General features: G+C 38.6%; 2 protein-coding genes across 14 annotated transcripts; one reads left to right on the top strand and one right to left on the bottom strand.

The window, feature by feature from the left end:
• Positions 1 to 602: 602 nt before the first annotated feature.
• LOC121512023 (serine/arginine-rich splicing factor 11-like) lies at positions 603 to 8214 on the bottom strand. Of its 11 annotated transcripts, none has more exons than XM_041790982.1 (13): positions 6355 to 8010; positions 4811 to 4921; positions 4169 to 4288; positions 3807 to 3916; positions 3542 to 3631; positions 3414 to 3460; positions 3190 to 3323; positions 2580 to 2661; positions 2324 to 2437; positions 2006 to 2095; positions 1810 to 1881; positions 1549 to 1726; positions 603 to 1387 (listed from the first exon to the last, which is right to left on the bottom strand). In XM_041790982.1, the coding sequence occupies exons 4-13, from the start codon at positions 3888 to 3890 to the stop codon at positions 1181 to 1183; spliced, it is 1098 nt and encodes a 365-aa protein (XP_041646916.1). In that variant the 5' UTR covers positions 3891 to 3916; positions 4169 to 4288; positions 4811 to 4921; positions 6355 to 8010; the 3' UTR covers positions 603 to 1180. The 11 variants fall into 11 exon arrangements, with proteins under 11 accessions (XP_041646916.1, XP_041646918.1, XP_041646910.1 ...); XM_041790984.1 differs by lacking the exon at positions 4811 to 4921 and having other exon boundaries at positions 6355 to 6480; positions 6729 to 8010; XM_041790976.1 differs by lacking the exons at positions 4169 to 4288; positions 4811 to 4921 and having other exon boundaries at positions 6729 to 6862; positions 7165 to 7197; positions 7871 to 8007.
• Positions 8215 to 9622: 1408 nt separating this feature from the next.
• On the top strand, positions 9623 to 49113 carry xxylt1 (xyloside xylosyltransferase 1). 3 transcript variants are annotated; one of them, XM_041791754.1, is made up of 6 exons: positions 9623 to 9841; positions 9937 to 10068; positions 12439 to 13078; positions 18923 to 19070; positions 31978 to 32110; positions 45513 to 49113. In XM_041791754.1, exons 3-6 carry the CDS (start codon positions 12542 to 12544, stop codon positions 45907 to 45909), a joined length of 1215 nt encoding a protein of 404 aa, XP_041647688.1. In that variant the 5' UTR covers positions 9623 to 9841; positions 9937 to 10068; positions 12439 to 12541; the 3' UTR covers positions 45910 to 49113. The 3 variants fall into 3 exon arrangements, with proteins under 3 accessions (XP_041647688.1, XP_041647687.1, XP_041647686.1); XM_041791753.1 differs by having other exon boundaries at positions 9623 to 9849; XM_041791752.1 differs by having other exon boundaries at positions 9623 to 10068.
• Positions 49114 to 60948: the final 11835 nt, after the last annotated feature.

The raw sequence follows: 60948 nt of genomic DNA, 5'->3' as shown, positions 1-60948 counted from the left end.
AGCAGTTGTTAGTCCTGTGCAATGACAACCAAACTCATTTTACCAAATATTAATTTTACACCATCTTCAACACTGTATGTGTTGCTGGTTGAACTTATATTTTCTTTTTGTATGGAAGCTATGGTCAACTCATTGGTCAAAAAATTTACTCAAGGCTGCTGGAAAGGAGGCTCCAGTCATTTGTTGAACCTCAGACTCAGAACGAACAATGTGGATTCTGTCCTGGATGTGGGACAGTGGACCAACTCTTTACGTTTGCAGGGCTGCTTGAGGAAGCATGGGCCCTCCCTCACATCAAAAGGAACCAGTTGAGGTGATTCAGTTATCAGATCAGGATGCCTCCTGGTCGCCTCCCTGTGGCAGTCTTCCAGGCATGTCCAACTGGGAAGAGACCTCAGGGAAGACCCAGAACTGGCTGGAAGGATTACATATCCCATCTGGCCTGGGGGTGCCTTGAAATCCTTGAGGAGGAAGTAGAAAACATTGCTGGGGAAAAGGAATTTCTGGGTTGACTTACTTCGCCTACGGCCATCATCCCACCCCTGAATAAGTAGAATATGGAAGAATAGATGAATACTGTCAAATTAATTTAAATGACAATGTTAACATGTTGACCAATGTTTATTAGTTTCCTTTGGAAAACCTAATGCAGACAAAGTATTTCATTGCAACAACACATACTGATCTACATCATACACTTACACAAGGGTGTAAATAGGATCTGCTTAACACGAGTGGGTGCGTCACACTTGAAGCAAAAATTCAGCCAAACCAAAACCTTGACACTGAGCCGGGGCTGGATGGTGAGCAACTAACAGTCTTAGGAAAGGATGACTCAAGCCTAACTTGTAAAATATTTACAGACATTTCACTTAAAAAAAGTATGTGTATTCTACTGTCAGGTGGACGCAGTTTGAACATAAAGGCAACAAAAAGAAGAAAACAAGATCATACAAAAGTACAGTACTGACATTTTAAAACCATTATTCAAATTTGAGTCTGCATTCTTTATTTTACAAAATTTGATGTGTTTCCTTCTATTTCCCTTCCAGTGCTTACACAGTTAAGACAACAAATCTTTTTTTTTTACTTTGTGTGATCAGGCACAGACATGTTGTGGCCTATATTAAAAATATAAAAAGGGACAGTGGGAGACTAATGTGTCTGGTTTAGGATGTTCTTAATCGCTCATTTCCATGTCTTCCTGATGGTGATCATCTCCATTGAGCTTGGACTTTTTAGGGATTTGGCCTTCAGATCTCTCCATTTCTTCCTGGCCTTTTGGGGAGGAGGCAGAATCAGAGTCGCTCTTCCTCTCGTCATCATCCTCCTCAACTTCTTTTTCGCTGTCATAACCTTGTTCCTCTTCGTCATAATCACGAGTCACCTGTCAGAACAAACAGCAAAGGGAAATCTGTCTGAATTCTAGGATTGGCATATTGTTATCACAAAATCTTTGTCTCTAATTTTAAGATGAAATGTGGCGACCTTCTGATGTTGGCTTTGATTAAAATGCTATAGATAGGAAATTCTTAGTTTCAAACAAACCTTAACATCTCCTTTCTCACTATCTGACTTGCGGTCCCGATCTCGCTCCTTGTCTTTGCTCTTCTTCTTCTTACTGGTGGAGCGTTCTCTTTCATCTCTACTCCGGTCTCGCTCCTCCCTCCTGTCTCTATCACGGTCCTTTTCACGATCCTTGTCCTTCTTCTTTTCCTTCTTGTGTCTGTCAAAATAAATCAGAAACATTTAAGTTTAAAATTTCAAATGCAACAAAATTAATTGAAAATAAGATGTACGACAACTCACCGTCTGGGCGATGGAGTCCTGGACAGCCTCCTCCTGGGGGACCGGGATGCACTCCGGCTTCGCCTGTGTCTCCTGGGACCCAAACACAGAAAAGAAATCAATCACATTAACACTAACCTCTGTACTACAATCATTTTCAGCTAATTGTGGACTTCTGCAGTTTGCCTGAATGAATAAAGGAGAGCATTACACTCACCGACTAATGCTTCGAGACCTCCTGGCACTGCTGTAGCTCTTGGGGGGGGTTTTGGACCTCTTTCTAGACTTCTCCTCCTTCCTCCTATCCCTTAAAAAGTAAAGATCAACATTAGCAAGCAATGGCACAGAGCAGGAAACAGAAGAAACATTGCTTCACCACACAGGAAATTACACAAAATGAAATCCAAAAAGATGGAAGACATGAAAATAACCAGAGCTCAAATTACAGAGTGCTGGTCAACATATGTACAAAGAAACAACAATGAATGAAAAAGGTGTCTTTGTAAGTTCTCAGAAAAATGATGCAGATATTTACCTTGATCTACTTCGACGGCCTCTATCCCGGGAATGGGACCTCCTCCTTCGTGGACTCTTAGACCTCCTCCTGCTTCTTGAGTGGGACCTTCGCCGAGACCTGCTCTTTGAACGCCTGCCAAAATCAAGACACACAACTGCATTAGAAATTACTGCTAAAAAATGAGATATGTGTTGTACTCAGACACCATGGCCCATCATTCTCTGCTCACATCTTTAAGTACACTTAAAGGGAAGCGTCTGGCCCATGTCTTTACCTGTGTCTTGAGCGAGATCTAGACCGCCTGCGCCTGGACCTTGACCTGGAGCGGGAATGCCTTCGCTTGTCATCCTTCTTATCTGTAAAAGCAATAGCATTGTTACATTTTAATCAAGCATAGCACAATGTAAAAATAGAAATGACTGTTTACAGTCACTACAATGTGCTCTAACACCAAATGTGTCTGATCTACATAGAGAACATTATCCTTAAAGGGGACAGATTTTGCCCTTTTAACACAAGTTTATATTGTTCTCAGAGGTCCCCAAAACATGCCTGTGAAGTTTGTTGCTGACAAAACACTACAGTTTAGGATTTTTGCAAGCGGGGAGGGCCAACCAAACCTGGGGGCGGGTACTTGCTCGCCATGTGACATCATGAGGGTAAATTTTGAGAACGGCTTGTGTTAGCACACATTTTCTGAAAGCTGGAGAAAGAGAGGGTGGAAGGGAATAGATTTTTCTGGGATTTGGGGGGATTGTGGACAGGCCAGGAGCACATATTTTTGTTAGAAAACCCTGAAAAAGTGATCTTTGCAGAATATGTCCCCTTTAAGCTTCAGTGTTGCACTGCATACCGTATACTGAGAGGGTGGACACAGTACTCACTTCCTGGTTCAATGGCTGCAGAAATGAGAGACTGGGCCTCTCTGACTCTCTTCATGGCCTCTTCAATCTCCTTATTGGAAGCATCAGTCTTCAGCCCTGGATTCAAGTTCAGTCCAGCTGCTAATGGGTTCAGCCTGAAAATGCAATGAAATGTTTAGTTTTTCTGAAATATGCAGGTTAACATGCACGGCATACCATGAATGCAAGATTGTTAAGCTTCTTACTTGGGGTCCATGGACTGCATGAGCTTCAGGAAGTCTGCAGAAAGAGCCTTTAAATACAAGGGGAAGATAATCCAATTATTCATTGATTTATTTTAATACTCTGTTACATTAGTGGATGAAGTCCTCACCTGGGGGTTCATATTAGGTCCTGGCATTCCCATGGCAGCCATCTGCTCCATGTTGGGAGCTCCAAGACCTCCAAAAGGTGTCCCTCCCATCTAAAAGAACAGGCGCAGACTATCAGGTCACCCTTTAGAATTCATTCAGTGAAACTAAGGACCCGCTATTCTTTTTTCAAATCCAGCTAGCTCAACCCTGCATCTTTACAATCAATTATTCAATGAGAATAACAAAATGAACACATTTGAACCTCATAAAAGGAAAATAACTCACTGTCGCCAGGGGATTTGGTGTTGGAAGAAGGCCTCCCCCAGGCATCATTCCTGCCACAGCATTGGCTGGAGCCAGCAGCGACATAGCTTTAGATTCATCAGGAATGACTCCTGGAGAGAGACAACATCATTTCAGTACAGATCCTGAGAAAACATCGACAAACACTCAAACAAGACTTGCAGACAAGCCACCTCAGTCTAACTACTCTGAAGTGAAAAAATAATCAAAAATCCACTGTTTGTCTTGTCTGTAAATCTTGATCCCTCACTTTTTTGTGAAAGTATGATTGATTGTAGGATTAGCATCTATGAATTTAATAGTCACAATACACACTGTGGTCAACACTGCCAAGATTTTATCACCTGTACTTGTTTTTTAAGTCATGAACCAAACGTAAGCAAGCACAGCCAGTTGTCCCGTGGGGTGTGCTCTCAACTTTCAATAGATGTTTTATGAACAAGCGACTCGCGCCGGCTGCTTCGCTATAAAGCACACAAAAACATTGAGATACAGAAAACAAGTTCATGATTTGGGTGTAGACAAATGGGTACATTTCAACATCACTTACCATTACTATCTTAAAAAACAGAAAAGGTATGGTCATATTACCTTTTCTGGGCTTTTGTTGGTGGTTACTCTGTACAATCCCACCATAAAAATCTTACTATGCAACCAGACAAAGGACTGCTTAAAAAGTACTAGACTGCTAGATTTTAGCCAAAAGTTTATCACTGAACACTAAACAACGTCAAAGAAACTGAACTACACAATTAAATAGTATTGCAAGCAAAATCTGTGATAACATCATGAAAAATGTGCCCAAAGCTGAAGAAAATCCAAACAGTACAATCAAAGGGAAAATCATATGGAGATGATCATCCATGGTCGTGCATCTGGAAACAGTCTAATTTTATAATCTGACATTTTACATTTTAAAAAAAGGGAGAGAGAGAGAGAGAGAGGGAGAGAGAGACACACACACATTCGCACACACACACACTCACACACAACAGAAAGGACACTTGAGAAACAGGATAAGGCTGCAGAAGACAAAACTGTTGGTGGCATTTTCAGCAGGGCCTGGTATATAGGGCTGGCTGAACCAGGAAAAAGAACTGTAAAACACAACAACAAAAGAAACACCACTGTTAAACGTGAGAGTCACTCAACTCTTTCAGAGTCATGTGTGGAGAGGGTCAATAAAAAGCATTTTCACTGCAACATCAAGCAGAGGCTTAAAACTACGTTATCTCTTGTGTGTTAGTGACAATTTGGAAATATAGATGCACAGAGTAAAATAATACTTTGGCACATGAAATAGGTCAATGCCAAAGGCAGTTTGGGTGCTTACAATACTAAATTACTTACTAGTTAACTTTCACCACATCTGCTCAGTACAACTGTAGATGATGGCATACACCTTTATGTCTATTCTAGCATGCACAGCTGATTAATTCATCTATCCTGCATGCTTTGTGCTTAGTGTAGGGATGTCCCGAACAGCTTTCTGGATCTGAGCCCTGATCCTGTATTTATATTTTATTTGGTGATGCAGTTGTGCAACGCATACTTATTGCACATAATATAATCAATGTAAGGTATCAATTGAAGTTGTGTTTAGAGAACAGCTCTGCTTAAAGTAAACAAAGCTAGCACCTAAACAGCCACATTACACCCATGCAAGTGTTTTCAGTTATCTGGCAGATTATGCCTCTCCTCGTGCCATAAAAGATTGTGCCAAAATAATGAATCTCGTATTCTACCATCAAAAGCAACTGATAGGGAGGGGCAACTTACATTTGGGGTTTGGTGGTACTAGCAAAGTCTCACAGCAGCTCTGCTATATTAGGACCTGAGATCACGCTTAATCAGCCACTAACTGAAAACACCAGTGTGTATGTGCAGAGTCTTTAATGGTGTCCGACACCAATGCTCTAAAATGAAAAGTCCAGATGGAGTCAGTGTGGATCTGCCGTGGCACAAAAGCCAAACCACACGAGCACTGCTTAACAAAAACAGAACAAAACATTTTTAATAAAACACATCAAACTAAACAAAGAGGTGTAAGACTCCTACATTATGTCACCACCATTGAGGACATATGAGATTTTCTCTCTGTTATGCACACCGTTAGAGTAGATGTAATGAATGTCAACACTTTAGGCACAAAAGGCCTTTTTTAATAACTGCTGTACCAAAAGTCTAAAGATATAAACAGAGGATCAGAAGTTGCTCAGTTGAGGGTGGATACCTCTTTAATTGAAGAACTTTACATTTCTTGATCCATTTTGAGCAGACCTGCTCGAGGCATCCCTAGTTTCGTGAATGGCTACTGATCAAAATACATTTTGTGAAAAATTCTTAAAATCCTTTAAACATGTAAGGACTTGCGATTGCCCTGCACCCTCTCCCCAACCCCCCTTATTTGGCTTAAGAGTTGTGTGGCTATAGTTTTTTTCTTTTTTTGGTAATGAAATTATGCCTTGAACAGAGAGAGAGAGAGAGAGAGAGAGAGAGAGAGAAAAAAAATAAAGAGTTAATGTTTTACTGCAGAACAAGAGAAGGGGGGGGCTTGCGAGCCTGGTGCCATATTTTTTTCTAATCTCCTGATGGCAGCAGAGGACCACTTTCATTCAGCCAGCAAGGAAGGGGCTCTCTGCAAATGACTTGTCCACTATGAAAACCACAACACAAATAACAGAGAGAGAGGTTTACAGCTAGATTGTAAGACATGGACAAAATGTACATTTTCCCTTTTACATACCTAGAACTGCCAAGCACTGAGAAAGCTTAGCTACTTTTGCTTGGTCATAATCACAATGGTTCACATTGTGTTTGCAATTCTACTTTAATATACTTGACAATGAGATGTATGTGCAGAGATAGTCATGTGAGCGCAACAAAAATAAAGCAGACACCCACCTTCTGCAAAAGGGACCACAATCAAGGCTCTGTCCACGAAGACGGTGTTCGTCAGGTGTTGGGAAACTCCCACTGACTCGGACTCAAGGAACTTTACAAAACAGACACGTGAAGTCACAGGCAAGGGAGAGTCACTGGAAAAAAATACAGATATGTTGTGCAAAGAATACAAACAAAAACATCCAATATGCCTTCATCAAAGTGCCTTGAAGAGGTTTATGTCCCATGGACAACAGAGTTAAAAGAAGATTATGACATGCACAATCTAGCCTCGTCTGATTCCAAAACCTCTATTTCTTCTACGATTATCTTAGAAATCTATTTTAATGGTCCTGTTTCCAAATCTCTCTAAACAATCAAATATTTCTTTCAGTCACTCATGTTTTACAGCTGAATGTTTACCACCTGCTGCCTGTGAGTAAAATGTTGATCCTACTTTGAAAATGCTGTGGTCCTTGACATGTCCTACCTGCCCAGAAGCCAGGTGTAATTCAGTAGATGAAAATACAAAGCAGAGAACAATTATTTATCACTATGTTTAATAGAGATACTTGAGGCATAACAGCATCCCAAATGTACAGAAACCCCAAGGGTTGGCCAACAAAGATTTTCATAAACATGTTAATTTACTATACACAGCACTTAATCCATCAAGAAGATGCTTTAGACGTCAATCCAAAGGCAGCAGACTGTAATTAATATCATCAATTATTTTACATGTAATTTCCATTTAACAAAATCACAGGTTAAGTTTTCAAGTGGCAAAAAAATCTGTGACAAAACGATTTTTAACAAAGTTTGCACTGATGCAAAAGCCATTTAATCAGATCCTATCAATTTTCCAACCATTTCCGACAAAATAACTATGATGAGCATAAATTATTGTGCAAAATATATCAATTTCATATCGTTATTTCAACTGACAAACGGAAACGATCGCAATATATCCAAAATAAATAAAAAATAAAGCATCTCCCTCCTGCGCAGCGTAGAGGGGAGTGACTGCTGCTGTGCTCCCTTGGCGCGGCCAGCGTTAGCATTAGCCTGCCCTGAGCTGAGGCCTACTAAACACCGCAGGCCTCAAGAGGAGCCCCGGTTGCGATAACAAATCGGGCAACCAATACAAAATGCACAATACTCACTCGGGTGGAAAGAGCTTGAGCTCTTCTATGTTTCCCAGGAATCCAAACAGAGTCCTCATTTGCTCGGACGTTGTGCTCGGGGAGACGTTAGTCACCTGAATGACGTGCGTGTTAGAATTCATTTTCGCAAATGCTAAGCAGGTTAGCTAGCTTAACGCCAGCAGCGCGCTCAAACTTACAACAAAGGGCGGTTTAGATAACTATTAAGATGACAAGTATCAGGCAAAAACTAAAGGGAGCATCTTCCCTTTGGGTTCAATCTAGTGAATATTTGCTTCGGTCGAAACGTCGACGTCCGCGAGACGAAAGCAACAATACCGATGCTGAAATGTCGCGAGGCAAGGATGCTGCTTTCAAGTACAGTACGTAAGATTGAACTGGCTTCTTCTTTGGAGTTTTATGGCGGTTGGCAGACCAGCTGAAAAGAAAAGTTATTGTTGTCAAGAAGTGGAAGAAAATAAAAGACCAAATCAAAAGTAAAAGTGACAGAGTTTCCATTTTTAAATAACTTTACTCATTACTTTTGAGTACCATAGGTTTAAAATGCACATAAGAATCTAATATTATCAGTATTATGAGTTAAAAACACAGGGTTACAGACCTATGATGATTGATCATAAACTTTCTAAATATATTAAATATACAAATATAATATGAATACTTTTTCTCAAGAGATGCACGATATCACTGGTCTGGTGTTGGTATCGGGAGATATTAGCTTATAAATGCAAATGTGGGTATCAAGATATCAAAATTTTTGCCAATATTCACATCAGATATTTTGCCTTTGTATTTCAGTGTAAATTTCGAATGTAAATTTTGCCCATATATACCAATAAATTAGTGGAACTTTAAGGTTGAACCAACAGACCTATGTCAGTTGAGGTCGTTTTCCTTATTGATCCTCATTCTTTAAACATTAATTTTTTTTGCGACTAAAGTTAGTCTCCTTGGTCATCCTAAAACCTTAAAGTGTGTCCAAAAGGACTGAAATGTCTTGTCTGAAGAGGATATTTAAATATCGACATGTCAGATATTGTCAAAAATCAAATATTGTTCATCCCTATTTTTTTTTAACACATTCTGAAATCAATATTTTCCAGTTGAGAAACCAATTTATTATTGCAGCCCACTGGAATAACACTACTTTATATTAGAAAAATCTTAACTTTGAAAATTATTTGTGCAATTATTTTTATTGGAAATGCAATAAAGACTTTACTGGCCAAGACAGAAATAGTTTAAGTCAAATGCCTCCAAACACTTGGCTTAACTAAGGCTAACCACACAGGGCCAGGGATGGGAAGTCACTACATATAATCAGATAACTATAACTGAGTCATTTTTTTTCCTTGTACTTGTACTTTTTTACATTTTGAAATCAGTATTTCTCTATCAGTATGTAATTTTTAACCATAGTGACAGTTACTAACTGTACTTTTACTTGAGTGCTTTATTTTTTTTTTACTTGAATACAAAAATTGTACTTTATCCACTTCTGTTGACTACACATTGTAACAAGAGAATGATTCCACACCACATCCCATAACAGCTGTAGTACACAGCAAAAAAGTGTTGAAATCTCAGGGTAGCGTATGCTATCATCATGAAAAAAAAATGAAAGATGTCTATCACAGTGACGTTGAACGACATTTTGAAAAAAAAAAATCCCAACTGTCCTTGAAGGGAGCGTGGCTCGGAATACGGCAGAATCAAAGTGGGTGTGGCTAAATTGGTTGTGTCATCGTATGTTGTTGCTAGGGTGCTAGCGGGTTTTTACTTTTCTTGTTGAAATAAGCAGGCCGCGTCCACACCATTATGACCTTAAAGTGACAAATGCCTCAAAGATGCATCTTTTATTTTAAACAGAGGTCTTTCTTTCTTCGTGGGCTAAACAAACAGCATCGGAGGACAACTCTACGACCCACATCAAGGCGAAAAGTCGTTACATGCTAGCGTAGCATCCTCGCTGTGAGTTGGTATGCCAACAGGTCTCTGCAGTTTCTGTCACCAGATGTTTTGATTAACCGTGATTATGTGAAGACGACGGTTTCTTTGCATTTCAGAGTAAAATCAAGAGAGAGGGCAGTTTTTTTAAATGCTTCCTTGATTTGACGATCCACTACCTCAGCTGAGTTCAGCATAATCCTCGAACAAGCTGTCAAGATGGAGCAGCAGAGAGCAAAGACATGACACAGGCAAGTTTATAGTGTTTAACATGTTAATATGCATGCTTACAAGAATGTTTGCAAGCGTCGGCATGTACGATGCAACCTTTACTTGGAATGTCCTGCAGAGTTAATAAAAAAAGGCATGTCTCCTTAAAAGTTTCAAACAATACAAACATTACAGAAGTGGTGCAAGGTAAGAAACTGCAACCAGGCACTCAGATGCAGTTCTTATGTGCTTGCCTTGTACTGTAGTTGCGTTAACTTAAAGGAGTTTCATTCTTAAGTCTTCTTTTCATTTGTAAACTCCCATTACAAGCTACTGTTCAGATTGAGAAGTATTACAAAGATGTATGCAGGTGCATCTAAACAAATCAGAATATCACGAAAAAGTAGGTTTCCTCCATAATTTAATGTAAAAGTAATACTCCCCTATATTCAATATGAATCTTATACAAAGTGAAATTCAAAACTTTTCAAAATCTTCGTGATTATGGCTTACAGCTCACAAAAATCAGACATCCACCTTATCAAAAAAATAGAATATTATTAAAAAACAGTCCAAAAAATACAGAAATGTCTGCCATCAGGAGAAATAGTTCATTTATGCACTCAGTACTCGGTCTGGGTTGTGTTTACACAAATCACTGCATCAGTGTGGCATAGTATGGAGGCAATTAGCCTGTTTCACTGCTGGGGTGTTATGAAACCTAGGTTGCTTTGATAGCAGCCTTCAGCTCTTCTGTATTCTTAAGTCTCGTTTATCATCTTCCTCTTGACAACATGGCTGTAATGAGAGTCTGTTATTCAGGGTGTTTATCACCTCATCACATTCATTTATGTAAGAGGGGAGCTGACAAGAGGAGAGGCAGGGTAGTGGAAACATGAAGGAAAGACAGAAAGATGTAGACTGGGGACAGAGGGCAGAGAAATGAGGTGAAAGGAAAGTCTGGTGTATCATATTCCTCTTGACAACATCCGAGAGATTCTCTATGGGGTTCAGGTCAGACCACTTGGCTGGCCAATCAAACACAGTATACAGCAAACCAGCTTCTGGTAGTTTTGGCCTCACTGTGGGCAGGTGCCAAGTCCTGCTGAGAAAGGAAATCAGTATTTCCATAAAGCTTTTCAGCAGGTGGAAGCGTGAACTGTTTTAAAATATCCTGGTAGATGGCTGACAGTGTTGACTTTGGACTTGATAAAGCACAGTTGACCAACAGCAGCTGATGACATTGCATCTTAAACCATCACTGACTGTGGAAATTGAAAAATCTGGACTTCAAGCACATTGGATTCTGTGCCTCTCTGATCCTCGTCAAGACTCTTGGAGCTTGATTTCCAAATGAAATGCTTTATTTTCGTCTTAAAACAGGACTAAGACCACTGAGCAATGGCCCAGTTCATTTTCTCCTTGGTTCACATGAGACGCTGATGACGTCTGTGGTTTATGGGTGGCTCGACGCTAGGAACGTGACACTTGAAGCCTATTTCCTGGACCCATCTGTGCGTGTTTTGGCTCTGGCTTCAGTCCACTTTTTGTGAAGCTCACCTAAGTTCTTGAATCTGCTTTGTTTGACAATCCTCTGAAGGCTGAGCTCATCCCTGTTGATTTTGCACCTTTTATTATCACACTTTTCTCTTCGAGTCAACTTTCCATAAATAAGCTTTAATGCACTCTGAGAACAGCCTGCCCTTTCAGAAATTACCTTCTGTGGCTTACCCTCCTTGTGAAGGATGTCAATTATTGTCTTCTGGACAACTGTCAAGTCATCAGTCTTTCCCCTGATTGTAGTTGTGTGCACTCATCTACAGTGAGGTACTGAAGGCTCAGGAAACCTTTGCAAATTGACTTTTCAACAATATTCTGATATTTTGAGATAGTGGATTTGTGTGAACTGTGAGCTGTAATCATCAAGATTAAAACAAAATTCTTGAACATTTTCACTCTGTGAGATGAATCCAGAATGTAATGAAATTTAACTTTTTGAATTAAATCATAACAAAAACATAACGTTTCATGGTATTCTAATTTTTTTAGATGCACCTATAAATGTTTTGATGTGTTAGTCAAGGCTTCTGTTTAAATCTTTATTTTATATTTCAATCATCTTTGAATATAAAACATAGTTGTCCATTATGGCTAATATTAAAATGTTGTTATGGGACATTTTGCAAAATGAGTACTTAGATATCTGTTTTTATCTTGTTTTTAGCCCTGTAGCACTTTGAGATTTTCTTTAAATATAAAGCGCGTTAAAAATAAAATTTATTATCATTTATTATTATTATTATCTGGCACATAACGAAAGGGACATCATAACAGTTTTTTTTACTAGTTTTGATTTAAAGACTGCAATCTTTATTTTTATCCATACTAAAATAATTATCTTTCTTTTACAGGAAAGCGTTTTATGCTTCTAGAAATAACCATCTACTGGAAGGACATAGAATGATAAATGTTTTCACGCACATGCCCACTTTCTCATGACACCAGCAGGGAGATATGGGCATCTTAAGACTGGTAGCCAGAATCATGGGTAGGATCAGTACTTTCAGGTCCTATCAGTTTTTGCTGCTCCTGGCTGCTGCCTTGGCTGTCGTTGCTTTTTACTACTTTGGCTCAGAGAGGCAGAACTTCTCCAGCACCACAAAGAGGATCAAGCAGAGCCAGGTCAGCCACAACATCAACAGGAATGATGCAGACCTGACTGTGGACATGCGGCTCACACACCCAGCTGGATCTGAAGAGCTGGCAGGGGAAGAGAGTGACGCGGGAGGGGAGAGCGAGGGGTTTTTGACTAGGAGGAGGGATAGTGGAGCTGTTGACGAACACTACCACGCACTCATGATGTTCACCAAGGTTGACAAAAGCCGCAGCCTGCAGGACAAGTTCAGGGTGGCTATGTTGTCAATGGTTAAGCACGCACACTTCCTGGAAGGAGAGGTGTTGGTCCTTCATTTTGTAAGTGATCCAGCTAGCAGAGAGCTGGGAGAGAAGATGCTGCAAGAGCTTCTCCTTGATGCCGCGTTTAAGTATGAGGTAGGAAATCATAACTTCTGTCTTTTTGTGTTACTTTATTTCTAATATAACTGCCTCTTATAGCACTTAAGTTATTGAGAAGTTTGATTAGAATTTTAAAGCATGTAAAGACTTGGAAATAGTTTTGCTGACTTAAGCATTATTTAATTTCTTTCAAAGAAAAAAAATCCAATTTCCTTCATGATGGTGAAACGAGCTAGAAATTACTTTAGAATATTACTGAACAATTCTGCATGCTATTTTAAAGCCAGTTTTTGATTAACTAGGAGCAAAGTCTACGTTTCTTACAGCCCACACATTTTCTTTCAAAATGTCACATTACAGATTCACTAAAGCACCAAAGTATCAACATATAACAACAGTTTTACACCAAAACACATCATTGTAAGACAGCATTTTGCCAGTATTCACTAGTTTGATTTGGGTGGTCTTGTATGTGTATGTGGTTATTGGGGGATGGAGACTTACTTAAAGCAATTTATTAAACTCTTTTTAATGTACTGCAAACAAACTTAATACCTTGGTCTGAAACTATTATCCGGGAATCCATTAGTGTGTTTAGATGTCGCCTAATCATGAAAGGAAAAGCTCTAAATTTGATGCATATAGACCTCTTAATCTATGCACATTTTAAGTGAAAGATATTGGCCCAGGGTTTGGTCTGATGTTCAACACATGGTGGCAGTGTTGCTCTACAAATCCATTTTCTCAGTAACAGGGATATCCCTCACCAGCAGTGTTCTCTTTGCCAACACACGATTTTGTCTCCTCTCTGTTGCATGCAGTGTCCTGCCCTCATTTCTGTTCTTTTTGTAATATCACAGAGCATAACCCAACAAACAAATCCTCCCTGGCCTTTTGTCTCAGGAGTGTTTCATCATCTAAAAGGGGAGGGGGGACCACTAGAAGCCTTCAAATTATACTGTGATTTCAAATGGTTTATTTACCCATTATTTTGAATGTGAATTTTGAATAAAACATAGTCATTTGGGTATACAGGCTGAATGAAAGTAATGTGTACAAAATCCTGATAATGTAGGTTTGTGCACATCAGCAATAATAGAATGATCTGTCACTCTTTTAAAGCACACAAACAAACAGACATAACATCTATGGAGATTCACAATATATATAATGATATTAATATTACTGATATATAATAATATTAATACAGGCTTAAACTACTGTGTCTTTTTCTGTGCTTTTGCCAGTAGGGGTCCCCAGTCTCTTGCACTATTACTTTGGGAATCATAAGCTGAAAAGATTGGGAACTCCTGATCTAAAACAACTTGTGTGGATGTGATGATATACCTCAGGCTGATTCCCTGCACTGTAAAATCAAATAGTAAACCGTACTTTAAAAAAAATCATGCAAGCAGATTACCTTAAACAAACATACGAGTTTTTTTTAGTGTTGTGTACTTGCACTTGAGTGTACTCACCATGTGAGTCTGGATGGCTGAGGGGGTTCACAGACTGGCTACTTTGGCTTTGCCCAGTTTTGAGCTTTTGCTGCCTGTTCATTTCACTCAGTACTTAGACCAAGCTAAACAACACATAGAAAGTTTAGTGTTCACTGATAGCAAAGTGAAACTGGCTAAAATAATACAAAAGATCTATTCTGGTAGTTTGGTGTAAGAATGGACCAGTTAGGGCCTCTCCTGGCCTCTCTCTCAGAAATATATAAATACAAACTGGCCTGCAGAGATTATCCCGACTCTAATGTATGACTCAGCCAATGCCCTGTGTATAACTATAAAGTATTTGTATCTGAGGCCACATTAGTAATAGGCTGAGCTTTCATCACTTTAAACTAATGATGATTGCAACAGTCCTCAGTACACAGCTTGATTGAAATTCAGAGAAATAATTACAAAAATCGTCCTCAAAATCAGATTACATTACCTAAATTACAACCAGACATAGTTTTAGACTAATTTCTATCTTACGCTACATTTTGGGGGTTTTATGCCTTTATTGCGGACAGGAGAGTGGACGGATCCAGAAATTAGCCACAGGCCAGAACTGAACTTCCATGTACAGAGGACATCAGCCTCCAAAGTAAAGGAAATACATCTGTAAATGTGTAAAAAAAAGAAGGGTATATTACACAACTTTATGTTCTTTTGAATCAGATTCACATGCTGCAGCTGTGTCCGCAGGCTCTGCACTCAGTGGTTTTATCATTTTCACTGTGTTATTCCTGAGCATACTGATAGGAATCATGAAGTAATGTCACGCATCCACTGACACAACTTCAGCCAATGCCCCCCCCCCCCCCCCCCACACACACACACACACACACACATATACACACCACAGAAGCTTTGTTAAAGTCACAGATGGGATGGGGACCCCCCAGGGGCTGACAGAGGCATGTTTATGAGCATGTAGACATTTTTCTTTAGCTCATCTCAAGTGTGATTCCTTTTTAATTATGCATCCTAAAAAGCATGAGAGTAGCACAGCAGTTATGCAAGAGCTTCAGCCCGCATGACTTTTCCCCAACAGTAGTAGATTCAACAAACTGCCAGATTCACACTGCCTGGAGGCTGTTCTCATTACTGCTGACCAGCATTCACACAGTCCCTATGACACAACATGTGGGAGTCCGTCTGCACTCAGCACATTATTTAATGAAAAGTTGCACTTTCACATACTTCCTGTTGATGCAAAATACTTTGCTGTTATCTAGAGCGAATGAGCTGACACAAATCAAGCATGGGTTTATATTAGATGTCAAGTTTTCTAATCCTCAGGTTTTACTGGGGAATTTTTTAGTAGTTTGTTAGATTGACACATAAAGTGCTGTGAAAAATTATTTGCCCCCTTCATGATTTCTTAATCTGTTACATATTTGTCACACTTAAATGTTTCAGATCATCAAACAAAGTTTGATATTAGACAAGGATAACCCAAGTCAATATAAAAAGCAGTTTTTAAATGATGATTTCATTTAGTGAGGAAAAAAGCCATCCAGACCTACTTGGCCCTGAGTGAGAAAGTTGTGCCCTAAACCTATTAAATGGTGTGCCTCCTTTGGTAGCGATAACTACAAGCAAGCATTTACAATAATTGGCAACGAGTCTTCACAATGTTGTGGAGGAATCTTGGCCCACTCTTCTTGGCAGAATTGTTTTAATTCAGCCATAGTCGAGTTTTAGAACATGAATGGCCTGTTTAAGGTCATGCCACGGCATCTCAGTCCAATTTTAGTCCAGACTTTGACTAGCTCACTCCAAAACCCCCATTTTGTTCTTTAAGCCATTCAGAGGTGGACTTGCTGCTGTGTTTTAGATCATTGATCTGCTGTACAACCCAAGTGTGCTTGAGCTTGAGATCACAAATTGATGGCTAGACATTCTCCTTCATGATTTTTTGATGAAAAGCAGAATTCATGGTTCCATCAATTATGACAAGTCATCCAGGCCCTGCCTGAGGTACCAAAGCAGCTCCTGACTGATCACACTCCCACCACCATGTTTGACTGGTGGAATGATGTTATCTTTAGGAAATGCTGTACTAGTTTTAAACCAGATGTAACAGGATGCACCTTCCAAATAGTTCAACTTATCAATGACTGTGTTTCTAATCTCATCTTGAATTCTTCAGTATTGAGGCCAATATGAAAACTTGTTTGATGATATGAAACATTCAAATTTATCTTGTACAAAGACAGACCACTTACTGTGATTCTTTTGCGTTTTTTGTCATATTTCACAATGCATATTTAGAAGAGATTCTAGTATTATCCTAGTATCCTAGTATTAGCACTGTGATGAAATTGGCTGTGAGTTATTCAATAGTAAAAAAATAAGGAGACACGATAAATCTGAAAAACTCATATTTGCCATTTGCAGATATTTAGCAGCACTCAAGCTATATAAATAATTTCATCCTGAGTGGAGATTTATGTGCCATTACATCGCATTACTAACAGTCCAAAATAGCACTGATTTCCTCAAACGCCAGAGGGCTTACCTTAATCTGCCAGGATCATTAAATGATGTTTGCCCTGTGAAGCACGTGGGCCTGATTTATAATGATACAGCCATATTGCAGAGGTCTGGTTTGAAGTTTGTAAATGCACACTAGTTAATACTTAGCCTTAACAGAAAAGGCTGAACCGGAAAATACTGTTTGTTTAGAGATATATTTATTTTTTCCTCCTGCAGGGAAGCTTTAATGATAATCACTTGCTTACCATAACAATAAATATCCTCTTTGGATAATCTGTCAATGCCTACTGTACATGAGCAGAGCAGAAACTGCTGCCTCTCAGCTGTCAAGGGGTGTGAAGCTCAGAGGAGTACAAGAAGATAATGTGTAATGGAATTTGGGTTGTAGATCTGCATCAGAGCGTGTGACCATCACATGAAGCTCTTTCTAAAGTCAGAGCTTTTAAAATGACACAAGACAGTGTGTAGCAAACATCTGATATTCAACCTTACATCTAATGATTTTCTAAAGACAAAACAGATCACTGTAATCCAAGTGATTTAAGGCAGTGAGTTCCGCTGAGAACTTAGCAGTAAGGCACAGACACATCTAATGGTGTTTCACTGTTCTGATGTGGTCAGAGGTGAGTAAGGTGGACACATCTGCCCTACTCATGCGAAAAAGCAATTACTTAAAAAATGTCTGCTATTATTTATCATCTTTTTATTTTTAAATTTAAAAATGCCAAAATGTAAAATAAATGCTGACAGTAAGAAATTACTGTCATAAGTCCAGTAGATTTACTGGAATGATGTCAATAAACACACGTTTGAAGCTGCTTTTCAAAACTCATGATTACACAGAGTAAAAGAAGTCTCAATAGACAACCTTTAAGGTGTAGTAAGAGGACTTAACCATCTTTTCATTCTTTAGATCATAGAGCTACAGATTTAATCTCAAACCGTTTTTTTTTCTTCATGAATAAAGAAGACCCACAGTCTAATGATGCTTTTTAACTGATATTATGATACTCTACAGAGCTCATTCACTGCTTCACTCTCAGGCTCATCTGTAACACCTCTGCTCCCCTGTCACGCACCAGCCTGTCCTGCTCTGTCTCCTCCTCTTCCTCCTCCACATGATGCAGCTGTATATTCACCAGCATCTGACCGTCTCCTATAGGGACTGCAGAGTCTCTGACAATTTTTCAGCATCTTGATTGGCTGTTTTTTTTTTTTTAATTTTACATTTATTTACAGTCCCAGTCGATCATTTCTGCGTGTAAGATTCGTTTTCTCTTAATACTTTCACTTTCAAGGAGGAACTGAGTGTGGATGGAAGGGGGGAAAAACGGACCTTTAGAATGGACAGTGCAGCTATAGGGCTGGTACATAATGGAAATAAATAAATGAATGAATCATAATGGCCCAAAAGTGCATTGACCTACCAGGAAATGCCCGGTACGCCAGATAGTGAGACCATCCCTGCTTTCAGTGTTGTCTGAGCATCTCCATTGTAATCAATCCAGCATGGCTAGGGGATGGCTCTCTGCTTTGGCAGAGTGCTTGGCCAGCGAGTGGTACAGCTATTTAAGACTCTACGAACTCCTGGTAACTCAGTTCATGTCGACAGTAGGAGAAAATAACTTCAGTCTTATCTGGCATGATCTGACAGCTGAACCTGCCATTCAGAAGTCTCTGTCCTTTATTCATTTCTGCTCGCTTGCACTGCATCACGACAGCGCTGCTTCCTGATCTGGCAAACTACGGGATGGGTCAAGGGCCACACCAAACACACATGCGTTAATCGTGCAACAAAAAAATTTGTTGCATTTAAACTAATTTCAGTTTGCGCGATAGTTTTAACACTTTCTTCTTCTCCTGTTTCCTCTCTGCTGATCTGCAGGTTTTGTTCCATGATGTGGACTCACTCACACATAAGCTCTTTCCTATCGTGGAGGCCATGCAGAAACACTTCAGCTCTGGCTCTGGAGCTTACTACAGCGACGCCATCTTCTTCCTGTCTGTAGCCATGCATCACATCATGCCGGAAAGTAAGGGAACTTCATTTCTAAGAATAATGTCTGTTTTTTTCCCCACACAAAACCCATTTAAAGATTTTAATCCTTTGCATCTGACTGTGTATGATCTTCTGACAAAACTCAGCAGCAGTGCATTTTATATATTTACAGAAATAGCATAGCTAATGTGATCAACTTGTGAAGCAGCTTTTTTAATGACGTACTATACCTTGTCAATTATTGAAACAATCCAAGCACCATGATCCATCACTTCAGGATGCCAGACACGTGTGTAAGACACTACTGCAGCACGAGTATAGAGAAAAAAAGAGATTGTTCACTAGTTTATCAATCTGGGAGGGCAATCTCTGGTGGTTGAAGAAAATAAAATACTTAAAAGGTTATAAAGTTTGAGTCTGTGAGGGAAGCACCATGTCATCAGAGAGTCCCCTAAGTTCTTCATTGTACACCTGCTCATATGCACAAGTGTATTTACATGTGTGTTAAGGAGCTGTTGAGCTGACAGGTTACCGCTGCCATAGATTATTAATGGTGGAGCTTGTCAGTGAATATAATTAATGCCAAGGTCGGTTAGGAGACATGCAAAAACATCTTCTCTGCCAAGACAAGATTTCGGTGGGCCTCTATGTTCTTATTTAAAAAAGAAATATGGTCTAGTTCCGATTAAACTCTCGCATTCCTACAGCTACATCTGAGCTAATGACTAGTGTGGCAGCAGCCACTGGATACAGCAGCAAACTCAACTTGTAAAAACAGCAAACCTGCGCCAAAGCAGACTGGGAGTAGAGCTAAAACATCTTTTGTGTCACAAAAAGCTTTCAGAGTTGCTCTCTCCCCTTGTTTTAACTATACGTTACTATCACACTGTCATGCCAAAACAGGTCGGCATAAAAGTGAAAACATCTTCCACATCATGAAAAGATTTTAGTTTGGTTTTTATTATTTGTTTCATACAGAAACTTAGTCCTGTTCTAGTAATACTGACAATATTCTAAAGCTACAAGGTAATCACTGCAGTGGAGGCAGCCATCAGAAACGGCTTTGAGTACAACTAAACCCTGCCCATAGCGCAACTCTGTATGTATGGCTTTGGAAGTAGCATTACTCAGTCAGTCAGTCAGTCAGTTAGGCTCGTGTATGGCTGATCTCAGCGATCAGCCAAAAATCTGCTTTAGTAATAACCAAAGTCTGGCAGTTACGCCAAGCAACTTTTCTTAAATATAACAGAAAAAGGGCAGTGGTTTAATCTGGGATTAAATTATGTATAGACCCATTGTAGAAGTAGTTACTCGAACTGTTTGCTTTAGCTTAGGCTAACATAGCGATCCTAATTACATAGTTAACATTACCATTTAAGTCTATGTAGCGAAGTTAGCTTTAGCAATGTAAGTTTTAGCAAACACAGCTACAGCTAATTTAGTTATGTAAGTAACATAGATGCATTGCATATGTAGTTGCTTTGTGAGTTTAGCTTTAACTACGTCAGCTACGTAGCTACCTTGTTGGCATAGCTTACGTAGCTAACATTACAGACTATGCAACATTTCATAAATAAAACAGAGAAAAAGATCAGAGATCTAATCCAGGATTAAATTATGAAATGACCCATTGTAGAGGTAGTTATTTAAACAGGTAGCTTTAGCTTAAGCAGGGTCTGATGTTAAGGTTTTTGCTTACTTGCCCTTAAGGGCAAGTGCTTCCCAAATCTACTTGCCCCATCTGAATTCCTACTTGCCCTGTCAAGTACATACATTTTGCTCACAACATACTTAGAACTAAAATCCATTGCCTGTCGACTGTGGAAAGCAATACACAACACTTCTTTCTTAAGAAAAGTGTATTTATTAGCTATGTGTTAGCCCACTGAAGATTATATTTAACTTTGCACAGATCAGTGCAATGTGAAAGCTGCACCAGTTTGTTTTCTGAAGAAATTCAAACTCAAGAATTTCATATTTACAATACTAATAAGGTAATAATACAAACTCAGAAATATTTTTTTCGTAAAAGATGAAACCAACTATTCTCAGAGAAAAATGAGGTCAGCAAAACACTGACCCTAGAAAGGTGGCGGGGTCTGCTACGTATGCACCAAGTATAAAATGGTGCTTTTCTTCTGTTTTTATTTGGTTTATTCATCATGAAACTGAAGAAATTTTGCCAACACGTGAAAATCAACCAAATAAGATTTTCTTGTTTGATTAAAAATGTTAGTGTACGTCCAAGCTTGACTTGCGTCTGACGTCTGCATGTCAGCAGACACGTTCAGCCAGTGGAACCAGCGACGCACTGCATCTGGCTACTCGGGGGCTCCATAGCGTGAGGTTGCGCTGGATTTTATTGTTGTCCGTCATTTTGACAGAAAGTGTCATAATAATTCAATCACGCCATTTTACAATCCGTCATGCTAATTTCCTCTCTAGTATCTGTAATATGATAGAATTCAATATGATTTTATTAGTAGTGTTTAATTAATGAAGCACCCTTTCTAAACTTATATTCAAAAAACAGTCTGTGAGATTCTGCATTTTAATGATGACCATTTTTTCTGGTCACTAACTTGCAAATTTGTCTTAGAAATTTAATGAAAAAAATCGTGATAAAATCGAGATCGTCATCTGGCCATAAAAACATTGTGATATGATTTTTTTTTCCACATCGCCCACCCCTAGTGTGCAGACATGATTAGAACAATATGCAGCGGGCTCATTGTGCAAAGGCCTTAACACTCTGCATGCCGACCTGTGTACTGAGACACCTGCAGCAGCCTCTCAGTGCGTTGTCAGCACAGGGACTGACACGCTTTCATTAATCTACGATGTCGAGGTCAGTGAGAGAGCCCACTGGGTACAAGATTTTTAATAGATTAAATAACCTGCTTAATAGTCCATGTGTACAAAATGGAAAGGTTCTATGCATCTGTGTGTGTGCACTGAAATACAGGCTCATCCTCATCATTCCAGCCCATCAAAATGACGGACAGCCTTCAGAATTCTCCATCATCCTTCAAAAAAATCTGTCAATGACAGAGAATATTCAGTTAACACGCCCTCTGCTCCATAGTAACAGAAATGCGAGAAAATAATAAGATTAATGAATAGAAAAGCTCAGAGTCATGCTTGCCTGATCAGGCATGTCCTTACAAGTTTTGCTTGCCCGTCGGCTTTTTTGAAGTTGCCCCGGGCATTCGAGCAACCGTTAATGTCGGACCCTGTTAAGCTAACATTGCTATCCTGGCTACATAATTAACATTATGTAGCTAAATTAGCTTTAGCAATGTAAGCTTTGGCAAACGCAGCTAAAGCTTACTTAGCTTACACAGCTGCTTTGTGAGCATAGCTTTAGCTATGTTAGCTTAAATCTTGGTTAGAATTAAATCTTCAGTTTATTTTATGATAATGTTGAGGTCCTGTCATTACACAAAAAAGTAGCATCAGGTTACTATAGGATATAGCAAAATGTATATCATGAAAAGTCTTTCAATTTTGTATCAAGAATTTAGCTTTAATTTATCTTATTATTCAACTTATTTTAGTTCCAATATTAAATACAGATTATTAGCATTTCACAAAATATCCATACAGCAGTTCCACATTTCATTGAAAATAGATGAAATACAGACCTTTAAACAGATTTCCCTGACAACCAGAGTCAAATCACCACTTCATAACTCGTCATGGCGAGCTTATGACATGAAAGAGAGTAATATGCCATTGTTAACAGGCCAGTGGAGATGTTGACAGTCGTATGAAAGAGACAGGGCAAAATGTTGGACAGAGTGGAAGAAAAAGGTTTTGTATGAAGCATCATAAGAGGTGAAACTGACACCAGACTTCATTGAATAAACACATTAATGTTGGACCTAACATTTTCAGGGACAGTTTGTGTCATGAAGTACATTAGATAAGATTGTCTTAAAAACATCAGCTATCACAGAAATGCAGCATCAATAATGTATGGTATGGTATGGTACATATGTTGTGAGTTTCTCTTTGTTTCCAACCCCTACAAATAATCCATAGTAGACAACAGAATTTATTTTTGGCATAAAGGAAAATCTACAGTGTTTCCCTTATCAGAGTGCTTTATTTATTGTACCCAGAGGCTGAAAAAGCCATCATTGACCTCTACTAAACAGAGTTTTTTTTTTTGCATGCTTATCATTTCTCTTAATAGTGTTATAGTTGGTGCTCCTCTTTGTTTCTATGACAGACAATGTTTTGAATTCACTCAGATGCTTACCTCTTTATGCTGGAGCACAGCTGGAGCAAACAGGCTGGGCAGGTATCTAACAGACACGTGGCCAGCTGCAGAGGTCCCGCAGAGTGAGGAAGGAAGGATTTGTTCCATCACTGCTGCCCACGTTAAAGCCCCCTGTGTTGGTGCTGACCGATGGTAGCAGTCTCCTCTGCTGCGCACTGTTGTGGCTCACTTCAGTGGATGTGCTACATGGGGTGTCTCTCCGCAAATGACCCTAAACTTACAGGCTTTCAAAGTCCCAGTAGTTACCAGAAGCACATGTTAGAAACCTGAAGTCTCTGTGTTGTAGACGACAAGGCTCTGACACATTTGATCTATTTAAACCGTAACTCTGACAGGGGGCAGACTGGGCACAGTTCAGGCACTTTATAGCATCAGGCTTTGTACTTTGAAGTTATTTTGGTTGTGGTTAAGGTAGAGTATTAAAAGCATTTGATAGGGGCTTGCATTTAGAGATAGAAGTAGTTCAAATCTTTTCAAACATATTGTTTTTTGGAATTAATTTGAAAAAGCTGAAAGATGCACCTCTTTCACCTGAAAGAAATGCAGCCTATCCACATTTGTAGGCTTGACAACACCTGTGGTCATATTCAGGGTTCCTTTATGGTTTTCTGAAGCACATAAAGTAACATATTTACCTTACCCAAGATTTCACAGTCATTTAAGATGCTGAGGATGAGCACTGTAAAGAAAGGGATGAATCTTAAAGAAGAACAGACGATAAATGAAATATTATAGTGGCTTTTGTCACTCAGCTCTCATCTCTTCAAAGGAATTCCTTTTGGAACTTTTCCTTTTTATGAAGAGGTGTTTTTCCAAGGCTGTCTCGCACCGTGTTATACTCAGTGATCATTCACATGTGGCTGCCGTCCAAATGGTCGCACACTTCTATTTTGAGACTGCTTTTATCTAAAGGGCATTATGTGGTTGCTTAACAGAGACAGCAGGTCATCGTGGTGCTCAAACCTCCACCAGTGCTATTTCTTTACATCATTCCTCTTTGACTAAACTCTTTATTAAACATTTTTGTTCAGCGAGACTCGCTGTAGACACACAACATCTATAATGAATGGCATGGAGGAAGAAAAGCGGTATTCACAAGTAGAAGTAGCAGCTGTAGGTGGGAGGGCTGGAAATGTAACATCCTCTAGCCTGTGAAGTGAGAGATGCTGCGACTTCAGCAAGATTAATTTGGTAGTCAAAAGATGAGGAAAATAAGAAGGATAGAGATGTTATACATGGGAAAATAAAACTCCTGGTTTTGAGGCCTTTTATAGGAGTGTGTTGAATTTAATGAGACTATAGTGGATTTGAACTGGATTGAGAGGAAGCGCAGGTGGCCTAGTGTTCTGAGGTGCGCCCCATGTATGCGGTTGACCCTGGTTCGAATCCAGCCTGAGGCGCATAGCAGCATATCTCTCCCCAGCGCTCTCATCCCTGTTTCCGATTCTATCCACTGTCCTCTGTTATCAATAAAGGCATAAAAGCCTACAAATACATCTTTAAAAAAAAGAACTGGATTGACAGGTATCATCAAGAGATTCAAAGAGTGCCACACAGTGCAGAACAAACCTGACAGAGGTAGGAAGAGAAAAGTTTTAAAGACTCAGGAAAGAAAACTAGTGAGAGATGTGTCTAAAGACCCCAGAACAAGACACTAGTGAATAACTTTGCCATGTCAGGAATTAAAAACTGCTCAGAAATGGACTGTGAAAACTGCAGAGGAGACCCCTTCAAGCCAGACCGAGGTACGCTAATGACAACCTGGGGAAAGATCATGCATACTGGAAGTATGCTGGAACTGGTAGTCTTGTAAAAGTGGAAGGAATCATGGAGAAAGAAGGACGTGAAGATTTTGGAAGAAAACCTCAAGCAAAACTGGGTCTGGGTTGTCGTCCTGTCTTCCAACACAAAGTTGATTCAAAATATATGTGACTCCTGGTGGAGAACTACCTTCAGAAGACCAAAGTGAATGTTTTTGACTGACCTGCACAAAGCCCTGACTTGAATCTCATTGAAAATCTGTGGGGTGAACTGAAGACCAAGGTGCATAACAGAAGACCATCAAATCTGGAGGAGCTTGAGACATTTGCAGAAACTACAACCAACAACTTCACAACTGACTATTAGAATCAGGTGGGCTAATAAGAATTACTTTTATGTGCAAAGTATAACAGCAGACACTGAAATGTTAACCACGTGTCAAATCCTATGGAAAAAAAGCTGTGTGGTACAGTAATTGTTAAATCATGATTATCTGTAACCAAGATCCTTATTGAGTGGGACATTTTACTGTTTCAAATAGGGATGTATGATATTATAAGTATCTGCAGATATTTAAATTTCTGCCATAACTGATATATCAGCTGTAAATTTCAGCTAATGTGCCATTAAGTTTGCAGAGTTTCATCCGAAGTTTTTTTGTCTGTTCATCATCATTCCTTGAACTTGAGAGTGTGTTTTAATAGCTGAAGTTTAGGTCTGAACTACATTTATGCACCCTATAAGCTGAAATGAATTTGGAAATATAAACATATCAGATATCAAATATTGTGTATTCTTACTGTAAAACAATGGGTCTAGGTCTTGATTTGTTTTGGTCATAGACCCTTATGTGACCGAAAGCTCACTCTTTGATAAATTCATGCTAAATATCAAACATGTGGCACTAAAAAGTTACAGTAAATACATTTAGTCATCCTTTTGTAGAGACTGAAAACACTGATAAACTCAAAACATATACTTCCTGTCTTATCTTGATGAAAATCCACAACCAAGTTTTAGTTTTGCAAAACTAAAGTAAACTTAAATATTAATTAAAAAATGCAAAGAAAAATACTGCCCCTCACCTCTACAAGAGAAAGAATTTCAAGAAAAAAAATCTCATCACACTAAATTTGGTTCTCCTCTTCTTTTTGCTAAAGAGATTTTATCTCTAGTCCTGAAATACCTACCAGTGAGTCAACTTGCATGTGATGATTCTGCTTTTCTGTCAGTTGCCAACAAGTAGTTCATGCCATCCAGCCAGCTGTCTACAGATATCAGGCTGACGTCCTGTCGACACAAATAGTGCTGATGAATTTGATCACAGTAAACCTGTGGCCTCTTGCACTGACAGTCTAACTGAAGTTCATGTAAATGCCTGCCTTGGTTCAGTGTAGTCTGTTGTAGTTTTAACATTTAGATTTATTCATAATATGTTGCACATACAACTGTGGTCAAAGAAAACACCAGTTTAAGCTTGCAGACAAAAATGGCAGCAGTTGGTAAAAATAAATCTGTCTAGGGAAGCAGAGAAATTGAATTATAAAATGGAAAGTTATTAATTAAGAAACTCTGTCTTTGTTGTTGAACTGTTCCTTGTTTTGTTTGTCCTCATGAGATTTCAACATGCTGGGACTTGAGTCTATCCCTAAGCCACAAGCTCAGTTTTCCAACTTAAGTAGAAGTGGCACTGCTAATGGGTGAATTGCTTTGACAGAGTTAGATACACAATACCTGTAGATAGTTCGACCAACGTTTTAATGTTATTTTAATAGAATTACAGTCGATATAGTTACAATAGACTCTGTCTGTATGAACCATCAGTGTTAAGTACAGTACCCACCACCAACTACTTAAGGAGAAATTGGGCCTCAAACTTTCCAAACATATTACATAAAAGTGTATCTTCACGGAAGTCCTTCAAAAACATTTTTTTAGATCTCATGTAAGTGACAAATTATCAATGGAAAAGCAGCTTTGTTGTCCCAAGATAACAACACAACTCTCTTTCCCAGACACACATTCACAGCCCACTGGAAACAGCTCTACGGTCCACTTTAGGGTCCAGTTACAACAAATTGTATTAGAAGTTTAGTTAGTATTATCCAACTTACAACTCAGTCCATCATTTTGAAAAAGGCTGAGCAAAAAAGATACAAAACATCAAAAAAGACATCAAAACAAATGTGAAAATACTGTTGCACTGTTAATAAATGATTATTCTATTTTATTTAAGCACAAGCTCCTATGTTTTTACTGTATCTTTTCTTTTTTTTTAATTCTTGATATATTTTTCTAACCTCTTAGAGCATCAAACAGTGTTTACAACAAACAGGCAGACAGTTCTTTTTTTCCCCTCACAGCTTGAAAAGGTTCAGTGTTTGGATGCAAATTAATACAATGAGAGTGAAAATTAATGTCAAGTGATCTCTCATGAAAAGCTGGGTGTTTTCCTGCCTGTGTTGGTAAAAGTGGAAAGCAATGACCCTTCATATAGGCTGTAAGTGCTCACATCAAGACGGACATTAGGCGTTAATGATGTTGACCCACTTTTCTCCTGAAAATAATGTGATAACAGAGTCTGTGTATGTGTGTGTGGCTGAGTTGTGGTTTGGTCAAACAGCCTCTCTGATCTGTCTGGTGCCTTAGGCCAGCTGTAAGCAACACTAACAACATTTCTCTTGCATTAAAATGTTATCAGCTGTGCACCTGATTAACATTAACAACAACATTAACCTGCTCAGTTTCTACTTTAAAGAAAGAGTTGAATTTAATTAATTAAAGCAAGGCCATACTTCTATAAAGGGAAATATTTAGAATTTCTCTTCAACTCCAGATGCTCATTAAACTGAGGGAGGTCTGGCTAAAGATCACAGACATCAGATGCCCCTTCTTGCAGACCACTACTGTTGGATGCTGCCTCTTTCAGGACCGAAGTCACATAATTTGCCAGATCGACGTAGTGCCTAAAGAAGTTTTTCTTTTAGATTGAACTTTATTCATAAACAAAGTCTGGCAATTGCATTCATAAAATAACCACCGTGCAAACATAACAGACTTAGCGACATTTCATAAATAAAACAGAATAAAGTCCTGATGTCTATTCTGGGAATAATTCATTTATAGACCCATTTTAGTAGTAGTTCTGGTTTGCTTTAGTTTTGTTAGCTTTAGCTGAAGCTAACATAGCTGCACGAGCTATGTAGTAAACATTACTATGTAAGCAGTGAAGCCACTTTAGCTTTAGCAACGTTAACAAATGCAGCTAATCCTGGCATAGCTAAGTTAGCTTTGTAAATAACGTAGCAAATGTAGTTAAGTTAGCTTTAGCAAATGTAGTATTAGTCAACATAGATTGTGTAGCTTCATTAGCTTTAGCTACATAGCTATTTTACATGAATAAAATATCAGTTTCTGAGGTTTACAAAACTGTAAAAGATATATAGTCTTCAGCTATGTTGCTTTCGTAGTTTGCAAAGTTAACTTAGTTTTGTTTGCTTTAGCCTTAGCTACATTAGCTACATTAGAGTGTTTTCATGGAGGGCAAGCCTTTTTTCCTGTAGGCAGACTTTTTTTCTTGGCTTTGTTGAGCATTTTGCAATTAGTTTTTGTAGACCAGGTTTTTGGCTTTTAACTTTTGTTCCAATCCAAACCCCACCTTACTCCCTTACCAGAGTAGTTTCAAGTTTTAAATGAAATTTTATTTTGAAAGTTCTAGCATGACAAACCTCTTTCTCCATGAGAAACACAGGGCTATATCCTTGCAAAGCAGATGGATACGCCCTGTTTCCTTGTTTTTCACTTGCGAATCCATCTTGCAAAGCTCCCATCTGAACCGTTTGGACCTGTTAGAAAGTGACAGGACCAATCAGCGACGAGGGGCAGTGCTTTCAGGCACAGCAGAGTCGTGACATAAACAAGCAGCAGCAAGAGCTGGTGCAGTTATGGAGGAAGAGATTTGCATGGATGCTGCTAAAGGGCCAGTTTTATCAGAACTTGACAACATTTCTTTGTTAAAAGAAGAACGAAGAACAGCAGTGAGTTGTTTTCTCTTCAAAAAGACAAAAGTCGAGTACCTACATGTCTATAGTTGCCATGTTTCGCGTTATTCCTAAGTAGCTACACACGTGCATCTTGATAGCGGCTACGTCAAGTGTTTTGTTGCTCTGATTGGCCGGTAGAGATGTAACAGACAGAACATTCACCCAATCATACTCTGAGTTTTTTTCAAAGCCTCTGCCTTTTCTCAAGCATTTCCTATTGAAGCTTTCCCAGATGGATGTGTGAAACAAATCCATCTGGCATGTCAGGTTAACAGGACTAAGGACCGGCTAAAAATTGCTTTTGAAGACGATAAGTCACATGAAAAGTAAGTTTAGTTTTCATCGAAAAGACTAAAATAAGGCAGATGACAAACTTTTTTCATCTTTACAGTGGAAACTAATTTAAAATTTGTATACACAGCATACATGCTTTTTCACTCCGTTTAAATTTTTGCCTTTAAAAATGTAAAACTTACACAAGTCAATGACAGTCAATACCTGATTGCTGATAGCCGTTTTGTCAGACATTTAAATTACAGTTTTATCAAAATCATTACAATAACATTTCGTGATAACATGGGCAGTACATCAAAGCCCTTCATTCACATTCACACAACTTTTGTTGAGTCACGACTCTAACATCAAACCCTCTACATCACAATGTTGTAACAACTCCAGGCCCCCTTCCTGTCATTCACCCACTGGTTAAGCCCTGTTAGTACAAACAAACCACGCCAGCTATTGGTGACTGATATGTCAAGCCCCTCAGTGTTTCCACAGCACATGGACACGTTGTGACGGCAGCTTCCTTGTTTGGAGAGCACAGAAAACAGGTCACTGCCGTGTTGCTGAGTCTACTCTTTCTGACACTTGTTGGAACAGCAAACTGCCACTCAAATATCTTTAAAGCACATGGTTATGCTCTCCTATATTAACATGTTTGAACTGTATTTAGCTTTACATTTCCTTTTTTTATTGAGACAGAGGTTATGACTTTTCCTCCAATTCTTTTTCTTCTACTTGGTCACCTTTATTGAAACCTGTAAGCATTATGATTTAACAACATAGTAGTCTTTATATTTTTGTAGACCCTATTTTTTTTTTATTTAAATGTTATTCAAAATCCATTTCAAGGCATGATTTTCAGGTTCCTGTGACATTTTGCCTTCAGTATTAGTGTCACAGAGGTGTAAAGGATAGATGAAAGGATTTGCCGGTTTTGGCCGAGTCATTCATCTCCCAAATGGAAGGCTAGGGGTTCGATCCCCACCTCCTGCAGCCACTTGTCAATATCTCCTCAGGCGTGTGTGTCATTTAACCCCAATTCGCAGCACTTTTGCATCAGTGGTGTGTCAATAATGGGATTAGCTACTGATGCACACTTAACATAGCAGCCTCCATCATCAGTCTCTGATATTGCACGGATGGATATAAAAGGATAAACTTCCTGCTGTGATCAATATGTATCATGCCGTAAGCAACGCAAGAAGACCAAAGTTTTTCCTTAAATTTTGAAGAGCACGTGTGAAAACAGTTTATGTTTACCCTTAAACCTATGGTTGACATAATTAATTGTATGTGGTTAAGTATCTTTTTTCCATGACGGTATGACACTACAGAGAATTTCATGCACACTGCATAATAGTAGCATGTTTATAATGGCAGGCTGAGCAACTAATAGCCGCTGGATCTCAAAAAGGCTTTGACATTCTGAAATAGATCTGGATTAGTGTTGAATAGGGCTCCATGATACACGTAATCTATGAATCTCATTATATAAAAGTACCCTAATCTTTTACAGGATCATCTGTACTAATGCAGCCCACCCACAGTTGTTTAATCAACACACTGGTAAGACATTATTCTGTGTCCCAAAAAGAGGCTAGTATCTTTTACAGTATGTTTCAGCCTAAAATGTGTTTTTATTGGTCCAATTATCACATTGTTCCCCTGGCACACCATTCAGGAGTATTTCCCATCCTTTCATCACCATGGAAACCAGCAAAACATAGGAAGCTGGAACAATGAACAGATGTGGATCTGAATATCCTGGATACCTCTGTTACTAACTTATCCAGTAACAAGATAGAGAGCTGATCTTTTACTTTGTTCCAAACATTCACTGTTTTACAACCACACTCAACTTTTTCCACATTCTCTCCTTTATCTGTGTTGCTTTTTAGGGCAGTGGTTCACACTGAGCAACCACTTAATTGTATTAAGCTTTTAAAAACACATTACAGTGTGTCTTTATGTCCTCAAGCCATCTTTAGAGACGTCACTTCTCCACCAGCACATGACCCCTCAGTCCAGCTGTGCCAAAACATTTAAGAGATATGTCTATCTGGAGTATGGGTAGACGGCACAAACAGGACTATAACAGGCAAAAAGATCTACTTAAACAGGACATTTGGACTTGACAGACATACCCTTGTTGATCACATCACCGATATTTTTACAGAAATCAGGTTTCCTGACATTTCTGCTGAATTTCAAGTACACCAAACAGAGCCTGAAGGCTCACATAAGCCTGGTTTGATAAATGATGGAGGGAAAACTGAAAGGACAACAAAGTTGTGTGTTACTAAGAAGCTTTAGATCACTTTTATCTCCTTATTTCGGTGGTCTGTTTCTTTTTTCTTCAGTTTTGTAGACTGTTAAAAGATTGCTCTGTTTGTTATATCTGTTAGGACAGTTTCAGGGTAAATTCAAAATGAGATCAACATACTCAGGCTTTTTTTGAGGATAAGCTTCACACTCTAATGGTAAACCTATTTCTACTAATGTTGAGATGTAGGTTTACATGGTTTTAACAATCTAACATCTTTGGTTTTTTTCCACTTTTCTTGCAGGTCTGACACGCATTCTCCAACTTGACCTAGATCTGAAATACAGGACCAACATCAGAGACCTTTTCCATGAGTTTGATCGTTTCCCTCCAGGAGCAGTCATTGGCATTACCAGAGAGATGCAGCCAGTCTACAGGTAGGTAGTATGATCTAAAATCTGCAAAACTATGTTTCTCAGTACCTGTGCAGTGCTTTAAAAGCTATTACTTGTCAGAGGATGAAATAGACAAGTTATCAGACTTAGATATCTGTCAAGAGAAACAACCCTGATTTTTAGCTTCAGTCTCACGGCTGATAAACATCTTTTCTTAGTGATAAAATAGCATATGACACACAGTTCAGCCGAAGATTTTCACGTCTTTTCACATCTTCTGGTTCCTTTTATTCTTCATAATTTTGAATTGCTTTGTCATTGTCATTGTGTTTGGTGGTAGAAGTTACCACATGAGTGATGTCTCTTCACTCACTGTGTCAATGAAGCTTTAATTACAATCATAACCACCTAATCTCACTCAATACTGTTAAACCCAGATGGATTTGAGTTTTATGGGCCTCATTTACACGTTCACAGTTACTTCCTCTCTTAGTGTGTAAGTGAGAAAGAACATAAGCAGTCCCTCATGCATTCACAAGAACTGCAGCTGCGTTACCAGCCTGTAGTTACATAAATACCAGCAAGAATTAAAAGATGTTGTCTAACATTTAACAGAAGTAGTCTCTCTCTAACAATGCAATTTTTTTCATTGGAGGATTTTCATGAAAAATGCAAGGTTGCACGGTGGACCATGTCCCCCTCAAAGAAAAAAACAGGAAACCATATAATTTTTTAGTGTAAGGTACATTAAATCATCTTTTGGCCAACAAAAAATAATATAATCTGTTTCTATGATGTTTCAGCCTATTTGTGCATGAATCGTCCTTTTATGCTTAGCTTTAGTAAGATTTCTGGGATGAATCTGCTGACCATGAGACAATAAATGAATGTGAGCTTCATAAACAGTGACAGAGTATGTATCATCAAAAAGAATGAACATTGTGTGTTTGATTCCTCTTAGCACAAGATAAGATAGCCTGTTTTTATTTTTTAAATCAGCCAAATTCGACACTAGCTAGATCTGTCTGCTTAAATGCAAGATAGTGATACCTGGTGGCACCTGAAGCCACAGTTGCAAGATGTTTCCAATATTAAGCTACTTAAAGTCATTGCTGACAGATAAATATATTAAGGTTTGACACAATCTCAGCAACTCAGAGATGTAGCTTGTCAGAAAATGTTTTACTCTGATCCCGTTTTCAGAAACACGCTCCTGTGTCTTTGTCAGACTTGTCTGGAGTAAATAAACCGACTGCTCATCATCAGAACTGGCAGACAAGCTGACAGGCTCCATAAAACCTTGTTAAACTAGTGTTATTTTACTGGGAACTTAATTCTAAGCAAGTTAACACAATGACCCCACTTTGGGCTACACCACTTGCAAAGACTGAAACTCAATACCGCTCCCTCTTCTTGGTGTTGAAAGTTAAAGTCAAAAAGCTTGTGTGAAGACAGCGTTAAACACTGAAACATTCAGTCATTCAGTGAACAGTGTGATTAATGTGTTTAACACCAATAAAGCAGCTGAAATAAACTTTTGCTTCTGTAGGCAAAGTTTTTTTTGTATATCAGTCTGTGAAGTTATGAAGAAGTTTTGTGACGAAGTACACATAAACCTTGCATTTGTCTGTCTGTATTCCCTCTGCCATCACTCAGATTTGATATCTTGTGTTTACCTCTGTTCTAAAGTGTCTTATTAAGATAATCAACACATACACTGAAACCACTCAATAATAACACCAGCTGTTTTTCATCTGAATCCAAATTTGTTTTTCATTACTGTCAATAAACTGAGTTTAGATGTGTGTGTTAGTGTGTGTACACACACAAAAAACAGGGTGCTCAGTCTTTCAAGCTCTTTGTTCCCCAGCTGATTTTTTTTCCATCTCTTTCCAAGATAGTAAGACAAACATGCCCGGTACGTTTAGTCTACTTCGCTGTTTTCCACTGAGGGACGGCATCAAAACAGGACATCAGTATGTGTGTGTTCATGTGTGTGTGAAGGATAACAGACTAGACTACAGGATGCAAGGTCAGGTAGGAGGTTTTATGCAACAGCAGCTGCTTACTGAGATAGAAATGCAGCCAGGTTGTTTACAATTGCTATTTAAATAAGGGCTAATTAATATATGTGGATTAATTTTCTCATTTTCTTTCCAGAATAAGCAGAGTTATATTTAGTATTTTATGTATTATTGAATATGTCTAAATCCTCTCATTTTCAAACAACTGCAATTAAATGAAGTTGGAAGGCATTAGCTTTGGGCAGTATCCATTCTTTAATACTGATAAACCTTTCTTTAATTTTCCCAGCTGTATGTTTTTATTACCACCAGAGGTTTGAAAAACACATTGCACAAGAAGCAGGTCGGACCTAGGACTTGCCCACGTGTACAGCGAGCAGAGCACACACTTCTTCAGGCGAATACATTCAATCCTTTTACAATTGGTCAGGAACCACCCAGAATGTTCTGGGCACTTTCTGGTTGATTGGAAGTGCCTGTTTCAGTGCATTTCTCCATCATTTTGAGAAATTTATGAATGAAAACAGAACACCAGGTTTCTGTGTAGTAATGGCCCTGTGTGATTTGCCATTATATAGAATAAAGTCCTTAATTTAAAACAAGACGCAAACAGCAGAGCTGGGCAGCGCCTGTCTGACTGGTCATTCTGTTATTGTTGCCCCCTGGTGGCTGAATTTTACATACCGTGTGTTTAGGAACAACTACAGTAGCAACTAGTTTAAACACAGTTTAAACATGAATAAAAACTTGTTCTGGTTTAAAAATATTCAAAGAAACAAGAATTGTGATTATTCCTGCAAATGGTTTCACTTGGTTAGAACACTGAGGCAATGAGAGATGTGGTTTGAGGAAGTTTAGTTTTGGTATCAGAGACTGTCGTGGCATCGACTGGCTCAAGATATTTGGTATTTTTTTAAAGTGATTGGTGTGTGTGTCTCAAAATTGGAATTAAAACTTTTTAACATAAAATATAAATAACCTAAAGAGTTTAAAATCCAACTTGCTGTGTTCTTACTCTCAATAACAGCTGAGTTAAGAGTGCTGCATTTCACAGCATATGAAATTGAATTATATGGAGAATTTAAACATATTTATTTCTAGACACCACTGCAGTAATTACCAGATAAATGGGAAACCTTAGCTACGAGGTAAGAGTGGCAGTAGACAATTTGCACTGTATCAGTTCCAGCTGGGACAGACTGTTGCTTTCACAAAGTTAAATGACAAACATCCTGTGTCTATTTGTGTCGGATAAATATTTTTCTACCAGAGAATTACACCCAGAAGCCGAGGTAGCAGATATATAAAAGGTTTAAAGTAGTATATTTGCCCTGATTTGTTGGATTCCATTTTTTCATTGTATAAAAAAGTAGAGAAAGAGGACAGTATGTCATCAGTGAACAGGTTGTATTTGTTTATACATGTAAAACAATAAGTCCTATTCTTATAACTGTACATGATGGTGGTGTCAGGTTTTGGAAAAGGAGCTGTAGTTTTCCTGCCCGGGCTCCAGTTGGCACCGACATCTCCAAACAGATTTGTATCTCTTCCCCACCACTCGACTGGCTCAATGGGTTACTAACTCCGGGAATCCCCTGCTACTGTAGTCCCGGATACACTCGTTTAAACACAGCAGTAGGTCTGGCTTCTTCCATTCCCTTTATTCACTCTGTTTATGAGTTCTGAAGAGAAGACACCGTCAGGTATTTAGAATTCTGAGCACATTCTGAGGACCAGAAGCTGAGCTTCGGCACTTTTTTAAAATCCAGATTCTCTAAATGCAAACAATTTTTTTTAACTGATAGCTGTACATCATCAAGATTGATAAAAGTAACTCATCTTTTGTGGATGTACTTCTTCCTTCAATTGGTGGAACTGATCTTGCCTCTGGTACAGAGGGTATGAATGGAAATTGCAATAGGCCGAAGCCACTGCAGTTCCACTGTGTGGCAGAAAGAACACAGGATTTTTGAAGCAGCATTAGTGTTCAGCGTAAATGCTGTGATAGTGCAAAAGGCTATATGAAATGCAGCAAAACCCAAGAGATGCGAGCAAGATTAAAGGGAGAATCTGGCTCGTTGAGCCTAAAGAGGGCAGTTTCAGTGCCCCAAAGCTGGTCCTGACCAAGACATGTTAATAGTTTCAGTTTTAAATTGGCTGACAATCATGGCCTTTCATTAGGTATTACCTGATGATATTCTGTGCATACAGTTTGGATGCTAATTATAAATTGCAAAAAAAAAAAAAAAAACATCTGTAATTGTAACGTGACTTTTATAAAACTACTGAGTGAATCCACACAGTTACTGTAGAACATATTGTATGCATTCAGTTTGAGATGCATATAAGCTTAACTGGTTGACACATTAAATGTACTTTATTGTAAATATTCACCCCCTTTACTGACCTAATTCAACTGAGGTCCAGCCAACTGGTGCTGATAGTCTCACAATTAGTGGGATGGGGATCACCTGAGTGAAGTGAATGTCACTCAAGTGATTGTAGTATAAAGACAACTGTGTCTGGAAGGTCCAGTCAGTGGTAAATCACTATTCCTGTCTACCATTACACAATTAAGATAAAAGAACACTCCAAGCAACTTGGAGAAAAGGTTACTGAAAGTATAAGTCAGGGGATGGATACAAAAAATATCCAAGGCACTAAACATTTCCCTGAGTTCATCATCAAGAAACTGAATAAATACAGCACATGTGAAAATCTGCCAGGATCAGACCATACTTACAAATTGAGTGACTTTGGAAGAAGGAGACTAGTGAGAGAGACAACCAAGACACCTCTTACTACTCTGAAGGAGTTAGAAGTTTCAGCTGCTGAGACAGGCATACTACAACTGTTGCCTGGGTTCTTCGGCAGTCAAAGCTTTATGGGAGAATGGGAAAGAAGAAAGTTACTGTCAAAGAAAACTCATATTGATCAACCAGAGTTCACCAAAAAGAATATGGGAGACTTCATGGTCAAGAAGAAAGTTCTTTGGTCTGATGAGACCAAAATGGTGCATTTTGACCATCAGTCAAGACATTATGTTTGGCAGACACAAAACATTGCACATTACCACAAACACCATCCCCACTGAGAAGCACGGTGGTGACAGCAGGAAGGCTCGTCAAGGTAAAATATAGGAAAAATCCTGGAGGGCAATGTTATTCAGTCTGCAGGAGAACTATGGCTTGGGAGAGGATTTATTTTCCATCAAGACAATGACCTGAAGTATACAGCAAAAGCTACACAGAAATGATTTGACAACAATGAGTTGACTGTTCAGAAGTTTGAATTATTTTTTGTCCATGCTACTTTATTATAACCACAAACACATCAGCCTGCCCAGTATACTTAGTGTTTTCTTAAAGGTAGTCCTTATAGAACACGTATCTACAAGACTGCTAGCCCAGTAAGCTAGCTAGTCCATTGCATAGCATTGCAATATTCAAATGCTGTACACTGGTCTGAGAGATGCATTGTGTGCAGCCTCTACACTGGAGTGTTTTCCTGCATCAAGTGGAGTGGGCCCTCAGCTCTCAGTGCCGTGTTTGTGCTAATGGACAGAGCATTATGCAGGAGAATACATGCTCCCACCTACCACATTCAGAGAACATCCTGCTACTGAATGTTAATTATTGGAAAAATGCCCTGTGACTTTTCCCCTGCAGCTGCATTTGTAATGCCTTAGGGCCTGAGAGATGAGACCCACATATGCAAGTGTCACAGTCAAAGCCCCTTACTCTCACAAGGGACATGAGGAGAAGGAGAAGCCAGTTGCTCTCTTTCTGCTTTGTGTTTTGAGTTCCCTTTCTGATACATCCCATTTATTCCTGGGTCTTTAACTCAGCTGTTGAATGTTAAATATTTGATTTTGACACACTACTAATCTATTTCACAGTCAGTCAACTTTACAATACTCACTGTGGCAGTTGATCTAGATAGGATTGTAACACTTGTCTAATTCTTAAGAAATGTGACATCATCATCCTTCACCTTGGTAGACAAGAGGTATGAAAAGAGAGAGTTGCATTAGTTTTAATGGATTTATTTAGTTTATTTAAGGTTTGATTTAAGAACCTGCTGCTGCACTGTAGGTGTTACTGACTGAATGCCTATCTTCTCTATCAGTATTCCTTAAAACCTCCTTCACATGGCCAAACTACATCATGACAAAAAGCAGCAGATATATTTCCCTTGTGTTCAGCAGAACCAGACTCCTGTTAGGCAGTGAGTGTCGTGCACAGCTTTCAGAGAGCATTCTGTTTCTTATTCTGAACAATAAAGTGGAGGACACATTGGGATGGTGTTGCACAGAATGTCCTCGCCGTCACCTGCTAATGCTTTTCATTCTTGAACCAGTGAGACAAAAGAAAACTCTTGGCAGTCTTGGCAGAGCAAGAGAACAGGCACAGTGGTCTGAGCTAAGAGTCTGATGGAGTCTGGCTTTGAATGAACTCAGAGGAACAAATCTGCAGTCATTGTGACAGAGGCGAAAAACACATTCTGTACTTGTCCTTTGAAATGTACACCGTGAAGGCAAAAGTCACCTTCGGATGAGCTACTGCCAAAAAACAAGACTAATGTGAAGTTTAATTCCTTTATTTCGAAGGAGGTTTTAACCTAATCTGTAAATATGTTACACATTTTTTTGGGCAATTTAAAATGTTGATAATTTTCAGTACTATGTGTTTTAAGAGGTCTAACCTCTGTTATTCTAATCATCAATGATGTTGAAGAGTACCAACATATATTTTTTTTTTTTTCAGAATTACAAACTCCCTTCAGTTTTAGCCCAAACCTGAGTCAAAGAGTGAGTAGGGCTAGTCCAGAATAATCCACTTACCTGAGGTGCAATTTTCCATAATGGGACAGTACCATATTTTTAGAGACAACTGAGGACAGTTGCAAGGATATATGGGGAAATTGGCTTGTGTTACCAAAAACAAAATATTGCCAATGTGTTTTTGCAAATTAGACACTATTAGACAAATTTTGGTCATGAATACAAGAAATTAGACAAAGTTAGATGCCAAAGACATCTGTTTTTGTTACAGTGGTTTGGGGAAGGGTATTGATATCATTCAGTTTTTACTAGTGCTGTATCAAAGCAATAAAACACTCTAGTATCCTCACAACCTTAGTCACACTGCAAGTTTTTGTTTGATGAGAATGGGCGTTTTGTATAAAACTGAAGTATTTCAAGATTTTTAGGCTTCCAAAAGAAAAAATAAACACTGTAAGACAAAGTCCAACACATCATCTGTTCTCCACTGCTAGTTCTTGCTTTTATTCCTGTCAAAACCTATCTGACGTTTTTTCTTGCATGTTTAATTCTGCCTGGTGCATTCGTATTAGTTGTCCCCCCATATGTACAAAGGCAAACATGCAGTTTCATTGTTTCTATACAATGACAATACAAGCTTCTATTCTGTAATCTATATACTCTACCAAAGAGTAGTTGTTTGAAGTTTTAAAATAGTCAATTTTTAACTAATGGTATTTCAAAAAGAGCCACTTTATGAAAGTTGTTTCAGAAATGCATTAACTTGGTACACAGGTATTAGAGGAGGAAATGGGAAACACCTGGGCTGGCTCTTCATTTGGCACCATTCTGGCAGTTTTATGTCTATGAACCAACAACCAAATGGATCAAAGGAAGCCAGCTTGTTCCTGTTGTTCATATAAAAGAGCTGGCCCTTAGACCCAGCTTATTTGAGTACCAAACATCACCACAGCTCAGCTGTCTTGAATCAAGTTGACTTTTCAATCTGACCAATACCTTATAATGTGTATTTACTAAACATTATATCACATTTTCTTTAACCTCCAGACCTGAGCTTTTGTTTGGAATTCATTTTTAGTTTCTCCCTCTTCTTTGGGATAAGTGACCTGATCAGTTTAAAAGCTCAGGCTTGTCTTTGAACAGGAAGTAGATTTTATCAACAGTAAAGTCTGCAAATGTCCACAGATTGACGATCAGGACTTGTTAAGCCCATGCATAAACCAGATTTCCTCTAAAAGTTATGGATTTCTTGTAAATTTTCCTTTCCAAAATCCAAATAAATTCCCTGTAATTTCAAGAAATTACCTAAAATCTCTGTAAAAAATCTTGATCATATTTTTAAATAACCTCCAAATTTCTTCAAATATTCCTCACATGATTCAGTGCAACTTATTCATAAATCTTTGAAATTCAAATAAAAATTCCTTGCAAAATTACATGCAAACTCTTGGAAATTTCGAAGCAAATTTCCCCTAAAATCTCTTATTTTATTCCTAAAATTTTACAAATACATTCCTTGAAAACATTGGGAAATTCCCTTATATTCCCATCCCTGCTGAAATTTTCATGAATATTCTTCACGTTTTCAAAGAAACCCTCCCCCCACAGTCAAATTCTCTAAAATGTACAAGGGAATATCCAAGATATTCATATGTACCTTCAAATTTAAAAGCAAATTCCCCCAAGAAATTCAGATCAAATTCCAAGATATTACTAAAACATTTTTGTAATTTCCACAGAAATGTCTGAAAATGTTTGAATAAAGCCGACTAAACAACTACAAAAATTCCCAAATTCCCATGAAAATGGAAAAAAAAATCCAATGAAAATCTCCAAAATATACAAACACCTCCCGAAAATGTCCATGAAAATATTTGGAAATTTCCAGGCAAATTCAGAGGTTAAAAGAACATTTATGACTGAATTAGCTCAGTACAAAGCATGGTGTATTTAATGTTTTTCTATTATATACTATGTGACGGTGACCAATCAGCAGATTGGGTCAGATTTGTTTGATTAGTATCCCAACAGAAAGGTATCAAAAATGTTGGACAGTATGGATTTATCATTTTGATAACTTTACCGTCTTTTGACAGTGGAATTAAAAGTAATTGCTAATCATACTGGACCGAACCAACCTGTATCAGAACACTTGAAATGCAACCTTTGGTTGGAGAACAGCTAGAAAAACATCGCCTTAATATAACCATTTATTACTCTTTACTAAACAAACAAAAGACATGAGCATTAATTAAATAATGTAAATAAAACCAATGTGTCTCAATTCCAGCTGAGAAAATCTGTTGCAAAGGCCTACATTAATGTTTCTATCATATTTATAAACCAGAATGATGTCAGCCGTATATCATGGCCATAATGATCAAAGGAAATATGTTCCTCTTGGTACATTCCTTTGTCTAAACACAAGGGAAAAGTCTGCATACATGTTCCCTCACTGCCTGTGCTCACCCTGAATGTGTCTTGGGGCACGTAGACCTTATGTATGTCTTACTAATGATAAACACTCCACAGGGTCCACAAGTCCCCAGCTTCCAAAGCACCAGACTTTGTCAGATCATGTGGACAAGCTCCAGCTTCTTTATATAGGTCAGTCATAATATCAAAGGGTGATTCAGAGAATCTGCTGCTCCCACTAGTCTTGAGCACAGTGCAAGGACAGCGAGGGAGGTATCCATTACAATATGAATCATAACTATTTCCACATGCTCATGTGAAACCAAGAGAGTATCTGGAGCCCAATTAATTGTATACTTCACCAATTGACTTACATATATAAAACCAACTTCAGTGCAACAACTTTGTTTGGCTTTTATTCCTTTGATTTTAAATCCATCCTTTAAAATTTAATCCACTGTAGGTTTCCTCAGGTTGGGCCAAAACAGGGAATAATCTCAGCACTGTGGAGAATGTGTGCATGTAAGCATGCATGGAAGAGTGCAGTGCCATTCGTCCACATATCTGACAGGCATAAATCACTGTAGCAGCTGTTAATATATAAAAAAGGACATATTGTACTTTTCCAAAAGACAAGTTCACTCTAACCATAAATGAAAAAAATAACACCTACAACAGTGACGCTGGGGGTCTCCACAGACTTGTTAGAAAATTAAGAATCACAGCAACATGACAGTACAGTGAGAAAATAACGGGTAAAAACAGGACATTTCTTGGGAAATTTTGTTTGTCGCATATGGGTTTTGTCTTTTTCTCCTGAGAGACAAGATGAATAACGTATACATGCTCATACATCAGGGTTCACAGCATATAAACAAACACTCTGTGCTCTTAAGGGATTTTTTTTCTGAATGACTGGCCCTCACACAAATCTGGCTTCCTTCTTTTGCTTTCTCACAATTCTACTTCTTTAGTGCAGCTAACCTCCTGTACACTAAACATCTGGACCCTGTTTAGAAAAATGGTGTTTTCACACAGACAACTGCATACATTCCTTTCATGCCTTTGCATCATCTCTTTGCATTTCATTATTTAGATATGGAAAGAAAAGGTACAAGTACACTAGAGTAAAGAACTTTATTACTCTCATTTGAGTTATTATGTGCCAGGGATTTAAGGAAGTTAAAGCTGTGTCACATTTTTCATGCAAACTACCGCACTGTTCCTGGCACGGATATTAGTGAAGTGAGCCAAAAATACTGACCCTTTATTACACCATGCATTACATAACAAAAGCCAAGTGCTATCTGTTTTAGTAGACTTTAACTCCATGCCAAGGTGAAATCTGGATGAAAGGCAATATTAGGAAATCCGACAAAGGTTTTAATTCATGTGAACATGTCTTTGCATACAAATACTCTTAGAATAAAGCTCTGTTGAAGCTCTAGCATTGATATGTTGGCAGATCAGGATGCTGAGTTGGCACAAGTCTCTGGCACTCCAACATGCTCCAACACTCCTGGAGCAGCTCTCTTCCTGTTTTTTTGGCCTCAGAGCTGTCGGTTCAGCAAATGTGGACTGAAACGGGGTTGACCTTCAGTTGTAGGAAAGCCCAAAGATGCATCTAAGAGAGACATTAACTATTTGTGCTCAAGTTTAGAAATATGTGTAGTAGGGATGCTCAAAAAGTCAACTATCCTTATCGGCCGGCAATAAAATTTACGCCGATCTGTACAGCCAATAATGTGACGCTTTTGATAACATTTTTACAGATATGGTAATACAGAAAAAGAACGTGCATGTCGTGCTATGTGACATTGTACGACACATGACAAAAGCAATGACAGACTTTTGTGTGCCAAGTCTCCCGTGCATAGCGCCCTTGCTGTACACGAAGGTGCTCTGTCTCCAGCAATGGAGATTTGGGTGTCAGTGTGTTGTTATAGAGCTGTTTACAGTGAAATGCCTATTAAACTTGGTTGCTTAGGTAGTTTGTGCTTTTAAAGCAGATCAGGAGAACTACTTCAGTTGAAGTTTTATTTCTTTTGTTCATCTTGAGTCTCAAAAATTAAAACCATATTTCAGCTCTAAATAACAACAACAACAACAAAAAGATTCTTAAATGCAAAAAATCTAGCTATAGTTCAAAGTACTTTGTCAGCAGTATCTCAGGGAGCTATCCTGCAAACTGGCTGAGTAATAAGGAGAATCAGTCTAGATTTATAAGCTATTTCTTTTTAGCACTGTGGAGTTCAGTGTCAGCAGGTTATGTTGCTGCTGTTTATTGCCCTCAAAGATGCAGATGACTTTGGCTGCACTGTTAAAAATGCATCTAGCATGTAATGCACATGTAACCCAAAGACATTACTGTAAGTTTTTCATTAGTGTATGGCTGTATTTAAAAAAAAAAAAAAAACAGTACATCCTTCATTTCTTATAAAAATCAAATGTTTGGTCTGTTTCAAAAAATAGACTACCAATATTTTGAAAAAAATATTTGTAGTACAGGATGGAATTTGTGTTTTTTACAGTGTAAAAAATATAATTAAATATCAGTATCGGCCAAAATGAGTTTTAATATATTGGCATATTGGATATCTGCAAAAATCCAATGTTGTGCATCCCTAACGTGTAGAGATTCTGAAGAATGTCATTTAATTTACTGGCATGAAAAGTAACTGGGTTACTGGTATTTTTACATTTTTGACTCCCCTATTCCTTTCCCTGTGTCCTTGTCAGTTTTGCTTTTGATTCAGGATCTATTTTCACAATTTTTTTAGTATCACTCTGGTTGTCTTCTTTCAGGGCTGACATATTTTAAGAAAATCAATGATCATCTACAGTCAATGGAAGACTATTTTTTCAACGCTCACTTTCATTTTTGGTTTGTTTTTGAAAAAAAAATCTGTGAGGCTGCCTGAATGGTTCTGATGTTATTTTAGCCCACAGTTGTAAAAGCAGTAGCATTCATGTGTAGAATTTGAAAAACACAGAATTCCTGGAGTTTAACCCTGTTATTGCACAGTAACAAAGAGCTCAAAACAAACCACAATTATTCCAGACCAAAAACTGATGGCAGACAACATTCTGTTGTAAAAATAGCTGGTTTATCATAACCTCAACATTGATTGTAGAACAGTATATTGTTTTTAACCATCTTAAATGTGACATGCACATGTGAAATAGTTACATCTCAGGACTTGCCAACTGGAAACATTATTTCCTGCTACTTTACAACAACAGGATTGAATGGATGGATTATAAAATAACAAGATTTCCACCTTCAGAGACTTTTCTTGCAAATATTCTATCTCATGATGATTATCACCTTAGTAATTTTCTTCTCCGGGGCCAAGAGTCATGTTTCATCTGCCTGCACAATATGTTTGTTTTTTTTTGTTGTTGTTGTTGTTTTTGAGACTTTATGCCCCCCTTCCCCTGGCGAATATTTAAGATATATGTAACTTCTTTGTCTGAACTTTGTATTTTGTCTAGGTGTCCTTACTTTACACACATGCTAATTTTGGGTATGACACACTCCTTATAGGATCTCTTTTTATGTAATTTTGGTGTTTTGAATTTGAAATTGTCATGTCGGGATACCTCCTTAGATACTGATGGACTGATGGACAACTGTGTTAGGTCACATGGTATGTTCACATATTTAAAATGGTGACTCACAGATGCATATACAAGTCTGAAGAAGAGCATGTTGCCTCAGAACATCACTTGGTTGCAAATAAATGCTTGAAATGGGAGCTCTTTGGTGTGCGGACCTTTTCCAGGAGATGTGACTAACAGAGCTGTACAGAAACTGCATGTTGGAGACTTTGAACACAGTGGACATTGAGATGCAGGGAAACAGTTTAAATCTTTTTTCCTGTGTTAGAGACCTAAAAGAGAGTGCACCTTATAAACCAGGGCAACTTGTATCCTGGATTTTTCAGTGAATAGAAAAACACACTGCATTCATTTATAATTTTCTAAGCTTGTTCATATCACTGTATATAGAACAAAAAAGGTTAAAAGATTGTCACCCATTGCAGACTCATTTCATGCATTGGTAAGCCTGAAGAATGGACTTTTGCATTGGAGGTGGCACTTTGGAAACACTCCTGAACAGAGAACTGCTGTAGGTGTGGACTCCCAACCCAAAGGGTATTGCAAAACTAAAATAAAAAATGTCATCATTCCCTCTGTCATTGTGTCTTTCTTTCCTCAGACACACCTTCTGGCAGTATCGCAAGGAGAACCCTCAGACCAGAGTCGGGGAACCTCCCCCTGATGGCCTCCCGGGCTTTAACAGCGGTGTAATGTTACTGGACTTGGGCGCAATGAGGGCCTCTGTTCTCTATAACAAGCTGCTGGAGCCACACAATGTGGCCAAACTAGCCGACCAGTACCGCTTCAGGGGCCACCTTGGTGATCAGGACTTCTTCACTATGATCGGCATGGAGCACCCTGAACTGTTTTATCCCCTGGCCTGTGGATGGAACCGGCAGCTGTGCACCTGGTGGAGGGACCATGGATACGGAGAGGTGTTTCAGTTGTATTATCGCTGTAATGGACCTGTTTATATCTACCATGGCAACTGTAACTCCCCAATACCAGATGACTGATGTAGAGGACCCATGCTGGTAATTAAAAAAGGTCTTTGATGTCTACAGCAAAATTTAAGGGAAATTTAAACTTTTTTGGAGGGAGGACTGGCTTTTGTATCAGTTTTTTACAGACTCTGCCCCCTGCTGGTCAAGGGGCTTCAAGAGGGCCCATCTATACAGTAGCGCTATGAATATGGTTCTCACTGGTGTCGGTTTTTAAATACATTTTCACAATTAAAGCCCAGAAATACATCTTGGTCCCTACAAGAAGCCAAAATGACTACTTTCTTGTTGAATTTGACTGGCTTATGCAGCACCTTCTTAGATGACGATGGATTGTGGAAGAATTTAAGCCATTTTCAGAGGACAAGGGCTAATGTCAAAACAGATGCAACTATTAACATCACACATTGTCAAAATTAATGCTTGATTGTTTTGATTTTATCTGCTGAAGTACATATTGATTTAGATAAAATATATTTTGAGGATAAACCACTATCATGACTAACACATGGTGTTTGAAATGGATATTTGGTCACAAAGTGTATTATTGTGCATACTTCCATACCTTTTTTACAAATCGAAAAGTCTGAAAACTTTCCTCACATCCTCTACTTTGATTTCCAGCGAAGTGACTTAACTTGCTTACTCTGTTTCTTTTATATCACTGTAAGGTCATGTCAGGTGACGGTTCATCTAGGGACTTGTGCGTCCATCTTTTGTAGCTTGAGATAGGTAGGAGCATGCTGCCACATCTCTATTCAGACCCATCTTATTGAAGATTTGAAATGAGCTGTAAGGAGGAGGATGTCGGGGAAGTAATGGTAAACAATAATGGTACTTGGGGCTGTTGTTCATGCCCTGCCTTTTTAGTTTAGCTGAGGTCAAACAGTCCCATCAGCCTCAAACATTTCAGAAGGAGTGAATCTGCCGGGAAACGTGACTCAAGACACTGACCCAGTTTTTGAGTTTTTTTCTAACTGTGCTCACTGAACTGACACTCAGATTCAAAGAAATGTCAACACTCAATATTCACCAGACAGGAAATTGTCTTAGGTGATGCACATCACACACACACACATTACTGCAAGCGAAGCAGCTGAATGCTCCTCACAGTCAATAGAGCCAAAGAGGCTGCTGGAGACACTTGAGACCAGGCATTATTCCAGCTCAATTCACTTGCTTTGAACTCACCCTGAAGCTGATCAATACTTTTTCTGCCCCTGGCAGGACAACAATCTGTACCCTCTATGGTGCTAAAAACCTTTGTTAGTTCAGAAAAAAACATGGATCACAGATAAAATGAACCCATTTCCACTCTCAGCTCCTGTTTGCACTTTACAATTTAAGAATGCTTCGATGTAAAGGGATTTTATTTGCAAGTAGCTAACCATTTTACATCTTTTATTGTTTTGTTATTGTTTCATTTTAATGGTTTTGTGTTGTGCACTGAAGTCCATACATTTATGTTTGTGTATATTTCCTAGTCCTGAGCAACAGCTGGTTTTAATCTCAAGTTTGTTTGTTTTTTAATTTGGAAAAAATGTAGAGACTCAATAACATTGCACTGGCAATCCATTACAGTGGTTCAGTTTTTGTCACTACATAAAAATACAAGTTTGCAATTGTTTGTGGGACAGTTCAGTGTCCCTGAAAGGATAAATATCTGTGGAGTAATGGTGCATCAGTCAACCAGGTACATGTCAAAGATGTCTAGCATCCCAGCAGGGAGCGGCAAAAGTGGTCTTGTCGTGTTATATACAGACATATATAAAGACATTCTGGCTGCAGACCGTTCATCCTTGAAGGCAAATCTCACAGACCATTCATCTAAGACACTATAAATCTCAGAACCCAACCCTTATCTGTTGGTAGAAGGTGTTTCCAGTTTTATCTTTTTTAAATTCAACTGTATTTATAAAGTCTGGCAGTGACATTCATAAAATAACAAAATTGCAACATTACAGCAAACTAAGCAACATTTCGTAAATAAAATAGAGACAGGTCAGTGGTCTAATCTAGGATAAGAGAAATTATGCATGGACCTGTTGTAGTAGTTGTTACATGAATGCTGGCTAAGCTAAAGCTAATTATAGCTACGTGGCTAAGTAATTAATGTTCCTATATAAGCAAACGTGGCTAAGCCAGCTTTAAGTACCCTTGGGTTTATCCAGGTATGCTGTTTATGTTAAGAGTTATAGTGACACTTTGTTTTACAGCTCCGTTATCTGCCTCCTCTTTACTCCATTTTTCGCAGTTACTGTGAAGTCTTCAGCAAATGCTAGAATATTTGGTTCCAATGAAATGATGTTTTTTTTGTCTTAAAAAACCCATCATGTGTTTACTTTACAGTTATTTATTGTACTTTTTTTTTTTCTTTTTGATGAACTGAAGTGGAAATAATGCAAATGTGAAATGGAGTATGTATGATGTTTTATGGGCTTATTTTGACTCCTCTCATACTTCCTTAGGAGATTCAAGATGTCAGAAAGTGGAAATGATTTGTTTTAGATGCTGTAATTGTGAAAATTAGGGCCAATACCAATGTTTACAATAACAATGTAGGCGAGGATGTTTTTTCCATCACTTCCTTTGGTGTAACACTCCCAATATAACAACCCTATCTCAAGTGGTTGACCCTAAAAAAAACAGTTATTTAAATCAGCAGTCAGGTGTACTAGATGCCAGCATTATATTAACTAAATCATGTCATGCTACATTATTTGCCAATGGCCGATGTCTGTCAACAGGTCTGATATTAGTTGATATGGATGTTATACTGATGTCTCTGTGCACCCCTAGTTTTTCCTTGATAAAAATGTGATGATCTTTCCTCAGAAACTTTTCCAGTTTTGTTGCATCACTGTGATACACGTTTTTTAAATCAATAACTTGAATGTGCAATGTTAACTTTTAAGGGCTATAGATGTTTGTAAAATACATGTAAAAAAGTAGGATTCATATGTAAATGCTTTGGAATATGTATTATAAAGCTGCTGTGTTCAGTGTTAAGGGGCAATTTAAAATGTTTTACTGACACCAAAAGCAATGTAAAGCAGCTCAAATCAGTATTTTTAAATTTTCTCTCTTCTTCAGATGTACAGTAAACTTCTTTTTGTTCTAATATTTGTCTCTGCATTTTTCCATGTCTTTTGTTAATATGATGGTCAGATTTCCTAAATAAAATATTAAACAATATTGTAAAGTGGCAGTGGACAAACCTTTTTGTGTGGATTTATGTGAATTAGATTTGGCAGCTGTTTAGACAATTACAAAAGAGTTTGTAAGCTTTAAATGGTCAGGTATCTTCATGTCTTAATATGATAACAATAATGGTCAAGTCTTTTATGATGCTTTTGGTCTCTTAAATGCTCTTGAGAGCCACTAACTAAGGGTTAGAGTAACCATAATGCAGTTCTGTCATATTTTGTATTTCTACAGTCATCACAACCTCCTTCAGAGACCAGTGCCAAAATCAGTTAGAAAACGGGATTTAACTGTTATAAATCATAAACTGGGACACAACTAACACAAACAGAGCCCCGTTTGGGAAAAAAAAAACTGAGCACCTCTTTTTATGTCTCCATGTTGATTGTTTATGTCACATTAGACTAACTAGGCATTCTCTGAGTACCCATTCCCCCCACCCACTGCACCAGCACTTCACCCTGAGTTATGACAACCATTGCGTTATACAAACCTGTGCTCATGTTCTTGTTTGTCTGCTACATGCCCGACTTGACCTCTTTCTGTCGCTCAGACCTGCTAACACAGACACGTAGCTGTCCACGGACAGATAAATGGCATCAATCAGCCTTGACCTCTGAATATGCTGACATTCAAATAACCCAGTTTACACCTGAAATTCAAATGTCTTTGTGCTGAGGGATGCTGGGATACATTTTATGTCTGTGATGACAAAGAAGAACTGTTTGGGAACTTTTGTTGGTTAACATCACTTTACAACATTTGTATTATTTGGAACATACAGCATGTAATAGCATGGGACAAGTGAGAATTGGGCAAGTTCTTGAACATTTTGCTGTTCATGATGGTAAGTTTTTGAGCCTCAGCAAAGTGAATCAAGCAGCACCTGAAATGTGAAAGTGTGTCCATATGCAGTGCCAATAAAAAGTATTTACCCCCTTGGATTTTTTACCCTTGTATTGATTTTATTAATTAATCATGGTCTATACACCAATTGGTGCTAGTAGTCTCACGATTAGTGAAACTGGTGTCACCTAAGTGCAGTGAATGTGTCTCAAGTGATTGTAGTATAAAGGCACCTATGTCTGGAAGGTCCAGTCACTGGTTAATCAGTATTCCTGGCTACCATTACACCATGAAGGCAAAAGAACGCTCCAAGCAACTCAGACAAAAAACAAATTCCAAGGCACTGAACATCCCCTGGAGTTCAGTAAAATTCATCATCAAGAAATGAAAAGAATATGGCACGTGTAAATCTGCTTAGATCAGGCTGTCCTCATAAACTGAGTGGTCGCGCAAGAAGGAGACTTGAGGAGTTAATGTCTAGGCTTCAGCAGCTGAGATGGGAGAGACTCTGAATACAACATTTGCCCAGGTTCTTCACCCATCAAAGCTTTATGGTAGAGAAATTGCCATGTGACAGTATCTGTCTGTGTGCAATCCTCCTTTTATTTAATCAAATTTTGATTATTTTTTAGTATTTTAATTTCATTGGTAGCTTTTTTGGCTGTTGTGTGATGTTCATGTGCAGAGGTTCAATGACACCATTGATTTTCCTCAGACTCACAGTCATAGTGGGCTGGAACACGTTTTCACTCAGGAGAGCATTGATCGCTGATTATTTCTGACAAAAACAGCACATCTCAAGGTGACAAACAACAGATGCATGTGAAAAAAAATGTATTCTCACGTACCTGTACATCAGCAGACTGTCTTTACAATCTACTGACGTTAAATGACACATTTGTCTCTCCCTTATTTTCTCTCCTCACTCTTTTTTTTGACGATGTTTTGCATGTACAACCAGACACAAATTAACAAGTACTGTCTCGCATGCACCACTGCCATCTGTGGTCCTCAGAGACCACTCTGTTTTCCACCTCTCAGAGTCAGAACAGCTGTGGCTTATAAACAAGACTGAAGATTATGATGGCAGCAGAGACATTTTGTGAATCACCAGCAAATGAAACATCAGACAAAACAGTCCGGCTACAAAAATGGGCCAGTTATCGTCAACACCATTGCCACAGCTCGTTGGCTATAGCATATATGATATCCGGTCCAAATCATGAGTTTTATTTTAAAATGCATCCCAAAAAACTGATTTGATACTTTTTCAGAGCTGAGGCATATCAATGATTAAAGTGTCAATAATTCCAACTCTGTAAAAGCTGACAAATTAGCTTCATCTGGCAGGGATAAGGTCATTTTTTTATATTAGGAAAGATATTTTTGGTGCTGGTGTCTCTCCTAAACATTGTGCATCATTGTAGAGAAGTTCAAAGAGTATAAACACACAGTATGAACCTACTGTCTTGCCAGCTATTATGTAAAAGACTGACTTAGGCTTTAGCAGGAAATGTACATGAGTTTCATGTCACACAGTATGGAATAAAGCCACTGTGAAATAACATGTAACCTAAAGGGGATTATGCATATACAGTACAGTTATAGGACAAGGAGAGGAAGAACATGGACCCTTGAGACACGTTAGCCCAGTTAGATCATATGTACTGTATGTTCAGGTATTATTTATGTACATGGCACAAGAAAAACTAGCAGGCAGGAACAGTTGATGGATTTTGGAGGTGCGTCACAAACCACAGGACACACGCCTCCTCACAGTCAGATACAGTAAGTGAACTCAGTGTCTCCAACTACACCTGGACTTATTACAGCCGTTAATACACAAGATATCCAATCACAATGCTCTCTGGGAGGATGCAAACTGTGATCACTGCCCAGGAGGCTGACCCATATAATATATGTCTCCATCCAGGAGAAATTGGGTCTCTGTGTCGCCCTACTTCAAAGTCCGAAGGGAGGGATGTCCATGTTAATGGCTAATCTTGTATTCAGCTGCAGCATCAGACTGATGACTTCAGATCCGGGGAGTCTGATTGAACTTTTCTAGTGTCCAGTAGGGCTCCATCAATTTATGTGTCTTACATGCAAACAAGAAGAGTTGGATAAGACATCAGATAATTGCCCTCTTTTGTAATAAGATATTGAAGTGTGTCAGTTATACCCTTTTTGTTTTGTGTTTTTTTCATCAAGTTTGAACTTGAAAAAAAGTGAATTGTTGATAGAAATTATTATTTTACTTCAAAGAGATTCATGAAGTTTGGTGTGAAGTATAGCTTTTTAAATTAGTTTCACCTGTTTCATCTATCCAAAACACAAGTTTTAATGATAACATCATTTTGTGCCCTTAAACTGATAAATCACCTCCCATAATAAAAAGTTAGACTTTGAGTAACAAATGGAGCTAGGCCTACAAGCTAGCTCAGGTGGACGACTCAAGCTATGCTGATTTCACCATTATCTGTCATGATCTAATCACTTGATAGATATACCAGATTGAGAGGGCATCTATAATTTAAGATGCAAGATATTCAGCTTCTCCTTCTGCTCAGCCATCTCGACCCCTTTCTTTCAACCGGTCACCACCTCAGCACCCACCTGTAGACTCTGACAGAGGCTTTAAGGTGTCATCTCATCCCTCCTCAAACTCTGCATGCAAAATAAAGTAAAATAAGTTCGCAAGTTGGGTGTTTTTGAAAAACTGCACATTTGAGTTGTCTGACTGAAATATCCATGTCTGAGTAGGTGGACATTAACCCTTTAAAGCAATTTTTGAGACCTCTGCCTAATCAGCATGATCAATAATTTCCTTAAAAACCTTTGGTACACAATCAGATAAATTTGCCCTCCAGTGGATTCGATTTCAGTAGAAGGTTAAAAAAAAACTTCTCAATTCCAAAAAAGTGAGAATTTTCTGGCTATTATTTGAGGTATCAGGCTTTAAGGGGTTAACAACAGCAGACTTATGAGTTATGTTTGTGCTGCCTGCTCCAAATCGTCATTTTCTTAAAATTTACTCTATTTCAAGTTTGATCTCTCTGTCAACTTAGCTCATCGTCCATCCACACACGCCTTGGTGTGTTAGCCACTTTTATGCTTAGACCTCATAACTCTGTAGAAAAAAAGAGTATCTGCACTTTTGAGTTTTGTTTCATTACAAAGTCACGCTGCCAACTGCTGGCCTGGCGTTCGTATCACAGTGTTTTTAGTCATTTTTGAGTATCCATGTGCATTGTTGCTGCAATCAAAATGTCACCAACAGAAGTGTTTTGCTATCCAAATTACTGTGTTTAAACAAAGAATATTCCCATGGTGGAGCTGCAGTCATCTTTGACACACTTCATGTTTTGTGCTTTGGACGTCACTTCTGTCACATCCACCATTATCAAATATATTGACAAATATATGGACTTCTAGCTGTGTGGCAAAGTAACTTCTAATCCAACAAGAGTGTTACCCTGTTGATATATTTTATAAAACCTTCAAATTTTAGGTTGCTTTCACACCAGAGCTGTTTGGTCCCTTTTAAATGAAACCTGGTTCAATTCCCCAGATAGTCTGGTTTGTTTGGAATGGTTTGAAATTTCAAACAGTCTTGTTGACTGATGAGTGCCGTGCAACCCTGGATGGTCCAGATGGAGGAGTGGTGGATGGTTGGTGGATGGCCATCATGTCGCAACAAGGCTGTGACGTCAGCAAGGAGGTGGCGGAGTCATGTTTTGGGCCGGATTCATGAGCAGAGAGCTGGTTGGCCCCTTTGGGGTCCCTGAAGGTGTGAAAATGACCTCGGCAAAGTATATAGAGATTCTGACTGACCACTTTCTTCCATGGTGCAAAAAAGAAGAGCAGTTCCTTCTGTAGCAAAATTTTCTTCATGCATGACAATGCACCATCTCATGCTGCAAAGAATGGCTCTGAGTCATTGGCTGCTATGGGCATAAAAGGAGAGAAACTCATGGTGTGGCCCCCATCCTCCCCTTACCTCAACCCTCTTGAGAACCTTTGGAGCATCCTCAAGCTAAAGATCTATGAGGGTAGGAGGCAGTTCACATCAGAACAGCAGCTCTGGGAGGCTATTCTGACATCCTGCAAAGAAATTCAAGCAGAAACTCTCAAAAACTCAAAAGTTCAATGGATGCAAGAATTGTGAAGGTGATATCAAAGAGGGGCTCCTGTGATAACATGTAACTTGGCCTATTAAGATGTTTTTTGATTCAAATAGCTTTTGATTTCAGTGAATATGGCCTCCTAATGCTGCAAATTCAACAAATGACCATTTTTAGGTATTTACAACCTATAAAATGTTTTAAAACTCTGTCGTGCTTAATGATGTGGAACAGTGCATTTTGAGGTTTTTAATTTAAAAAAAAAAAACAATTATCATTATGAAGTTTGTTCAAAAACATTTGAATTATGCTCTAATGGATGATGACTTGAAAAATACTGACTCTCATTTGCATTAATATTTAGGAAAATAAGAGAAAAATGTCATTTGCTTAATAATGAGGAAAGCAGTGTAAATGCTCTATAGAATGAATGGGTTCGAATTTCCACAGAAAACACACCAAAATCTCCAAGAAGAGTGGAGGCTGTTATAGCTACAAAAAGGGAGGCCAACTCCATATCAAATGTCATTACACTCATTGCAGTCAACAATACAATGTCATTACAGTTCCTGCTGGTGTAATGGTTAGGCTTCCAAATACTTTTGACCATAAAGTGTACAACAAACTTCTGAATGCCAAAAAACAGGCTAAATTATCCTCTCCCAGTGGCTGCATGTAGTTTCTATCAGGCCTCTACCCATCTGTAAAGAAGTGCACTTCCTTGAGTTGAACACTGGTAGGCATCATCCGTGTCTTCACGGATGCGGAGACATCAGTCACATATGAATGGAAATAAGGGTTTCCACTCCCCGTAATAACAGTATACTGTATTTATTTTGATTCTAAACAGACATTTATGAATCTACTTAAGCCACTGAGGTAGGTTTAACCCATTGCTGTTAATTTTTTGCTTTTCTTAAAAGTGGTCTGCATGAAATGTAGGATTGAGCTGAACTTAATGGGATTTTCTTGAAGAGTGAAACCACAGTCCTCCTCTGTGGTTTTCTTTGATTTATAAGTCTGATGCTCCAGACTGGAACAAAATCAAATCAAATGTTTCACATTGTGCAGATACTTTCAAATTTGATCATTAAGACACAAATTGCAACAGTTTCCACATTTGCCACGCACAACTTTATGGAGCTGACCTACTTCTTCCTTTGCTCTGATAAGTTTTATCAGGACAGTTCAGGGTCATGGTGGACGTGACAAGCAGAAAATTAATCTCCCGTGGGGCTTAATGGAAATTGATCAGATAAAAAAAATCAATCGCCAAAGAATCAAATGATATTATGGAAGTCAAACTGGGCCATCTCCTCTCCTATAAAATCATCATCTTTAATCATAAGATAACACAAGAAGGACCCAGTTTTGCTGAGAGAGATGTCCGGTCTGGAAAACAGTATTTCATATCTTAACGCAGAAATCAGGTGAACTTTTCCAATCTTGAATAATATTGACGGTCAGGGACATGAAAGTGTGAATGACCTAGATGTTATAAAGCCTCACTCACTCCAGGATCAGGATCAGGGCTAAAACATATTTGAAATTAAACAGCAAGTCTGGTTAGTTCTCTTTGAAAACCTGTCACAGATTATTCTTTAATGCTTATATATCCAGTTAATCCACAGTGTGTGCGCTGCGAAATGACGCACATGTTGGATGATGTGCCAGTTACCTGATGAGACATAAATGTCGACCTCATTTTGTGGTATTTGCAGGTGATATGAAGACTGGTGCTTGTGAAAAGACCATGAGATGGCATTTATGTGAGGTTTTACATAGTGTGTGTGAGGGTGGGTGTGTTTGGGTTTTCAGTTTCAATTTACTTCTAAAGGACAGCAGTGCTTACAAAACCACTCTAGAGTGCTTGTGCTTATTTATTAATACTGCAGCTCTCATTCATATGACATACTGGGATTCGTTACATACACCATCTAGCACGTTCCACTGAAACACTCAGACATGTACAAAAAAGCTTTTATCTTACAGAGCTTGTGAATGGAAACACCCCAGAGTATGAGAGGAAAACCAGAGAGCAAGGTTATGATAATGAAGACCTAATATGTTGGGCCCCATTCTGCTGCCTGTGTCAGGCACGTTATAAGACCCAAACAGTAGAGCACATAAGTAGGTCAGTGTGCTACATCACATGCAACAGGCCAGCAGTGGAGAAGTGTCAGCGGTGATTAACAGCCACTCAGACCATGCCAGCGCATAAATTGTGAGGATGACACAAATAATTACAAAAAAGGTATTAAATAGGCCTCCTCTGCTGGATGAATCTACAGTTTAATCAGTTCATAACTGCTTTTTTCCTGAACTAAACTGGAAACTCTTCATTACCCTGCAGAAGTGTGATCAATACATGGGGTCAGCTGGAAGCCTTGGGTTCAGGCCTCATGATAGTGAGCAGCTGTCCTACTGAAGGCAATGACCTTCAATCGATCCAAGCAGAACAGTTCTCTGAGTCGTTTGCTTCTTGATTCCATTTGGACAAAGGCAAGCAGAAAGACAACCAGGAATGAATAGCCCCCTTTAAATTGCCTGTTCAAAATGAAGTAGCATCTTTATTGCTTTTTACTTTTTCCCATTGTCACAAAACATGTGGGACAAAAATGTGCCCAGCCATTGAAAACCAGGAGCAAGTCCCCCCAAGGGCATTTTGAGTTATTTACAGATTCTGAAAGTGGGGTTTCTAAGCTTTCCAAAGATGTCCAACACATTGAAATCACAAAATAGAAGAAGATGTGGACATTTGAATGTTGGCTATCCTCAGATTAGTTTTGTGAGAAATGAAGCCTCAAAGTTTCTCAAAGATAGTCACCTACCTGGGGAATCAGGTGTGGAACAAGAGCTGGCCATCGCATTAATAAAATTGCATAGAAAGAAATGGGGATGAAGAGGGATTGTACCTAAATTCAAATATGAAGTTCATAGAATTAAAGGGGGCATATTATTCAAAATAAACTTTTTCAGGTTTTTCTAAGAAAATATGTGCCCCTGGCCCGTCCACAATCCCTTCAAGTACCAGAAAAATCAACTCCCTCCTCCCCTCTCTTTCTCCACCTTTCAGAAAATGTGTGCTGAAACAAGCCGTTCTCAGATTTCCCCCTCATGATGTCATGAGGGGAGTTAGCACCGCCCCCAGGTTCGGTCGGCCCTCCCCAATTGGAAGAAAGTTCTGCCCTCCTCTCCTGATGTTCCTCTCAGCTACCAGCTGAGATGCTGCATAGCTCAGTGGGTTGCCCTGCTGACTACAGTCTGGGAGATTGATGGTTTAAATCCAAAAGCATCTTAACATTGTTAACATCAGGAGTGCCACATCCATTTCCTGAGAGGGGTGCCGTCAGGGGCGGAGTCAGACGGATGAGTAACATTTAAAGCCACAGACACAGAAACAGTTTGTTCTGAGCAGGGCTGAAACAGAGGGGTTTTCAGACATGCAAAAATCCTATTCTAGAGTGTTTTTTCAGCAATAGACTTCACAGGCATGTTTTGGGGACCTCTAAGACCAATATAAACTTGTCTTAAAAGGGTAAAATATGTCCCCTTTAAAACACTCATGCTGGTATTTGAAGTATGGAGTGGCTTTGTTGTAATTTCAATTAGCGTATTTTGCAAGGGAAAAAAAAAGAAAAAATAACATTTTTTTCCAACAAAAATGTTTTTCTTTGTTTATACAGAGGAAAATCTGGGGAGTAATTTTTCTAGGGTAAAAATCTTTTAAAAGATTATTTAAAAAATATTAAAAATAAAAAATTACTCTTTTTTTCTGAGTGTGTTTTTGAACGGCCACTGCCAGAATTAGAGTAAAAACACAGTAAATTCAGCTAGAGTAAAACTTAAACCACACCCACTTAACGTTCAACTTAGCTGTCATCACTCATGGACAGTCACGGCTGCAGCTCATTAGGTGTCCCAGCTGCAGCTAATCCTTGGCAATCAGGATCTACACACCTGAACTTTCAGACACCAGTGTGTACTACAACTTCTAATCAGGTAACCAGGCTCCTCTTCAACCTTTCATAATCTAGTGATTTTTCACTGAGTTTTTTTTTTTTTTTTTGCCTTGTTCCACTCCATTTTTTCCTCTTTTAGCAGTGCCTCCATCTCTCTGCCAGTGCTACTGCCAACCACCAGCCAGTACACTCACTATCATTTGCACTGTTGTTGTCAAATAAACTTCTTAACCTTACTACCTTATCTCGTGCTCTGCTCCTGAGTTCTTGTCATATGTTCATCACAACTGTTTCTGTAATATTAGAACACTCTAATATGTATAGGCAAAAACACCTCTTTTGTTGTTAGGCCATTTATAGGTGGAAAGGCAGAAATGTCTGTGTGAGTGCAAAAGTGCAAAGAATTTTAAGAATTGAGGTCTCACCTGTTTTTTCGGGGGGGGGGGCTCATCTGTTGCAGACCTCTAGAGTAAGGGGACCTTGAGCATGGGGTGGGAAGTGACGTACTAACCCTTGCCCGGTTTTTACAGTTTGTGGTCTGTTATTTTTATCTTTATCCCCTTACCCTAACTATAACTGACAGAGGCATATCCATACCTGTTTACAGGACTTACGCAATGAAAAATATAATAATAAGGGTCCAAAGTTGACAGCCTTAGATCATTAAATCAATCAAAGAATTTCATGTTTTCAACCAAAACCTACATTATTAAACAGACTGATAAGTAATAATTTAAAGACAAATAAAATTAAATTCTATTAAATTCAGTTGCATATTTATCCTGAAATTTACTAAGATAAATTAAGGATCCATCCATCCATCCATCCATCCATCTATCCATACATACATACATACATACATACATACATACATACATACCTTTATTTCATAACAAAAAAATAATCATGCTCTTTTTAAAGGTATATTTGGATTTACTTCTACTGAGCTATATCAGTACCCTGCAAAGCATACATATTGAAAGCCATTGCAACAAATGGCAGGAATTACATATTGTAAAAGAACAATTTGCTATGTGACTTATTACCATACAATGTGAGCACAAGAACATCAACATTGTAAATTACACTTTATTATGGTCAGACGCTCTGGTGTCTATGTTCTAGGCCAAGAATATATCCACCATGCAAATGAAGTTGTAAACAGACACGCAGACGAATGAATTAGTTAATAACAGGGCTATTGGCGTAAACATTAAGGCTTTTTATATTCACTACCTAGTAACTCATTCACCAGTCATAGTTGTCGACTGAGAGAAACAGCAGCAGGCAGTGGCAAGATACTGAGGTGTTTTTCAAAAGCACAACCTTCCTCATTCATACAGGCAATAATTACGTACTGAATTCAGAAAGCCACTCATACCCTTTGTGAAGTTCTTATTCCTCACAGCTGATTTTGTACTGCAACTCAGATTTTCTGAGGTCAGGCAGGGGCAGCTGTGCACGTGTCGTCAATGAAAAGCACAGGAAAATGTCTTGACACGTGCTGAAAGTCACTCCAGCTAGACTTTAGAACATTTTTTTCCCTCAATAGAGCCATCTCACCAAGGTTACCGATTATGTTTGTTTGATTCATTGTTTGGATATATTCATTCATTGTTTGGATATATTCATAAAATATTTTTCCTGTCTTCATCTTCTCTACTCTGTTTCAAACGTCTTATGTGCTTTGTGTTTCAAGCCTCTGTGACTGTCTGCCCCACCAAACATTAGTATTTTTAGGGATTTTGTTCCAGGAGAAGACAAGATCAAAGTTTGCTAAACAGCTAACCACTATCATTGTTCACTATGAAACCAGTCAGGAGGGAAGTGAAAACTCCTTTTCTACCAAGAAAAGCTTTAAGTGTGGTTCTTTGTTCTCCTTTTAATAAAGAAATCTCCAGTTCTGATAAAACTGGCGTTTTACCTAAGTACACCCAAGCTAATCTCCACCAGCAGCAGCCATTATTTACCAGCTTGCTGTACAACAAAACCTCGCAGTTACAACCTTGTTCTCCTCAAATTACATTGATTGGTCTGTCCATTCTCAGGCTGGGCACAAATGTTTCAGACTGAAGCTTCGCAAGATGGATCTGCCTATAGACAGACAAGGAATCTGGCCAATCCATCAGCTCTGCAAGGGTTCAAGGTTTCTCTTTTGTTATCAATGTTTTCCGTCCCTGTTGGAGAGGAATCAGGCTGCAGGCAGAACACCTCTGACAGCCACTCTCACGGACCGTTCATTTGAGATGCTGTACATCTCAGAGAGGAAGTGCCATAGTATGCTGGGAGATCGTATTTCCAGTTGAAGATTTTCTTAAATAAAACTTTTTTCATAAACTAACAGTTACATTCATGAAATAACCACATTACAACATTTCATAAGTAAAAAAAGGGGAAAAAGTCAGAGATCTAATCCAGGATTAAATTACTGTATGTATAGATCAGTTTTAAAAGTAGATACATGAATGGTAGCATGCTTTAGCTTCATTAGCTCGAGCTAGAGCTAACATAGCTCTGCTAGCTACTTAAAGCACATTACTAAATAAGCCGATGTAGTTAAGTTTGCTTTAGCAAAAATGCTTACATGGCTAATGTATCTATGTAGCTTAGATGGCCACTTCATGAGCTTAGCTTTAGCTACGTGAAGTACAAAGCTATGTTAGCTCTGTAGCTCTGTTATGAATAGACAAGTAAGCTTTAGTAATTGTAGCTAAAGATAACTAGGCTATGTAGATTGCATTAAGGCATAGCTGCTTTGTGAGCTTAGCTAAAGCCACGTAGCTACATAGCGCAGTTATCTACATAGCAACGACTGGCTCAAGTGTTTGTGTTCCAAACTGGTCGGAGGAGTAATTTCAGTGAGCTGACTGATCTGGAGCATTTATAAGCTGTATGACTGTGGTCAGAGGAGACTGTGC

This window comes from Cheilinus undulatus, linkage group 7, assembly GCF_018320785.1.
Source record: "Cheilinus undulatus linkage group 7, ASM1832078v1, whole genome shotgun sequence".
In the NCBI taxonomy this organism is placed as follows: Eukaryota; Metazoa; Chordata; class Actinopteri; order Labriformes; family Labridae; genus Cheilinus; species Cheilinus undulatus.
Note: the sequence above shows the minus strand (reverse complement) of the source record. Positions and strands in the feature narration are given on the sequence as shown.

Excerpts from the sequence above, each read along its gene's own strand:
- LOC121512023 (XM_041790975.1), bottom strand. The coding sequence starts at position 7,992 with ATGAATTCTAACACGCACGTCATTCAGGTGACTAACGTCTCCCCGAGC. Across the intron at positions 3,917-6,728 it reads TGTGGTCCCTTTTGCAGAAG|GAGTCATTCCTGATGAATCT; the intron begins GTGGGTGTCTGC and ends GTCTCTCTCCAG. Across the intron at positions 1,727-1,809 it reads AGGACTCCATCGCCCAGACG|ACACAAGAAGGAAAAGAAGA; the intron begins GTGAGTTGTCGT and ends TTATTTTGACAG.
- xxylt1 (XM_041791754.1), top strand. The coding sequence starts at position 12,542 with ATGGGCATCTTAAGACTGGTAGCCAGAATCATGGGTAGGATCAGTACT. Across the intron at positions 13,079-18,922 it reads ATGCCGCGTTTAAGTATGAG|GTTTTGTTCCATGATGTGGA; the intron begins GTAGGAAATCAT and ends GCTGATCTGCAG. Across the intron at positions 19,071-31,977 it reads GCATCACATCATGCCGGAAA|GTCTGACACGCATTCTCCAA; the intron begins GTAAGGGAACTT and ends CTTTTCTTGCAG.